Below are 72,089 nucleotides of genomic sequence, written 5' to 3'. Positions count from 1 at the left end.
GTAAGTTCATCTTCAGAACACAAATTAAGATATTTTTTATGAAATCCAATGGCTCAGTGAGGCCTCTATTGAGAGCAAGTTAATTTCCTTTTTCAATGCCCAGAAAGCTACTAAAGACATATTTAAACCAGTTCATGTGACTACAGTGGTTCAACCTTAATGTTATGAAGCGACGAGAATACTTTTTGTGCGCCAAAAAAACAAAATAACGACTTTATTCAACAATATCTAGAGATGGGTGATTTCAAATCACTGCTTCATGAAGCTTCGAAGCTTTACGAATCTTTTGTTTTGAATCAGTGGCTTGGAGCGCCAAAGTCAAGTGATTTCAGTAAACGAGGCTTCATTACGTCGTAAGTATTTTGAATTTTCAATGGTTTGCGTGACTTTGGCAGTTTGCCCATCATGTTTGTGGCTGCCAAGTTTCAGTTATAGAAGCATACAACATCCGGTAGGTGAAGCTTGCTCACTCTTATTAGCTATCACGGGTATCACGTCAGAGGCAGCCCGATCAAGAGTCGTAAATATCAAACATGTTTGATATTTACGATTTGAGATCGGGACCTTCCGTCTTGATCGGAAGCAGTTAAATAATCATAACGACACCACACAATAGAGTTTTTTTTGGAAAAAAAAATTGTTTGTGATACATCGAGGGGTGCAAATCGAGCTCAAAATTGGGCTTAAAATCTTCAAGTGTGTGGCCAGCCTTAGCCACTCTTTTTGCTGTATGGTCCTGACACTGAAATGTATGCGTCAGCTTTGTGAAATGATCTGTGATCACCAAAACACCCACTGATTCATTGGTTTTAATACACTCCAAAGTGGTTCTCACTGCAGGCTCTGGAGTTTTGCTGAGGACACACCTGGGACATTTCCTCACATAATCCCGCACATCACGCTCCATATCAAGCCAGAAAAACCTCTGACGGGCCAAAGACAAAGTGCATGGCTGCCCTTGATGACCGACCATGTCATGAACACCTGAAAGTGCCTAACATTTTTAAGGGTTCAGGTAAAACGAGTTGAAACTTGTTGTGCTTGGTCAGCGGGTCTTTAATAACTCTGTACAAGATTCCATTAAGCACCGAAAGATTGTCCCACTGCTTCAGATACCGCAGCACGCATTGGTTTTCCTTGGCACGTTCACGTCTTGATGGTCTGCGCTTCCTGCTAACACAAGACATTCTAGCACTGACAGGGTCTTTGTGCTGATGTTCTTGTAAGTCTGTCAGTGAAAGGGAATGAAACACTTCTTCATCACCACTGATTAAAGAGTTCAGATGTTCAGCAAATGATGTTGCTCTATATTCAGTTCCTCTTTCCCATTTATCACAGGAAGACCGAATAGAAGACACCTCATCAGCGGACATTGATGTATCCAGCGGACCTGATCCTAATGTTTGCAGCTGGCAGGGAAGTCAGAACACCTCTTGTAAATTTCCATCCTCTACACTGTGTATTTTTCTCAACAGTTCAGAATTAGGCTCTGACTAAAGCCGCTGATACACTGTCCTGACAAACGGATCCCTACTGAGCACGTCTGCCACCACGTTGAGTTTTCCAGGGACATATATGATTAGAGTTATGAGACCAAACTCTACTTTCATGCATCCAATTTTGGTTTGGTTATAATGTATGTTAGTGGATTATAATCCATCCACGCGGTAAACTCACAGCCTTGTCACACACTACCCACTTAAGAGCAAAGAATTCCAATCAATTCCAATTGCGGCTCAAAACCTTGCTAGCAAACACTATAGGTGCCGCCTTGTCCTCACCAGCAGGGATCTGAGAGAGTACTGCACCGAAGCCACCTAATGAACTATCAGTACAGAGAAAAAAAGTCGGGCCCTTTTAACTCTTCACAGTAAGGGGTCAGTTCTGGGGCATCAACTATCAAAAAGTGCTTGCTCACTTGTAACCACCAGCAGCTTTCACTTAATGTTTCTGGCCAGCTGTTAAGTTGAATAAGGGTCTGGCAATACGTGAGCAACTTGGAATAAAGGCTTGGTAGTACAGGACCATACCAAGAAACGATCTGATTTTTTTTGTTAGAAGGTGTGGTTCCATCTTCCTTCATTAAATCGTCCTTTTGAAAAGCAGAGATGACTTTCACTTTCTCCTCATCAACTGAAACACCACTACCATCTATCACATGGCCCAGAAACTTTATGGATTTTCTTAGAGAGTTACACTTTTTAGGTGCTACAGTAGCTTCAGGTTGCTGGTTCTCAATCGAGAAAACACGGTCTGCAAATGCTTTAATGATTCCTGTTCAGAAGGTGCAAAGACCAACAAGTCATCAAGATAGCAGAGAAGACTGGACAAGTGAAGGTCAACGAAAATGCTGAGCATCATGAGTATGAAAGACGCAGGGCTATTGCAAAGGCCTTGTGGAAGACGATTATACTTGTACAAGCCTATTGGTGTTTTGAAGTGTATCGTCAATCAGACACATGGAGTGGGATGTTGTAAAATCCTAAAGTTAAGTCCGTGGTGCAGAAAAGGGCTTTACCACTCAAGGCTGCGTGTCAGTCAGCTTGGTGCGCATCTTTGAAGCGATGACAATGAATTAACTAAAGAAAAATCAAGTATGCACTCCTGTTTGAATATAAATCATCTGGTAAAAGGGTGAACTTTATGCAAATATGAAATTAGGAATTTTTTTTTTTTTTTTTGTGTGTGTGTGAAGCTCACCTGATTTTTGCTGACTCAATGTTAAAATTTAAAATGGCTAAATACAAATTTTGCTGTTTGAGCCCCCATAAACATGATAAAAATGTTATGTACTTCGTAAAATTCTACATTTTACAGAACCAATAGAAGTGATTTTTTTTCTTAGCTCATGTTATTTATAAATCATTCACTAATTATTTGTTATAACTTTTGATGTTTGCCTCAGAAACAGGATGTACACGCATAAACATGAAAAATAAAACAAGCAGTTGAAATCTGTTTTTAAACATTGAAAAACTGGTTAGAAGTAGAATGCACTATGTGGGCAGGTTGTCTAACCTAGTCAGTTACAGCATCTTCACTGGTCATTGGTTCTCCTGATGGAGCAGCAGCTGAGCACCAACTCGCACAAGAACCAGCATCATTTTGGTTAAAAAAGTTTATAAGAAAATGATTTTATTTTTTGTGTGCATACAGTAAGAACTTCCAAATTCCAGTCCAGACTTGATGCAAAATCAGCCATGCATCACTAGATTTTGGATCAAAATCAAAAATGTCTTTACCCAATTTAACTTTAGTATGACAGAATATGTATCCCTGTTGGAACATGTCATGTGTTTTGATGTATAAACTGGTAAAAAGGGTGGGTCTGTCTAAACATTTAATCTGAACTTACATGGATGTACATATAACTGGTGACTCACGATGCCAAGTGTGATACGCAGCCAGCAACATTATGAAACACTTTGATTTTGCATTGTGTAGCTTTGTGGAGTTAAACATGAACAGGCATTAGTTTCACTGGATCTTTTTCAGATTGCCCTTAACTTTCTCTATAAAATAAATATGATGTGCACTTGTCACCATGTGCTCTTATTTCCACAGATTTAAAGGGTTAGTTCACCCAAAAATTAAAATTATGTCATTTATTACTCACCCTCACGTCGTTCTACATGTTTGATATTTATGATTTGAGATCGGGGACCTTCCGTCTTGATCGGGAGCAGTTAAATAACACACCACACAATAGAGGATTTTTAGGACAAAAAATCATTTGCGATAGTTCAGGGGTGCAAATCGGGCTTAAAATTGTGCTTAAAATCTTCAAGTGTGTGGCCAGCCTTAGCCACTCTTTTTGCTGTATGGACCTGACACAGAAAAAAATAGAATTGTACTTTATTTTGCATTTATTTAGGAAAATAATATTTTCTTAGTGATAGATGCTATTTACACTAAGTGACAATAACAGCATTTTCTTAGTGATATGCTATTTACACTAGGTGAAAATAGTGATAGATTCTATTTACACCATGTAAAAGTATCAGTTCTTTGAAATAAGAGTAAATAGTTGGATGCTATCTATACTTTATATTGGCAGATACTATTTACACCTCAGTATTTTTGTACATTAACAGGATGTAATAATATCATAACAAAAGTTTTTTTTACAATGATTGTTTGATTCTGAAACACACTGTACCTGGATTCTACTGTTGCTATAGTAATGAACACAACTTTCACGCACATCTGATCGACGGATAAACCGTGCACTCTTAGCCTATATCTTGTGGATATTTCAGCAAAATGTTTACTTTGCTTAATAATAAAGTCTACAATAAATAAATAAATATAGACTAATCAATCACTGTTAAATCAATGTACGCTAAACATTTTATTTGTGTAATTAACATGTGCAAATGATCAACAGCATTCAACACCACGCGCAGGCGGAGCCTTCAGAAGAATGACAGATTATTCTATAACTATTCTAAAAACCTTTAGAGCTGCTTGGATAATTCAACCCACTTTATTTTCCTCATTTGTTTGAAATAAAATTGTATTACATAATGTGGCATATGGCATAATGTTACATAATAATGTTATTTTTATTCGTCATCTACCCAACAGTAGCTGGCCGTGACAGTCCCCCTTTTGCTGCCAAAACAGCCCTGACCCATCGAGGCACAGACTCCACTAGACCCCTGAAGGTGTGCTGTGGTATCTGCACCAAGATGTTAGCAGCAGATCCTTTAAGTCCTGTAAGTTTGCAAGGTGGAGCCTCCATGGATCGGACTTGTTTGTTCAGCACATCCCACAGATGCTGGATTGGATTGAGATCTGGGGAATTTGGAGGCCAAGTCAACATCTCAAACTCGTTGTTGTGCTCCTCAAACCATTCCTGAAGCATTTTTGCTTTGTATCAGGGTGCATTATCCTGCTGAAAGAGGCCACAGCCACCAGGGAATACCGTTTCCATGAAAGGGTGTACATGGTCTGCAACAATGCTTAGGTAGGTGGTACGTGTCAAAGTAACATCCACATGGATGGCAGGATCCAAGGTTTCCCAGCAGAACATTGCCCAAATCATCACACTGCCTCCGCCGGCTTACCTTCTTCCCATAGTGCATCCTGGTGCCATGTGTTCCCCAGGTAAGCGACGCACACGCACCCGGCCATCCACGTGATGTAAAAGAAAACGGGATTCATCAGACCAAGCCACCTTCTTCAATTGCTCCGTGGTCCAGTTCTGATGCTCACGTGCCCACTGTTGGCTCTTTCGGCGGTGGACAGGGGTCAGCATGGGCACCCTGACTGGTCTGCGGCTATGCAGCCCCATACACAACAAACTGATGCACTGTGTATTCTGACACCTTTCTATCAGAACCAGCATTAACTTCTGGAGCAATTTGAGCTACAGCAGCTCGTCTGTTGGATCGGACCACACGGACCAGCCTTCGCTCCCCACATGCATCAATGAGCCTTGACCACCTATGACCCTGTCGCCAGTTCACCACTGTTCCTTCCTTGGAGCACTTTTGATAGATACTGACCACTGCAGACCAGGAACACCCCACAAGAGCTGCAGTTTTGGAGATGCTCTGATCCAGTCGTCTAGCCATCACAATTTGGCCCTTGTCAAACTCACTCAAATCCTCACGCTTGCCCATTTTTCCTGCTTCTAACACATCAACTTTGAGGACAAAATGTTCACTTGCTGCCTAATATATCCACCCACTAACAGGTGCCGTGATGAAGAGATAATCATTATTCACTTCACCTGTCAGTGCTCATAATGTTATGCCTGATCGGTGTATATATCCTCTTTTTTTTTTTAATTATATGAGTAAAAATATAATATAGTGCATATATTTAGCGAAATACTCCTCTCTATAGTTAATTTTTCTAACATGCTATGGTCATTACATGGCTTTCCTGAGGTAGGTTAAATGTTACGTTACATGACATTGTTCTCCAGGTGTTTTATTGACCTCTTTCCGCAGTTGAAACACTGATTGATCGATTTAGTAAAGAGGAAGAGATGATCAGTTCACGTGTCGCTTGAACTGGGGTGTTACAGCGATTTAAGAGCACCAAAATGGTATTTATTGTTTGAATTTCGTAATAAAATTGACAGAGTTTGAAAGCTGAGAATTTGTTTTTACATCAAAAGTAACATGCTCTGTCTTGTCTGTCGGTGTCAGTGTCCTCTTTGCTTCGAGATTGAGAAAATGTACAGAATGTGTAAAGGTGAGAGCGTGAGAACAGTCAATTGCATGAGTCTCACGCTGAATGACTTGGCAGCCCTGGTTTAGATGTTTGGTTTCTCTGTGTTTTTATGGCTCTCAGTCTGAGTTGTCATTTGTCCGGTCTATGTTAAGTTGGTTGTTATTTTCCTGCACTTTGTGCTCCATAGTGTTTTGTTTTGATCCGAATTGTTAATAAACGTGACTGCTGAGCATAGATCTTGCTTCAACTCTGTTGCAACCAGAGCATGTGACAATAAGTACAAAAACAAGTTTAAATCACTATATTTTCTTATATAATTTATAAATCATCATATACATTATAGCATTACATTACATAGTTATCAATATGTTTAAGAGGGTTGTGGCTTGACACAAAGCATATTAATATAATTAATTCTTTTACAGGAACATCTAAATGCAGGTTCAAACACGAAGGCATTTTTTTGTTTTGATCTGGTTTATTCATTTTTGCTCAAGTTAAATGGGTAAATACATTTCTGCCTTTTGATCCAAAAAATATAATAAAATGTTATGTGCTTTGTAACATTCTAAAAAAATATAATTATACAATTATACCAAGGGAAAAGCAATGGCAAATCACTGCCATCCCTTTAGACCACACAATCATAAGACTTAAATAAACAACAGAAAGGAAATAAGTAATAAATGAATAATAATGATAAATGATGTCAATGAATAATATGAATAAATGATGTAAATCACATAAGAATAAATAAATGACAACTACATAAATGACTAATGATTATAAAATAAAATAATTAAAAAAAAAACTGAGTAAATATAACACAACACATAACTGAGTAAATATAACACAACACATATGTATGATTGCTCGCTTAAAGTAACTCCACCTAGTAATCTCACCAGTGAGAGTGCCCATCATTGCCACCAGAGGGCACTCCACCTAGCCTTGTGTGTTTGTTACCTGTGTTTTGACCTGTTGCCTGTACATTGGACTACGTGTCTGGATTGTCCCTTTAATAAAAGCTGCGTTTGGATCTTTATTTGTTTTGTTTTTTTGTTTTTTTTACCAATACGGATACCAATTATACAGAACCGATATTTATTTATTGTTTTATTTGTTTTTGACAATTATAACAGCTGAACTTAAACTGTTTTATGTAACACTTTTTTTTTTAATTTCTGCAATTCACTTCCTCCTTGCATACAAAACAAACTTCCACATCAGCAAAGAGAGTCTGAAAGAGTGCAATATATATATATATATATATATATATATATATATATATATATAGCCCCTACAGTTCGCACTTGCCCACTCCAAGCGGGATGTGAACCCGGGCTTGTCCGGATGGGAGTCGGATGCTCTAACAAGGAGGCTGCAACCTCTAGTGTCAGTTGCTAGAGCATCTCTTGAGATCAGAGGAGTGAGGTTTACTTGTACAGCAACTACTTGCTGGCCTCCATTACACATTGTGCACTGTCACTAAAGTGTCACTTTAAAATCTTTGATCAGATAAACAAAATTAACGAATAGAGCATTTTAAAATAATTCTAATAATTCTTTTTTTTTTTTTTTTTTTTTTAAAGCATGTAACATTCTAAACTGCCTGAACTAAAAAAAAAAAAAAAAAAAAAAAAAAAACTATTTTAGTGTAGCTTAATAATTCCAGTTGCATCTTTTTATGTATAACAACAGCATTAATATTAACAATAAGCAAAATACATTTACAAAGTTTAATGTTTTCATTTGGAGAACATAAATAAATGACAGGGGAGTCTATCAAATCACTATAAGCATACATTTAAGCATTTATTTTAAACTACAGTTTAAAATGTTTATGTGTTGTTTAATAGGCTAAAGAGTGAAGAGAATGGAACACGCTGGAATATTTGCTGGAATACACAAACATTTTTAAAAAAATAAACAAAACAGCAAATACATCATCGCAATTACCGAGTCCATCTCATCTGGCATGTTATCAGAATAATTAATAATGTTTTTTTCTAGATTATGAAATGACTGTTGACAGAGAGCTGTTTTTATCTGTACATTTACACAGAACTTTTCTCGTGGAAATAATTAGTTTCCACAGAGCTGTAATTATTTAGATGTTTATTAGCAAAATCAAGGTTACATAATAGATGCACTATGAACGCAACTTCACGAGACTATGATGAGCATAGACAACGGAGAGAGAATTAAGTTCAGCACTTTTATTTCCAACATGCACTCATTCATGGCTGTTTCATTCATGTAAAGTATTCAAGTTGCGTCTTTACTGGGACAGGACAGGACGTGACTCCGTGAGCTTGTCTCTATTTTTAGCACCAAGTTTAACGTACATGTCAAGCATTTATGTAACATCTCATTTGTGATCTCACCTCAGATGGAATACTTTAAAAAGCCACCCACATTCAACCCAACGCTTGAACATCAATTTAGCAGGCTTAAGGGAGAGCCTAGCTAGGGGCCTAACTGTTAACTAGTTTCTGAAATGTGGGGCCACAGCAAAGAGCACTCTATTCACAAAGTGATAGGGGCCAACACCGCCCAGGAGACAACTGCACTGGGGAGGCCTATCCAAAGGCCTGCAACTCTAGTCATTACCTATTCTGCCTCTCTACCAACCTGCATTATTCCCCAAATGCAGAAAGGGGATGGGCTTTGGCCAGACAACTCTTCATTGAGAGGAGGCCAACACTAGGGATGCCAAAAAAGAGCCCACACTCAAAATAATGAGGGTTCAGGGACGGTAATGCTTAGCAGACCGTCTCCACTATCCCTAGTGCTTTGCTTAGGCTGGCTATCAAGGCAGCCCCTGGTGAGGGCCAGCCCAAAAGCATAGATCTACCTGGGGCTCATAAGAGCAGCAGCCTCTACAGAATGACTCTCAACATAGAGAGGAGGCATAATCACTTAACCTGAATAGCCGTTAAGGTGGCCTGAATCTACCATGAAAGCCTTAGCTATCTATCAGCTCAGAGGAGCAATGTTTACCCAGGTAACAATGTCAGGCAGCCCTGTGGGCTGATGCTAGACATTTAATCTATCTGAAGTTCAAGCGCTCCCTGAGGTGGCTATCAAGGCAGCCCGACGAGGGCCAGCCTTCAACAGAGCGGTGGCCCCAAAACCACTTCCATTGTGAGAGGAAGCCAACTCACTTGATAATATTTTTTATTAAAGCTGTAATTAGCAGTGGTCTCACAAGTGAATTTAAAATAAGAAAAACCAACACACTCACATAAGAAGACCGAAATGGTACTTCCCTTTAAATATCATTCTAGCCAACCTACAGGGAGCTTCAGGGCCCTAAACACATAGGAAGAATGTTTTAATAACTACTATTTTTAAATAAATAAATCCCCACAACTCTACACAGGGAACAGTGGTCTACAAAGAAAATACTTTAGTATTTAAATAGTAACAAAGACCTAAAACAGTTCAACCTGCGGCCATAGGGTGGCGACCTACCACCATGGAAAACATGGGGTCTACCACCCTTTCAAGCCTGAAAGTGCATTCTCACTATCAAAGCCAATGCAGACCGTAAGATCATAGCTCATAATAGGCCCAGCCACAAGCCTGATGTAAGAAGCACCTGGGGAAACAGTGAAAAGAAGAGACCCTGTTCTAAATCCCTCAACAGGTCCACCTGGTACGCCTGCAACACAGCCATCGTCTGCAGAGCAGCACCAGCCTGACCTGCTGCCACGTATGCCCTGCCATTTAAGCGAGATGTCTTGCGAGATGTCTTATTTTTACTTTAAGGGGCTTAGATGGCAGAGTCGGAGCTTTCAGTGTCAATGTCCGCCCAGAAAATGAGATGGTTAGCAAACCCTCTCATCAATTGACACATTCCCATATTCCCTCCACAAACTCTACACAGGGAACAGTGGTGTACAAAGAAAATATTTTAGTATTTAAATAGCAACAAAGACCTAAAACAGTTCAACCTGCGGCCACAGGGTGGCGACCTACCACCATGGAAAACGTGAGGTCTACCAACCTTTCAAGCCTGAAAGGGCATTTCTTTGCAGAATATAGGTTCTTCCATGCCCCCTCAACCTCAGTATGCAGGTCAGGAAGGAATGGAAGGCTCACTGGAGCTGTAGGATTATGGCCAGAGAGAAACCGATTATCAAGCCGACCACACGCTGGCTCTCTTTATAACCTCCAACAGCTCAGCATACGCGGGGCAGGGTGGCTGAGAGGATTCAGTCAACTCACCCTCTCTATCCTCCTCAGCCATCTCCTGCTCGCTGGAAGAGCACTCGCTGCTGAAGTCAAGTCAAGTCAAGTCACCTTTATTTATATAGCGCTTTTTACAATGTAGATTGTGTCAAAGCAGCTTTACATTGATAACTGGTACATTATTTGGCTGCACAGCAGCTCTTAAAAGAATAGTGTCAATGCAGGCAGATCAAAGCACTGTTGAATATCAAATGTCAAGTCAAATGTCAAGTGTCCCCAACTAAGCAAGCCAAAGGCGACAGCGGCAAGGAACCCAAACTCCATCAGGTGACATCAGGTGGCAGACAGGCGTCTACTTCCACTATGAAGGGTCGGTCAGGGTCTGGGTGACGAAGACTGGGTGCCGTGGTGAACCGTTCCTTTAGCTCGGTGAATGCTTCATCAGCCTCTGGGGACCAGTGCAAGCGAGATGTCTGACGTTTAGTCATGGTGGTTAGCGGAGCTGCAACGCTGCTGAAATTGCGTATGAACCGCCTGTAGAAATTTGCAAAGCCCAGAAACCTCTGTAGTTCTTTGAGTGTATGTGGTTTGGGCCAGTCAAGTACAGCTTTGACCTTGCTATCATCCATAGCGACCCCGTCTCGGCTGATGACATACCCCAGAAAGGAGGTTGAGGTTTGATGGAATTCGCACTTCTCTGCTTTGGCGTATAATTGATGCTGGATAAGTCTTTGTAGGACGGCTCGGACGTGCTGGATGTGCTCCTCCAATGACCGGGAGTATATGAGGATGTCATCAATGTATACAATGACCCAGCGGTTCAGCATGTCTCTGAACACGTCGTTGATGTAAGACTGGAACACTGACGGACTGTTGGAGAGCCCGAACGGCATGACAAGGGTCTCGTAGTGGCCGGTGGTCGTGGAGAAAGCAATCTTCCATTCGTCTCCCTCCCTTATACGAATGAGGTTATAAGCACAGCGGAGGTCCAGCTTGGTGAAGTACTCAGCCTGTCATAATTGTTCGAGAGCAGCGGGCACCAGAGGCAGGGGATAACGGAACTTGACGGTGATGTCATTCAAACCTCGGTAATCTATGCAGGGTCGTAGTCCTCCATCTTTTTTTTTCACGAAGAAGAAGCCTGACGAGGCGGGTGACGTGGATGGTCGAATGAACCCCTTGGCTAACTCCTCCTCAATGTACGTTTTCATAGCAGCGGACTCGGGCTGTGACAAAGGGAAGATTCTGCCCTTGGGAGGTGAGGTACCTGGCAGCAATTTGATGGCGCAATCCCCAGGGCGATGAGGTGGTAATTCAGTCGACTTCTGTTTGCTGAATGCCACAGCCAAATCGGCGTATTCGGCCGGGATGTTAAGCTTTTCGGGGTTGGTTTCGTTCAGCTGGGCCGTTTGGATTGGCAGGGGGATGACTGGCTGTAAGCAGTTTTTATGGCAAGCGCTGTCCCACTGCAATATCTGTCCCTCCTTCCATGAAATATGTGGATCATGGGTTCGAAACCACGGCAGACCAAGGATAATGGGGTTGTTGGGTGAATGAATGACATAGAACTGTATGCGTTCGTGGTGAAGGATTCCGATCTGCAGTCCGAGTTCCTCTGTGATGTATGCCACTCTTCCTCCTCCGATCGGCTTTCCATCTAGCGCCTCCACTGTTAGCGGAAAATGGCAGTCTGTTAAGGGTATATGGTGTTCTTTAACCAAAGTGTCAGACATGAAATTCCCAGCTGCACCAGAGTCCAGAAGGGCTTGTGCGGAGACAATTTGTTCATTAACACCGACTTGAACGGGAATCTTGAGGCAGGTGGGTGAGTAATCAGATAGGATGGAGGAACTCACCGCTTTGGATCTGGTTGGCGTGGGACGCACTGGGCAGTTAACCTTGAAGTGACCGGCCTGACCACAATACAAACAAAGGTGCCTTTGACGTCTCTACTCTCGCTCTTCGGGTTGAAGCGGAGAATAGCCCGGCTGCATGGGTTCAGGGTTTGAACTGGTAGAACTGGCGGCTCGCGTGGGGCGTCGTGAGCGGATGAGATTATCAATGTGAATGGAAAGTTCGATGAATGAGTTCAATGAGTTACCTTCATCCCGGCAGGCGAGCTCCGCTTGCAATTCCATGGTCAGGCCTCGACAAAACAGTAATTTCAATGTGTCGTCCACCCAGTTGGTTTGCGCCGCCAGAGTGCGAAACTGCAAAGCATACTCAGCCGCCGTTGATTTGCCCTGAGAGAGAGAGAGCAGCTGATCGCCCGGACTTTGGCCCCCCGTGGGATGTTCAAACACCCCTCTGAATCGTTGTAGGAACTCTGCGAATGTGGGGAATACTGAGCTATCATCTCTCCAGACAGCAGTGGCCCAATCCAGCGCTTTGCCGGTAAGCAGAGAGCACACGAAGGATATGCGACTGGTTTCTGTAGGATACAGCGAGGGTTGTTGGTTAACGTATAGTGAACATTGGAGAAGGAAACCCTTACACTTCGTTGGTGTGCCATCGAACTTCTCTGGCAGAGCTAGGCGGGGGTTCACCACTGGAGAGGCGGGAAAGGCTGGCATGGCAGGCGCAGCGAGCGGCGGCGTGACGACCTCGGCGGAAGTGAGTCGTAGGCCTTGTAGCGTCTTTACCAATTCCTCTGTTAGCGACGTCAGGCGGTTCAGTTGATGGTGATGCATCGCTAGCTGATTGGCTTGAGCGGACAGCTCGGTGGAAATCTGTGACCAAGCTGCTGGATCGCTGGGTGGCGAAGTCTTCTGTAATGATGGGTCAACAGCGTGTGGATCCATAAGCAGCTTTATTAAACACAGCAGCGGTACAGAAAAGGGCAGAGCAATACCGTAGTCAGGGACAGGCAGGGGTCGAGGCTGGCAGCAGGAATCAGAGACGGGGCACAGGCAGAGATCAAGACAGGCGGCAAACAATCACAGTCCAGGGTACAGGCAAAGTTCAGGGCAGGTGGCAGAGGTTCACAGATAACAAACGGTCCAGGTAATAGCAAGATATCAGTCCACAGAAATAACGCTCAGAAATGACTACCGTAGCAAATCAAGGCTTCGCAAAGATGTGGTGTGCGTGCATGTCTTAAATAGTGTGTGTGTGATGGGGTGCAGGTGAAAGTGCAATCAGTCCCAGGAATGAGGGCCTATGGGAAATGGAGTCCGAATGGCAAAGAGTCAATATTCCGGAGATGGCTCCCTCCGGCGGTCCGGAGGATGAGCCGTGGGAGCCATATTCACGACACCCGAACAATGCTAGGAAGATTGTTCCAGAGTTTAGGTGCCAAATAGGAGAAGGATCTACCGCCTGCGGTTGATTTTGATATTCTAGGTATTATCAGCTGGCCTGAATTCTGCGATCGCAATAGACGTGAAGGACTATAATGAATTAGGAGCTCGCTCAGGTACTGGGGAGCTAAACCATTTAGTGCTTTGTAAGTAATTAGCAAGATTTTAAAATCTATACGATGTTTAACAGGAAGCCAATGCAGTGTTGACAGAACTGGGCTAATATGGTCATACTTCCTAGTTCTAGTAAGAACTCTAGCTGCTGCATTTTGTACGAGCTGTAGTTTATTTATCAGGCAAGCAGAACAACCACCCAGTAGAGCGTTACAGTAATCTAGCCTTGAGGTCATGAACGCATGAACTAACTGTTCTGCATTTTTCATTGAGAGCATATGTCGTAGTTTAGATATATTTTTAAGATGGAAGAATGCGGTTTTACAGATGCTAGTAACATGGCCTTCAAATGAAAGATTGGTATCAAAGAGCACACCCAGGTTCCTAAGTGACGATGAAGACTTAACAGAGCAGCCATCAAGTGTTAGACAGTATTCTAGGTTATTACGTGAAGAAGTTTTTGGTCCAAAAATTAGAATCTCTGTTTTTTCTGAATTTAGTAGTAGGAAATTACTGGTCATCCAATTTTTTATATCAGCTATGCATTCTGTTAATTTTGTGAATTGGTAAGTTTCGTCAGGGCGCGAAGAAATGTAGAGCTGAGTATCATCAGCGTAACAGTGAAAACTAACGCCATGCTTCCTAATGATATCTCCTAAGGGTAGCATGTACAGAGTGAACAGCAACGGTCCTAGTACTGAGCCTTGCGGTACTCCATATTGAACTTGTGATCGATATGACATCTCTTCGTTTACTACTACAAACTGATAACGGTCAGATAAGTATGATTTGAACCATGACAATGCAATTCCACTAATGCCAACATAATTTTCGAGTCTATTTAAAAGAATATTGTGATCAATAGTGTCAAATGCAGCACTAAGATCCAGTAACACTAATAGAGAGATACAACCACGATCTGATGATAAGAGCAAATCATTAGTAACTCTAATGAGAGCAGTCTCAGTACTATGGTACGGTCTAAATCCTGACTGGAAATCCTCACAGATACCATTTCTTTCTAAAAAGGAACATAGTTGTGATGATACTACCTTTTCTAGTATTTTTGACAGAAAAGTGAGATTTGAGATCGGCCTGTAATTGACTAATTCTCCAGGATCAAGTTGTGGTTTTTTAATAAGAGGTTTAATAATAGCCAGCTTAAAAGTTTTTGGTACGTGTCCTAGTGATAAAGATGAATTGACGATATTAAGAAGAGGATCTATGACCTCTGGAAGCATTTCTTTCAATAGCTTAGTCGGTATAGGGTCTAACATACACATTGTTGATTTTGATGATTTAACAAGTTTAGACAATTCTTCCTCTCCTAAAGCAGTAAATGAATTTAATTTTTCCTCAGGGACACTACAATGCACTATCTGACGCGATACTGTAATAGACGGTTGCATGGTTATATTTTTTTCTCTAATATTATTAATCTTGCAAGTAAAGAAGTTCATAAAGTCATTACTGCTGTGCTCTTTGGAAACATCAGAAGTTGAAGCTTTATTTCTTGTTAATTTAGCCACTGTATCAAATAAATACCTAGGGTTGTGTTTATTTTCTTCTAAAAGTTTTGAAAAATAAGCAGATCTAGCAGATTTTAAGGCCTTTCTGTACTCAATCATTCTCTCTCTCCACGAAATACGAAATACTTCTAGTTTTGTTTTCTTCCAGCTGCGCTCCATTTTTCTGGCTGCTAACTTTAGGGCCCGAGTGTGCTCATTGTACCATGGCATTGGATTAATTTCCTTAATCTTTTTTAAGCGCAAAGGAGCAACTGAGTCTAATGTGCTGGAAAAGACAGAGGCAATAGTTTCTGTTACAACATCGAGGTCTTCTAAGCTTTCTGGTATGCTAAGGTGGTGAAACTGATCAGGAAGATTATTTATAAAGTGATCTTTAGTGGTAGAAGTGATGGTTCTACCATATTTATGTTACATACAGAAGGGAGCGGAGACACAGGTAAGGGTTAACAGGTTTATTTCTGGTAAAGCAGAGCGTGAGCAGAGTGCAAGTGAGTAATGGCAGATGATAAGGTCGATGAGCCGATGAACTGGAACTGATACTTGTCTGTGTGTTCTAGGAAGCGTGGATGCCGGGAGACGTGGAACAGACGAACACACAGGAGATGCACAGGAGACGAGGAGACACAAGGGATCACTGAAGACGCTGGAGACAGGTAAGTAGTCGAGCAAAGGGAGTCCTGGAGGTAAGTAAACACTGGCATGTGTAAACGAGACCGGACAGTGACTGAGTGAACTGGCGTGTCTTTTATGTGGCTGTGGTGATGAGTGTGAATGAGCGTCAGGTGTAGCTTGTCAGTACTCAGGAGAGGGAGTGCGATGTGATTGGGTGAGTGTAGAGCCTGGCGTGTCTGTGACAATTTATGGCATGGAGGCAGTTTAGCCGCCTTGACTAAATGTAGTATACACGAGACTAGATAATGATCTGAGATGTCGTCACTCTGCTGCAGAATTTCAACAGCATCAATATCGATTCCATGTGACAATATTAGATCTAAAGTATGATTACGACAATGAGTGGGTCCTGACACATGTTGTCTAACACCACTAGAGTTTAGAATATCTGCAAATGCCAATCCTAATGCGTCTTTTTTATTATCTACATGGATATTAAAATCACCAACAACAAGGACTTTATCTGCAGCCAATACTAACTCCGACAGAAAATCAGCAAATTCTTTGATAAAGTCTGTATGGTGTCCTGGTGGCCTGTATACAGTAGCCAGCACAAATGTCAACCTACATAATGTTATGTAAAGTACCATCACTTCGAAGGAATTATATTTGAAAGACTTTTGACTAATACTGTAAATATTACTATAGATTACAGCAACACCTCCCCCTTTGCCTTTCTGACGGGCATTGTGTCGATAATCATAACCTTGAGGACTAGACTCATTTAAAGTAATGTAATCGTCCGGTTTTAGCCAAGTTTCTGTCAAACACAGCACATCTAGATTATTATCTTTGATAATATCATTAACAATAAGTAATTTTGAAGAAAGGGATCTAATATTTAACAACCCGAGTTTTATAATTTGTTTAGCATTATTATCTCTATTTTTTATTTGTTGAACATCAATTAAATTTTTACCATTAAATGGGTTTGGAAGTTTTTTGTTTTTACTAATTCGGGGTACAGACACAGTCTCTATTTGAAAATATCTAGGTGTAAGAGTTTCTATGTGTTGGGAGTTATCTGAATTTTCTGACTTCTGTAACGTGAGGCAGCTAGCAGACGGTCGGTTTAGCCAATCTGTCTGCTTTCTGACCTGGGCCCCAGTTTGTCATGTTTCAGTTCTAAGACTATGTGCCATATTACTAGAGAGAAGAGCAGCACCATCCCGGGAGGGATGAATACCATCTCTTTTCAACAGGTCAGGTCTGCCCCAAAAACTTTTCCAATTGTCTATGAAACCTATATTATTTTGCGGACACCACTTAGACAGCCAGCCATTGAGTGATGATAATCTGCTAACTATCTCATCATTTCGACGAACAGGAAGGGGGCCAGAGCAAATTACTTCTCCTGACATTGTACTTGCGAGTTTACACACCTCTTTAATGTTAATTTTAGTGATCTCCGACTGGCGAAGTCGAACATCATTAGTGCCGACGTGAATAATAATCTTAGAGTATTTACGATTAGCATTAGCCAGCACTTTTAAATTTGCTTTGATGTCAGGTGCTCTGGCTCCCGGCAAACATGTGACTATGGTGGCTGGTGTCTCTATTTTCACGTTCCGTGTAATAGAATCGCCAATAACTAGGGCACTTTCAACAGGATTCTCAGTGGGTGTATCACTGAGTGGGGAGAACCTGTTTGATGTTCTTATTGGAACGGAAGAGTGGTGTTTTCCGCGGCTAGGCCGCCTCACCGTTACCCAAGTGCCCTGCTGCGCGGGCTCTACAGCCGGAACCGAACAATGTACAGAGTTCACTAAGCTAGTCGCATCCAAAACAGTATCTGAAGCCCTTGCATTCTTACTATCCTCGATTAAAGTTTGGATGCGTGTCTCTAATTCTGAGATTCTCTCTGTCAGCCTGACTATTTCCCTACATTTATGACATGTAAATCCCTCGTCGCTGACAGAGAGAGCTATGGTAAACATGTGGCAAATGGAACAGGTAGCAATGCTGGGAGAGGATGACATGACTCATCGTGTTTGTAGACTGATCCGACTGACCACAGCTGTTTGAAGAACATGTTGAAAAAGGAGCGCACGAGAGACTGTTAACAAGTTAACAAGCTAGCGCTGCAAATGCAAATGCGTTGTAACAGCGATTTAGATTCAAAGATTACAAGCTAGCGACGTCAGATTAGTGTGGTAGGCAATATTACATATAAGGTAATAAAAAAATAAGCAACAATGAATAAAAGTAAGAGATTCAAAACAAAGCTATACGGAGTTACAGACGCAAACCAATCTGAGCAGCGAGGCAGACAGGAGCAATCGAGCCAATCACACCAGGACCTGAGGATGACAACACATCCTCCCCCAGCAGCTCACTCTTGTGGGTCTACACCCCTCTCAATCGCGAGGTCTACACCCCTCTCAAACTCTGAACCAGACTCTGAACTCTAGAGAAGAGAGCCAGACGAGAGTGGAGCGTTCTCAGAGGAAAACACTCAAAATTGGCACAGACAGCTCCCTCGAGAACTTCCCCATGCATGCTCTTCAGCAGAGAGTGAACGCACAGTTCATGTGTATCGTCTGGTGTCCAATATCACAGACAATTCTTAAACCGCTTGGTTTTCTCTGTGCATTTCACACTGATTGCCAGTAATAGCACTTCACACATAACAGTCACTGAAGACGATAAGTGGATGATATGTTCTCTAGGCGTCCCTTATATGCTTTTAGGTCGCACCATTATGATGTCATGTGCTGTCGCCGGTCAATGTGATATTGTCGTGATTTGATAAGCGTTTCATACACCGCTTCACGCGGAGGCTTTCCCCTAGCATTTCTTCTTTCTTTCCTTTGTCTTTAACTTACTTTTTGTTGGGTATGATATGTATAATGTGATGTAACAATTGATTGTAATCTCAGTCTTTGTAAATCTTTCAGTTATGACTGCTTTTCTTTTAATGTTCAACAAGTATATGAATAATAATAAAAAAAGTAATGTATACGTTTTCTCATTTCTGCTTATTTCATTTCAAATTGAAAAACAAACTATCAAAATGTACATGGACCAGCATGAAATCCAGCAGTTTTAATCAGTTAAACTGAATGACTATTAAAACGTGTACAAAAGTTGTCCTCCTGTTTAAAAACAAATTGTCAAAAATCAGTGTATGAATCTCAAAAACGGTGGCATGCTTCATGCCGCAGTGCATTCTGGGAGCCATGGATGAGTTTTGTATGATGCACCCAGAATGCATTGCAGCATGAAGCATGTAACCATTGTTGAGATTCATATGTTGATTCCTGATGTCTGTATTTGAGTAAACCTTGCAGATTCAAAGTGTTTAGTGTACAATGTTTTAAAACTCATTCAGATCCTCTCATTAAAACTGTGCTGTTCTAGAATCACAATAAAACAAAGTTAATAACATACTGCTCATATAAAACAGTCATAATACCAATGAATTAAGCCACTACATGATGATTATATTCTTATAATCAAGCAGCTGTCAACATCTGATCACATTTTCTCTTGTTTTTTCTTGCCATAACAGCAGCCAAAAAAAATAATAATAATAATAATAATAATAATAATAACATTTAAAGCAAACGCTTATCTTGATAATGATTATCTTATCTTCAAACAAAACAATTATTTTTAATAACTCATCAGCATCTAAACATCTGTTCATTCTCAATAAGAACTTCTGTAGATGTATGACAGAAATAAAGTCAATCTGGTTAGTAATAATTGAAGCTTGCTGTTTGTGGAGTTGATTATCATCCTGAGGACAAAAACTGAGGACAAAACTGGCTGAGACCCAGTTAGATAACCCAGGCCAAACCTACCTGGGCCTCACATGGCTGTGCTGGCTGGGAAATGACTTTCAAAAGCGGAATGCTTTCCTACAACACTTTATTCTTTGGAAAACCACAAACCCTCTATATTCGCCACTCCCAAATATTTGTTAAAGAGAAATTTAACCACTGTATTTAATGACATGTTCTATTGATATTCCCTAATAGCCTATTCCCTTCTTCGATTAAGACTTCAACATATGAGAAGATCTATGTTTTTCACTATATAGAATGTCATTAAATACAGCGTTTAAAATATTTGCCACTCATCTGTCAAACCCATCTGGGCCTCACATGGCTGTGCTGGCTGGGAAATGACTTTCAAAAGCGGAATGCTTTCCTACAACAACTTTGTAAAAAAAGGCCACCCTTTGAAATGGAAATGGACTCTCCCAAACTCCCCCGCCTCTGTTCGTGACTTGGACTGTTCCAAACTTTCCGGGGAGTTGGAAAACAAGATGTTATGGAGAGAGGCTGCGTAGATGTGCTTGTTTATTGTAAATAAGTTAAAATTGTCAGAAGTGTTGCAATCCAAAATTTTTGAGGATTATGTGTGTGCGTGCAACTAATTGTAAGTACATTTGCATATTTATAATACGTTCATGAGAGAGATTAAAGATCGCTATCGCGGCATTCCGCCTAAATGTTTACATTGTTAAATATGTTTGCACTTTATATTATCGCGTAAATTTCACATGATCCTCCCGTGTTATTTATCTGGACAGTACTTAATGTTAGATCTGTATTAGATGGTGTAGGATTAAAACGTGTTTCAGTGAACATGTACAGGCATGTTTATCTAGTGAGTTAGATGCATGCGCTGTTAGCACTACATGCGCTGGGCACGCAGTACAGTATTATAATCATTTGTATAGAGTTTGTATTTGTGTATATATATATAATTCACTTTATGTCTAGTTTTCTAATGCCCTTTACCATGCTGATTTATATTTATAACCAGCATTCAAGTACTGATTTATAGATCTAGTACTGTTTATAGATCCAAGATTGGACAATTGTTTATTTATATTTTGTATATTGTTTGTTTACAGAACCACACACACAACTACGTGAGATTTGCACAATAAATCATCTACAAGTACCCCTGGTGTGAGACGTAATGTTCTAACCGGACATCCTGTGGCCGTTCAATTACTCTGAACCAAAAAAGAGTGAACAGTAGTTTTCTGATGGTATGGGGTTGCATGAGTGCGTGTGGCATGGGCAGCTTACACATCTGGAAAGGCACCATCAATGCTGAAAGGTATATCCAAGTTCTACAACAACATATGCTCCCATCCAGATGTCATCTCTTTCAGGGAAGACCTTGCATTTTCCAACATGACAATGCCAGACCACATACTGCATCAATTACAACATCATGGCTGCGTAGAAGAAGGATCCGGGTACTGAAATGGCCAGCCTGCAGTCCAGATCTTTCACCCATAGAAAACATTTGGCGCATCATAAAGAGGAAGATGCGACAAAGAAGACCTAAGACAGTTGAGCAACTAGAAGCCTGTATTAGACAAGAATGGGACAACATTCCTATTCCTAAACTTGAGCAACTTGTCTCCTCAGTCCCCAGATGTTTGCAGACTGTTATAAAAAGAAGAGGGGATGTCACACAGTGGTAAACTTGGCCTTGTCCCAACTTTTTCGAGATGTGTTGATGCCATGAAATTTAAAATCATTTTAAACTTATTTTAAACTTATTTTTCCGTTAAAATGATACATTTTCTCAGTTTAAACATTTGATATGTCATCTATGTTGTATTCTGAATAAAATATTGAAATTTGAAACTTCCATATCATTGCATTCCTTTTTTATTCACAATTTGTACAGTGTCCCAACTTTTTTGGAATCGGGTTTGTACATATATACATATATACATATTAGGGCTGGGCGATTTTTTCCTTTTTTTTTTTTTCCCGATTAATGGGCTATATGCACGGAGCGTTCTTTAGAACTTCCGCATTAATATAAGCCAGCTCGAAAACTTCCGGTGAGATGTCATTTGCTGGTGTGTTGAACATTAGTAGTGTAATACTTAGTTTATAATCAGAATATAGTCACTTAAATAGTCAGGCATAGCATTAATTTAGTTACTCAAATGTAAGACATAAAGATGTACCTTATTGTTCCTCCTCGGCTAAATTCAATTCGACCATCAGTTTTCGACCAACACTTTTATGTGAAAAAATAAATAAATAAATAAATATAAACAAACAAATAAATGCTACTTTGCTGCCACCTGCTGGTTAAAGTGGTAATTACTGTCTTATTTTACTTATAAATAAGTGTTTTCTATCAAATGTTGAAACGTTCGGTTTTACAATACAATGATATTACACAGCGCCTGTGACCCCCTGCTTGCACAGGGAAGCGTGCAACCATGGAGACATTTGTGAGAGGCGCTGTGTAATATCATTGCGCCTGCTGCACCCATGGTACGGCAGCAAAGTTCCTTGATTATTACGCCGGAATGAGAGTATAGTTCCTAGCCATATCGGCCTAGAAAATCGCAACTTTTCATTTTCTGTCAGTCTTAGTACACAATGTAACTACAGAAGAGTCAAGTTTTAAAAAGGAAAAATATCGAAACTCTTCTGTCATTTTTGAGCGAGATGCTAACGGTCTAATCAGATTCAATGATCTATGCTAAGCTATGCTAAAAGTGGTACCGCCAGACCCGGAGATCGGCTGAATGGATTCGAAAACGGTAAAACTCAACTGTTTACCTCTAGGGGAGTTGGAAAATGAGCCTATTTTCAAAAAAAGTGAGTGTTCCTTTAATACCCTTTCTCATGCCATAGAAGATTACAGCCTTTTGTTTTTGTGTGTGTGTGTGCTATTTCTGTGTTATTTTGGTATATGTTTGTTTTGTGTGTTCAAACATTCTGGCTAGGGTTTCTTCTAAAACTCTAACCCTAAGTATTAACTTATACATTTGTATAAAATGAAATGTTTAAATAGGCCTATACATGTGTGCGCGCGTTTTTGTGACATATCAGGACACAAATTTGTATAATGACATGGGTATGACATAGGTATTACAAGGAGAGGGTGACAAATGAGGACATTACCCCATGTCCCCATTTTTCAAAAGGCTTATAAATCATACAGAATGAGTTTTTTTGAAAAAGTAAAAATGTGCAGTTTTCTGGGATGGATAGGTTTAGGGGTAAGGGTAGTGTAGGGTGATAGAAAGTACAGTTTGTACAGCATAAAAAAACTTTTTTTTTTTTTTTTCCAACCAAAACCACGCCTATGGAATGTCCCCACAATTCACAAAAACAAACCTTTGACTAATTATTTTTCACTAAGATAAGAAGATCTTCTAGCTTGGTCAAGAAAATGCAGATGTTATGAATGTCATATTTTTGTATGTATTTTAGTTATTTTATTCAATAAGAATTTTGATGTTGACATCAAGACAGACAAATCTGAGGGAAACAACAAAGGAATTTAAAAGAAATAAAAAAAAAAAGGATTAACACAAGAGTAAACAGCAGTGTTCATGAATGCAACATTTTCTGTTAAAACTACTATCAAGTACCCCAAAATATTAGTTATTATTACAGTTCATAAACAGATTGGATAGAAGTGGCTTGCTTAAAAAAAACACTAAAACAGCTTGATACAATGATTCAATGAAGTTTCTTATTATTTAAAGATTTACATAAAGTTATTCTCTTGTCCTCTCTGCATTTTTTCATTGCCCACCAAAGACACGCTCCAGTTTCAGTTTTGCCAGACCAGCTTTCAGATAACTCAGAGCATCTTTATTTGCTTCTTCAGCTTCAGCGGTTCTCCTCATTTCCTCCAGCTCTTGGACCCAGTTTACTTTGCCAGCCTCCCTCAATCTGGGGATGAAGAAGTCCAGATGCTGAAGAGTGAAGGCCGAGTCTGGCTTTAATGCAATCTGAGACAGATGCTTGATGGTCTTGTAAGCATTGAACAGAAGAATTAACTTTTTGTCCTCAATATCTTTCAGATCTTTGTCAAGATGATCCATTATAACTGAAAACCTCTTTGTTTGTTCTTGAGCTTTTTCATATTTCTTTTTAAATTCATCAAATTCCATCACAATGCTTGAGGTTCTGATGATGTATTTCTTGTCTTCTTTGACGTGTTTGCTTTGATGACACTTCCCTGTGCACACGGTGCAGTATCCGTTTTTCATGACTTCACATTTGCTGGGATTAGAAACCCACCAGCAGTCAAACTCATGGCAGTTTTCCTCACAGACAGTGCAGGTCGTCGCCTTCCTGCTCTTCCATGAAGCGCTTTCAATAGGAACCTTCTCCTTGACAGTCTTTTTGACTCTAATGCTAAAGTTTGTACGCCTGTCAATCTTTTCTTTATTTTGTCTCACTGCCTCCTGGATCTGAATTTTTTCAGACTTCTTTGATTCTTTCTCTTGAATTTGCAGCTGTAAGTTGCAGATCAGTGCTTCAAATTGAATGCGCTCTATCAGGACATTGGAAGTCAACTCCAAACTTCTTCTGTTCTTTCCTTCCAGTGACTGAAGAAATTTCTTTGTCTCTTCCATGCTGTTTTCCCAAGCATCTCTTTGATTACGAAGGTAACGTTTCTCACTGTGGTGGGCGTCAGCCTGCCGATTGTTGAATAAGAAATGAACAGGTTGGTTACTGCAGTCTCGTCTGCAGGGGATTCTGGCTTTATTAATGGCGCCGATGACGTTTTTGGGTGGCAGACCATCAGAGTGTGTAATTAAAAATACAATGTTGTTCACGATGTCTTTTCCAAACAAAGACAGAATTGAACTGATGATATAATGCTGTCTGTCTGAGAGACGATTCTTAGATGCTTGAATCACAAAACACACTGCATCAATCTCACGAACTCCATCATTGCTCTGAAACAGAGTGGATAAATTCTCAGCAACTTCCAGATCTTTTTCCAGTCCTCTAGTGTCTCCGTAACCTGGAGTATCAATGATGGTGAGATGGTGAGGACTCTCAGGAAAGAGCTCATACATGGTGATTTCAGATGTTTGTGATTCTGATTGGTCTCCTGCTTCTTCTTCTTCTGTGATTTCATACCATAGTTCATCCTCAAACTTCACTCCCAGTAAGTAGTTGACCATGGTGTTGATGAGAGTCGTCTTGCCAGCACCGGTCTCTCCCACCAACAGAACAATTTTGTTTTGTTTACTGGTGTCTTTATTCCCATAAGTCCATTTTCTGACTTTTCCATGATCATCAAGTACTTTTCTCACTGTGTTTAGACGAAATCGTTTTGGAGGGCCACAATGAATCAAAGTTGATCTGCGTGGTGAAACACTCAGCTGTCTGAAAAATATGGAGGTAAATGTTTCTTTAAATATTTATGTAGCAAGAATTTTTGACTAGTAGTAGCAATAAATTGTGTTACATACGTTTTCAACACTAACATATTAATGTAACATCAATAGTTTAGAAATATTTTGTAACAAAAAAAAAATATTTAGGAATGTTTTTTGATATTTAATCCAAATTCAGATGATATTTGAAAAAGATATTTGTATACCTCGAGGTCAGTGGTCTTTTCATGGCATGCTGTCATGTTACCATTTATAAATGGTTTGATGCCAGAGTTTTTATATCAGTTAAGCTCTAAACCTACTTCAGTTTTGATGTCAACGCTAATGTTTGCAAAAACTGCATGTAACTTAGTATACTTTCGGCTTTAGGTTCAGAGATAAGCGATACACTAGCTTAAAAGAGTACAAAGACACTTTTCTGGACACTGGACAAATCATTTCAGTTACTTGCATAACCTCGGTTCCCTGAGATAGACAGAAACAAGACATTTCATTGGGTTTAACTGACGCCATCGGGAAATTACTTTCTCAGAAAATAAAAAAGCCTGATTGAATCATGTCTGTGCAGCTGCACAGACTAATGGTATCTCAGCGCACCCAAAGGCCAATTTGCCTTTGCATTCCGACACTGAGTACCATTTCATCAGATTGTTTCAACTGAGGAAGCAGGCAAACAACTGCTAACAGTTGAGTTTAGCTGATGCGGTGGGGGAACGCAGTCTAATAATACTGTGTTATTAGCACAGGACTGACCCAGCCTAAAGGCCCTGCAAGCCTAGCCCAAGGAAAGGTCTCCAATCCTGGGGCCTTTGCTCCAACAGGACATTGCAGGCCTAACAATGTGTAGGCCAGCGCAATCGCATCCACTCTGCAACAGTACAGTATTTACTTTGTAAGATATTTACAGGAAGTGACTGGAGCACTCCTACACTCTGAGGGCCTGAACCAGAAACAGCAAGTGCAGAAACTGCTCGTCTGCCGAATCTGGGAGAGCTAACAGAGTTATGTCTTATGCTCTGAAGGGAGTGGAAAGCATCTTGGGTACATAACTGTGTAGAGTTGAGGGAGCATTATCTTCGAAAACGAAATGAATCCACCTCGTCTTCAGCGGCTCAGATTTAGGGAGTAAATGGAGAGAGCTATGTGGATTAATCCATCCAGCTACAGAACACCTAAAACGGTTGGGAGACATTCTCATTAGTGCAGCAATGGCAGACTGTGTACAACTCGCTGTGAACTCGCTCAGGGCGGTTCTATGTTAAAACGGCAGTGTCTGTCAACATTCGTGGGCGGGGCCTGTGGCTAATGTGACGTCACACTGCCAGGGATCTGGAAACGACTTGTTCTGAGACACTGCTTATGATTCATGGGGATTAAAAAAAAGGAGTGGTTGAATTTTTATCATTATAGGGTGGTTGTGTACACACTAGGGCTGTGAATCATTGGGTATACAGCGAATCGATTCGATTCCCGATTCATGGGTGTTCGATTCGATTCAAGAATGGTTTTTGCAAATTCAGAACGATTCAATTCAAGACAATTTACATTAAAATTTGATGCGATTCGATTAATCCGATTCGATTCTCCATTTTAATATGCATTCATAGGGTTATTGAAATGCTTCTCCCAATGTGTCTTTATTACACAGCGACCTTCAGGCGGTTAGAGAGTGGGGGCAAAAAACAAAACAAACAAAAAAACCTTTTGTCCATTATTAATGTTAGTTCATGTTAGTTCTTAATGATGCTACATAACTTTATTTTAATAGCCTATAAAAATTGGCATGTGTGGAAATTTACATAAGCCAAAATTTTAAAAGGCTCTGAAAGTGTTGTTAGGCCTAGTTCATGTTAACTATAGTGTAGGATAGTGTTAAAGACTACACAACCTTATTAAAGTGTTACAGGTACATTAAACATACTACTGTAATGCTTACATGGAGAGACTAGACTACCTTAGAATATCATGCACTTTTCCAACTAATCCTAAACCTACTTTTCTTCATGGAATATTAAGAAAAGCACTCTTTGTTCTCTATATACGGAACATTTCCTTTATGATTCTGAAAAAAAAAACGCACTGGTTGTCTACTGTTGCTATAGTAACGAACGCAAGTTTAACGCACATAGATAAACCGCGCGCTCTTAATGTTGTAGTTACTTAAGCAGTTTCCTTCGTGCATTCAGTTTAACGACATTAGGTTCATAATTTCATTTATCATTCATTGGAACTGTGCGTATGCATTTAGACACTTACATTATGTGTTTGGTCCGTCCATGCAACAAATGCACGACCTTGAATAAGCGGGGTTTTAATGTTCCTTCATCTGCTCATGTAATGTCAATGGTATGAACTACGGAACTACGGAACTACGGCGAGCGCAATCCCGTGAAAGGCGGTAAAGAGTGCAGTGCATGTCTGTGAAGAAGAGCTGTGAGGGCGCGAATGAAAGCGCACAACGTCTCCATCAATTCGCGCATGTAGTAATTTAATGTTTATATATTTTAAAGCACTGAATCACTATAGAATCGCGATTAATCCAATTCTTAACATTTTACATTGATTATTGACCAAAATTAACGATTCACGATTCAAAAAACATGTTTCAAGATCGATGCATATGCATCGTCAGGATTTGTAATCGATGCATCGAGAAAACGAGTGAATCGTTGCACCCCTAGTACACACACTGCCAACACACATCTATGTCCAAAACACCATGCAAAAGTGAATTTTGCATAATAGGTCCCCTTTAAGGATGACCTTACAGTAATTCGGCCCAAACTCAAGACAGGATGCGGTTATAAAAAGGACCATCTCACTTAACTGACTGGCCAGCAATGGGGGCGTGATACGCCACAAAAGCTGCGACATAGGGCCTGTTTACACCTGGTCACTTTATGTGGATCGGATAGCTATACGATCACGAAAAGACTAGGTCTACAGGTGCTGGTCATATAATTAGAATATCATCAAAAAGTTGATTTATTTCACTAATTCCATTCAAAAAGTGAAACTTGTATGTTATATTCATTCATTACACACAGACTGATATATTTCAAATGTTTATTTCTTTTAATTTTGATGATAATAACTGACAACTAAGGAAAATCCCAAATATTACTTAAGATACAAATACAATATACAATAATAGTAATAATAATAATAATAATACAACAGATACAATACAAAGAAAGGATTTTTAGAAATCTTGGCCAACTGAAAAGTATGAACATGAAAAGTATGAGCATGTACAGCACTCAGTACTTAGTTGGGGCTCCTTTTGCCTGAATTACTGCAGCAATGCGGCGTGGCATGGAGTCGATCAGTCTGTGGCACTGCTCAGGTGTTATAAGAGCTCAGGTTGCTCTGATCGCTCAAACCACTGCAGGAGGTGGTCTGAGACGCATTCCAGTCAAAACTGAACAGGTCTAAATGCATCTGGTTGTTGAAACCACATATGTAAATTTTACTCCTCACAGAAATACAAAAAAATAAATGTGTGAGAGCGTTATAGGCTAAAAAAACATGTTATAGCCAGATATGACAGCGCTACTGCATCACGCATCGACGCAGATGAGCAGCTGAGTATCTTTTTGATTTGAAGATCGGATTTATATCCATTTTGTGGAGACACAATTATGTGGCCAAGTGTAAATGGAATTGTTTAGATAAATCAGATAGCTATGTGATCAGTAAAATACATTAAGGGTGCTTTCACATCAGCACTTTTGGTGCACACCCGGGTTCGATTGACGTCAGAGTTCGGTACGTTTGGATGATGTGAACACTGTCTACCCGAGTCCGCTTAAAAAGGGTGGTCTGGGGTACGGTTCAAGTGAACTCCGGTACGGTTCGCTTTTGATATGAACGCAAACGTAGCAAATTGCGGAAGTGAACCGCTATTAATGGCGTATTATTTTATAAAAATGTGTGTTTGTGTGTGTGTTTCACTCACTTTCCCGATGAGCGTGACTGACGTGCTGCAAGCAGAGAGCTGTAGTGTAGCCTATCTCATCCTATCTCAAACAGCTGCTGGTTTGATGACACAAACGAACCGCGGGTCGGACCCAAATAATGTAATATGAACACAGTCCAGTGGGGGCAGGGGGAGGGGGGAGCAATCGAATTCGGGTTCGGTCCAGGCAATTGAACCAAGTGTGAAAGGTGACCAGGTGTAAACAGGATCATAGACCTTGAGCATAGACAGGGTCCGGTCATCGTCCAGCTGCTCTTGCAGAAAGAACGGAATTGATGCCATATTGCAGGGTTTCTACAGGTTTCATCAAATCTAATTTAATGCTTTTTAATGCCTTTTTAATGGCAATTTTAAATTTTTTTTTAAAGCCATATATGCCGCTAAATGTCGATAGATGACGACATACGGCAATTAGAAAATTCATCATGTCATTGTTGTATTTGCATTCTGCCAAATGTTAGCCCTTTACATTTGTTTGCTTCTCTAGTGCTACCCTTTTGCTCACATAATATATTTTAATACAGCCAAATTCCCAATAAAATTGTTTCATCTGTATATTTTTTTTCTGTTTTTGTTGTCAGACAATATGAAATGGTGACTGAAATGCAGCCCATTAAGATTACATACAGGGCTCGACATTAAGCCTTGTCATGTGGACACGTGTACATCGGTCATACAAGTAAAACAGTTGCTTGTCCGGAAAAAAATATTTATTTATTTATTTTTTTTGTGGTGGAAATATAAATTTGTTCTGAAGCAATATCCTTTCAGAATATTGCAGCTTTGACATATGTAAATCTGCATATTTTTGATTGATTACAACTGCATTAATTAATGTTATGGGATTGTTTTAAATATTTTTTGAAAATACAAATATGAAATGTTGGGGGGGAAATGATACTTTTAAAAAAAATTAAACTAAACCACCAGTAGCTGGCGGCAAGTAACCGTCTTAATGAGTGAGTCATTGATTCATTCATTCAAACGATTCATTCCAATGGCTGATTCATTCAAGAATGAGGCAGTTGTTTATGAATGGGTCATTGAATTTTTGACTCAACCGATTCCTTCAAAACGCTTAATCATTCAGTAATGAAAACGAGGCTGAGTGTTGCAATATGGTTCTGCTGTGATCTTTGTTTGAAACCATTTTTGCTGCTAAAATAGAACAAAAACAGTCAATGTTCCTTCTAAAATGTAAGTAGCTTGATATTAACTACTTGTTAATTGAACTGTTGTATGAAATCAGTGTCACGTTTTTAATCGTGATGGTAGCCTATTTAGGAAAACATCATTCTTGGTTGTGTGGTTTTGCTTACCAGTATCAAGTTATAAAAACTCCACAGTTTGAATTTTTACCGCAGTATGTTTAACCAAGTTTCTTTTTGTGTGTGCTTCGCTCATGTTTCCATTTCTCCTCGAGATGCTGCGTGAGCCTCAACAGCGCAACCTTGTTATCGTCAGTACATTATACAGCCTATTATTATCCACTATCGATCGCCACTAACACTAAATGTAATAAAATCCGTCATACTCGTGTTTTGGTGATTCCCAAGTTGCTGTTTTTTTTTTTTTTTTTGGTATTGACATTTTAATCAGGTCCTTGTCCGGTCGAGAAAGTAAAGTTCGAGCCCTGACATGTTAAACCAGCACTAAAATCCTGATTTATAATCAAGACGTTGTCTGACAAAATCACTGTACACATAAGATAAAGACATTTGCTTTGATTTTGGCTATATGTACACGTAAAATGATCACTCAGGTTAGAAGCAATAGTATCTATTTTATTTGTTCTCTGACAGAGCGCACAGCCTCAACTGAATGCGCTGCTGAACCAGAGAGGTGCGCCTCCGGCAGGAAAGCAAGACCTCGCGCTTGTGCGGTAGTAGGGGGTCTCGGAAGCTGGATCAGGTTAACAAGTCGCTATATTCGTCACAGCGTGCTTTCTTAGAAAAAAAAATTGCAAAAGGGCCTGAAAAGGCGCTAAGTTGGCAACACTGATTCAACCTTCCGTCTCCAGGTCACAGCCGCCCCTGTCTAAAATGGCGTAACGGCAATTTTGCACCGGCCGGAGGCAATTACTAAACTGGTTCCGTGTGCGTATCACACCAATGTACCTATTTTGCGACAGCAAATCAGTTATTAATTACTTAGGCTTTATTCAAAATAAACTGGTAGTATTATTTTTCTTCAAAACTATCTAAAAAATTTAATGCCTGTAGAAATGTAATTTAATGCTTTTTAATGCCATTTAAGGCCTTAATTTTCGCAAAATCCATTTAATGACTTTTAATGCTTTTTAATGCCCCGCGGATACCCTGTATCTTGATTCCCGACTGTGCACCAGTTGGAAAAAAAAAAAGTGAAAGTGACATCACGTGACATGTAGCAAAGTATAGTGTCCCATACTTGGAATTTGTGCTCTGCTTTTATCCCATCCAAGTTCACACACGCAACAGTGAGCAGTGAACAAACACACACACCATGAACATACACCTAGAGCAGTGGGCAGCCATTTTTTGCTGCGGCGCCTGGGGAGCAGTTGGGGGTTCGGTGTCTTGCTCAAGGGTCTCACCTCAGTCGTGGTATTGAGAGTAGAAGAGAGAGCTGTACATTCACTCCCCCCACCGACAATTCCTGTCGGTACTGAGACTTTGGGTTACAAGTATGACTCTCTAACCACTAGGCCACGACTGCCCCCAAAGAGAAAGACCCCAAAGAGACAGACCACTTAAGGGTGTAGAGGTGCCTTGTAGAAGGGGCTGGTGTTAAGCACACCCTGCGATAGGCATGAATTGCCCCACTGAGGGGCCACAGATAAAGGCTCCAAAGCTCTGGCTGAGGGGTGACAGATTGAGCCCCCCCATCTAAGAAAAGCAGACCCATCCACAGCGGAATAGGCCAGGACGCTGCCATCAGCAGCTGCACCATCCCTGCAACCTGGCTGGCAGTAGAGCCTGTCCTCCCTGATCATCTCCAGACAGTTGACGTGCCAGTGGAGCTTTGGATCTGACCAGGTGCCGAACGCTGGGGGGAAGGAGTGCCATGCCATATCATACCCACACATTTTGTGAAGGTGTGAGGTGCAAGAGACAGTCCAAATGGTAAGACGGTACACTGGCAAGCCACTCCTTCAAACACGAACTTCAATAATGGTCTGTGATGCAGGGCTATCAGGATATGAAAGTATACATCTTTCAGATGCATATTTATTTCAAGTATAGCATTTTATATAGCCTTATATAGGCAATTCACGAGTTCACACTTAAGTAATCAGATAGAGAATGCATATTTGGCGTGCTGTCTGAGGAGAGGGCTCCGAGCTTGGTATTTGGCCCAAACCCAGAGTATTCCCCCCATATCTTTGGTTAGGATAGTAACCAGGTGAGTGTGAGGAGACGGGGTGGTGGAGGGATGCTGAAAAAACTGTAGAGAAACATTGGTGAGTCAGCTACATATTTATAGACCTCCTTTTTATGCTGATTGGGTAGATCATTTGAACATTGCTCCTCCCAATCTTTGTTAATAAAACATCATATGGGCCCAATCATTTGGGTGCACTGAGATGCCATTGGTCTGTGCAGTTGCACAGATGTGATTCAAACAGGCTTTAGTATTATCAGAGAAAGGGATTTCCCCATAGAAGCTCTGCCCACTGTTAACAGCTGCAGCTTGTTATGACTCCAATTAGTGGCCTTTAAGAAGGGTTGCTTCAGTAGACTAGCAGTTTGCTCTTTGTTTTTGTCTTTGCTGCTCTGGAATTTTCATATGGCACTGAGGTACAATGTGAGTTATATTATTTTGGACTGTTTGATTATATATTGTATGGTGTGAATTTTGTTATGCAATTTATTATAAGGCTGATTTACCTTATATATTTGTTGATGCATATATTTTTATTTTAATGTATTTAAGTTTTATGATTTTAGAAACCAGTCTGTTGCACCTGTGGAACACACAGTAATAGCACTGGTGAAAATAACATTTTTAATGGATGTTGCTTCAATGTGTTTTAATTGATGCCCCATTGTGGTGTTCCTTCTGCAAATCAGCAGTGGCCTAAGATTTTTTTTTTTCCTTACTGCTTTTCATCAAGGACAATTGGAATGCTAACAGGCAAACAAATTAAAAGTTATAAAGCCTATATTATTTGTGAAATTAAACATAAATGTACTGATGCACTGATGCTTCATCTGTTGATAATCTGTTTTATAAAATCTATCTCACATACATATCCCAAATCATGCTGCTGAGCTAGGGGTGGCTGACTGGCCGTGGCCACCATTGACCTAAGCTTGGCCATCCTGTTCACAATTACTGTTTGTGTATTTTTCTTGATGTAGAACCAATTCAACAAGTTTTTGAAACAGACCTTACAGTGTAACTAACAATTGCTGAAGAGAAAATATCCTGGCTCTGCCACTGTGTGTACACTGTACACACATTCAAGAGCACAAGGTAATTAAAAACATGTACCAGATAACTGCACACTGACACGCTGCGGCTAATGAGCCGTCATCAGGGTGTGCAACTTGTCAGTGTGCAGTTATCTGTTACATGTTTTTAATTACCTATAAGCCATGACTAAATAAAGGCTTTTCATATATTTACTTAAATTCTTGAGTGCCTTGGCTTGATATGTTGTTTTTTTTTTTTTTTATAATTTTATAATTCATTCTAATAGGCCAACATGTAATCACACTGCACTACATCTGTGTCAGATTTGAAATGGACAGAATGCTAGATCTAATGTGTCTTAACTGACAAAAATAACTAAAAATTTTTACCCTTCCAGTAAAATATTGCACTGAAAACATCATTAAGCACAATAACTTGTCAGTGCTGGCAAGTAGGTAACGTGGATTATCCCTTACAAATTACATGCAGAAGTAATTTATGTAATAAATAAATTATGCAGTTTGTAATTTATGTAAGTTTCAACTTACCCGAAATTCATGGTAATCACTGCAGTCAGCTTTCAGCAAAACATTTGTAAATCACTGTATTTTTAAAATCTATTACTATATTTTGTACACACCAGCCTCTGTGTTGAGTGTCTGGTTGAATAAAAAGCTTTGACGGGAACACCGGTTTATTTAACAAGCCTAACTGGCTGAAGTCCCTCCCAACCAAATGAGTCTTCAATGTACTTTAATATCTGAACAGTCTAAATAAAATGACAGGAACAACATCTTTCATGTGTGTATGTTGTCACAGATGTGTACTTCATCTAGTAATTTATTCATAGTGTTAAATGGACTAAATGTATTAATTCGTCATGAAGAAGAAATATTCCACTACATTTACGTTTTATAAGTGTTTTCCATAGCTTGCAAGTGTCAGGTTTGGTTATGGATTCGTTTTTCTTGGTTATGATTAAAGTATTCTTTTTTTATGAGTATTAATTTTTTTTTTTTTTTTTTTTTTTTTTTTTTTTTTAGTTTTATTTATTTATTTTGGTAAATAAATCAGAAAACCTGACCTGACCTGACCCAAACTTGAATCTCAGTAATTTTGAGGTTACACCACAAATGTTGGACCCAGCCTCAATTTCTAGAAAAACTACACCCAGCTGTGCTGAACCTCTCTATCACAATGTAAGAGTCGCTTTGATATGCAAAAATACATTTAATGTCAGCTCTATCTGCCCAAGACACATGACAGAGGGAAGAGCTGGAAGCAGAAGATGAAGTGATAGTCAAAATGAATAGTCTTAGTTTAGGTCTTTGTCTGACTAGCACAATTTCAACAAGTTAAGGGTTATTTTACAAATATAATCAAAAATGACTGATTCACACCACTGTTCTGTTATGCTGAAAGAAAAAAAAAAATTGTAACCTGAATAGGAGATTAAACAGTAACAGTAAAATAAAATGAATATAAATATACATAATCAATATATAGGAAGTAATACAAAAGAGATTAAAAAAAAATGAAGTACAACACATGTATTTTTCTTCTCTCAACCAAAAATTACTCAACTACACAAATGGAGGGATCCTGCTTACATTGAGCACAAACTATCCACACCTTTATTTTAAATTGACATGAGAATTGTCATGATCCCAGTCTGTGTTCCCCTGTCTTGTGGACTTTTGTTGTATTTCCTGTCCTAGTGCCATGTTTTGTAGTCTTTTATAGTTTTTCTTGTTGATTAGTTCTCTGACTGCTGCCAGGTGTTTCTTGTTTGCCAATCACCCCTTGTCTATATAGGCCTATACCCCAGTGTTTCTCATGTTGTTTGTCTGGTGTTGTTCTTCTCAGATGTATCGTGTGCATTTGTTTTAGTTATTCTTGTTCCCTGTTATAGATTAACCTGTTCATTGCCTGGACTCTTGTGTTCTCTACCTGGAATTACCTCTGTTGTTTTGTTTAAATAAACTCTTAAACTGCATCTGGATCCAACGTGCGATCTTCTAAAACAGCCTCATTACAAGAATACTCAACAGCAGCTACAGTACTGAATCATGGTTTAACTGACCTGTTAAGTGCCTTTTATACAGTGTTTTAATACAATAACATAAATAATGATATTGCAATAAAACCATTAAAACGATTTTATTCAATGGTAAATGCTACTGAACTGTCACGTCATGCATAAACCCGCCAAAAGCACATCAATGTTGTTTCTGGGTAATACAAACAAACTCAGTGCCTCAATTCAATCATTGTGTTTTAGAAAAAAAAGAAATGAATTCGGGATCATGTAAAAACACCCATGATATTCCTGCAAAACACATGGAATAATAAAAGCAAAACTAAACACACAACTGAAATTTACCCAACTGCAGAAATGAAAGATCCGTATTTACACTGAGAACATCCTGGTCATAAGATCATCACACAAAAGTGTTTGATTACACCACAAGAAGTTCCTGCAACTCAAACATTATCTCATGCTGATAGAAATGCAAATGCTTGTGCAATAGGTTCATGGTTTGATGAAATGTGTACCAGTTCAGAGTCCCCTTGGATAAAAACACAAAATGCGTAAATGTAATTAAAATAATTTTTTGCTCTGTTAATTCTGAAGTGAGATGTAAGTGCTGTTAAAACAATTTTATTCAATTTTACTCAACCACTGTGTTAGTGCATGAATTGTAGAAGTTTTTGAAAAGCCTTTGGAAGAAATACAGATTTGAATACATGCATATTATGTTCACATTATATACAACGTAAACCAGTATGTGTGAAACCATGAGCACAATTTGAAATTCATAACCCTTTTATGCTGTCCTCAGTGACATGAATAAGAATCAATGAATTCAATTAGAGCTAATTCAATAACTGTGAAGAATTACCAAAATAAAAAAAAATAAAAAAATAAACATCTCCAGCAAGGAAGACAACGTGGATGTTTCAGGATGTTTATTTGAAATATCCTGATACCTGACTACATGTGCAGTATTACAGGAATATTCCAATAACTGTAAACTGGAAATTTATTTCAAAGACTAAACAAGAACATGGACCTTTTTAAAAGTCTGTTGATTATTCAGATATTTAGACTCAACAATATTAAGCCTAAACTCTTCACAAATTCCTGGCAGCTTCTGTATGCTAGCCTAGGGCTGTGTATCTATACTATGTCATACATTCTGGTTCAAATGCTGAAGTGTAAGACGCCAGGTATACTTCACTTTCCGCGCCAGGACGCGTCTCGCGCATCTTTCAAAGTATACTAAACCACGGATGCGCGCGGATGACCGAGTTCGACACATGCGCAGTACAATTTTTTCTATACTTTTACCAGACATCGTGTCATAAACCGGACATTCGCTGGGCAGGATTGGAGAAGAAAAATAGTGCATCCACCATTGCAACATAGTTCAGAAGATACACCAATAGAACAGGTATCAAAAACGATGAAGAAGTCATGCTTCTGAGTTTACTCATCTTGTTTTTGAATCGCTCTTTACGCACTCTTCTTCGACTGCACATTGTGCTCAGTACTGTGCGTATTGCCACATAGTGGACTCTTCTGTCCTGCTTGTGCATGCGCTGTTGCACGCGGACAGGGTGTGCGGCCGGCTGTGAACCCTCCTCATGACGAAAATTACGTCATGCGGACGGTGCGCGAACGCGAACGGCCGAAGTATACCCGGGGCTTAAGCCTTTGTGGGGCCCTGGGCTACATTAGCATTAGCCAGCATGTCAGCTGTGTGGACGCGAACTAACCGTTAACAATTCTATTTTTTAACCGATACTGATATGGATCTTATTCTCAATATCTTTTAATCTTTGCTGTTTTCTGTCACTGCCTGAACTCCCCTTATTTGTGACATTCTAAACGTGAAAACGCTTAATGTGGCTTAATGTACTAATACAGTGATATTAACAGACCAAACTCAGTTAACATCATACTAATAAACCATACTACAGCTACTCAGCAAAGCAGCTGAGCCCAGAATATGAACGCAATTCGTTTTATTACACATTAAGTGTTTTCCTCCTATAGAAATCATTAAAATGAAAAAGCTTAAGGTCGCTTAATGTAGCCTACTAAGTGATAGCCTATTAAAAGATCAAATTCTGCACAAACCAATTTTTCTGTATAGTATGCTTTATTAGTATAGTGTTTACTGAGTTTGGTCTTTTAATGTCACTGTCTTAGTACATTAAGCCACATTAAGCATTTTCTTTATGGGAGGAAATGCTTAACCTGTAATTAAACGTGTTGCGTTCATATTCTGGGCTCATCTGCTTTTCTGTACATGGTGTGCTTTATTAGTATGATGTTTACTGAGTTTGGTTTGTAAATAACAGCTTTTTCACGTTAAGCGTTTTAGAATGTCCCCATTATTTGTAGCGTAGCCATCCATAATTGCAGTAAGATCTTAACTGTCATCTTTAATTTGTTAATTTTAGAAAACAATTAACAAACTTTCGGCTTTCAAATGCTGTGCCACTGTCATATATTTCCTTACATTTTCATTCGACATGTTGAGGTGACAATGTGCTTGTATTCCTGCGTGCATGTCCGCTGTGTCTGTGACTCTTGATTCGGGTGTGTGACAACAATGCGTTTTTTAAAACGCAATAGAGAATTGTCTCGGGGGCCCCCTAGTGTTCGGGGCCCTGGGCTGCAGCCCATGTTGCCAATGTTGCCCATTAGGATAACGCAGCCCTGGCGACATGGAGTAATTGAGTAAAGGTAGCCTACAAAAATGTTGTTTTTATTACACTTCACCAAACCCATACTACAAAAGAACCAAAAAATCATGTAAAACCCAGTAAACCTTGAGATTATTATTTGTGACATTAGAACAAAATAAATGGATCTGTGAACATATGTATAAAACTAAATTAAACAACAATCTCTTAAATATTTATTTTCATTAAAAAGGCTCATTTTGTAAATGTAAGCAATTAATTTAGAAAAGTGCAAAGTGGGTGCCTGTATTGCTGGTATAGACGTATCTGCTTGGCCAGAATTGCTTTGAAGTTGTGTATCTTCCAAAGTGGAATTGTGCGCAAAGTTACAAAAAAATGCCGTGTGCACAGCCACATGAAATTGGGTCCCGCTCACTCAACGCACACAACCTTTCACGTCGTGATGATATCATTTTTGCCTCACACTACTTCGCACTCGTGCAGACGTGGCAAGTATAAGCATACTTGGTTACTAACGTAACCTTGGTTCCCTGAGATAAGAGGAACGAGTATTGCGTCGAAGGCGCTAAGGGGAAAACTCCTTTTTCTCTGAATATTGAAGCTTTTTATTTAACAACGCAGTACAATTGCACAAGCCAAAGCCAAGCAGGGCTCTGCGCGAGCTGATTGGCTGGTCAGTTGGAACTGCACAAACTTATGATGATGCAGTGTAAGTGCACAAATCAATGGGTGTGCTTCTTGCTGTCCCGGGCGCTGAGCCCACCAGAATGGGGGGGGTTATATCTGCCTATAACAGCTGCTCACTAGACCATAGGAATCAGATTTACTCGACTGAAGCGACGATCACCCAGTCATGAAGCCTTATAGCAAGGGCGTCTACGCAATACTCATTCCAGTTATCTCAGGGAGCCAAGGTTACATTAGTAACCGAGTATGTTACCTTTCGATATGGTTGTATTGCGTCGAAGACACTATGGGGAACTAGTCCAGTCACGCCGTGTTAAGGCAGAATGACAATAAATCTGAACCCTAGCTTAAGACACCATTTATAAGGGCCTTGAGAGCAGTGGGGCTAATGAGGGCAGGGTTGCCCGAAACAGGGGCTTGGGCCGTGGGCCGTGGGCCGGAGCCTCCAGGGAATAACAGTGGGTCGAGGTTACGTAGCGGAGACCTGCTAAACAGAGAGGACTTGCGCCTGCAGTGCAGGGACGTTCAAGCTGTAGAATCTGCCGAAGGTGGACAACGAGGACTCACCGATGGACACACCACTGGACAACACCCAGGAAGAGGCCATGCCTCTGGTAGAGTGTGCTTTTACGCCGATGGGGCCCATCTAAGCGTAGGCCAAGCAATGGCATCCGCTATCCGGCGGGACAATCTCTACTTCGTGACCGGAAGCCCTATGGTGCAGCCGCTGAAGCATACGAAAAGTTGGTCTGACTGTCTGAATTGGACAGAGCACTTGATATATATGCTCTCACTCCCCTGTTTGGGCACTAAAGGTAAGTGAAGGTCTTGCTCATCTTCTGAAATGGGAAGTGCTGACAGCGAAATTACCTGTTCTCTGAATGGAGTGGAGAGCACCTTTTGGCACATAGCCATGTTCTTGGCTTAAGGACAATCTTAAAGTCATTAGGCCCAAACTCAAAGCAGGATGCACTTATGGAAAGTGCTTGCAGGTCACCAATGGTGCCCCAGAATTGTTCAGTTTCCTACATTCTTCAAAATATCTTCCTATATGTTCAACAGAACAAAGAAATTTATACATGTTTGGGACAACCTGAGGGTGAGTAAATGATGACAGAAGTTTCATTTTTGGGTGAACTATCCCTTTAAGTAAATTCAGTATTGATTCATTCCTTTGTAAAAAATCAATAGTTTTTAATTTAGTTAATTCATTTATACATGGGCTCTGAAGAAAATAGTGATGTCATCATCCAGCTAAGTTCAGTTTGCATACAATGGTGTCAATGCAGGCAGATCAAAAACATTGTTGAATATCAAGTGTCCCCAACTAAGCAAGCCAAAAGCCGACAGCGGCAAGGAACCAAACCCAAATATAGGAAGTGTTCCCGTTTCCGGCTTACCTAATTTATGCAGCGTAACTCTCCTTTAACGGATGTGAAAATATATAAATTGATAATTATGTTATGTGTATGCCAGGTTAAAGAGGTGCGTTTTTAGTCTAAATTTAAACTGACAGAGTGTGTCTGCTTCCCGAACAATGCTAGGAAGTTTGTTCCAAAGTTTAGGTGCCAAATAGGAGAAGGATCTACCGCCTGCAGTTGATTTTGATATTCTAGGTATTATCAGCTGGCCTGAATTCTGAGATCGCAATAGACGTGAAGGACTATCATGCGTTAATAGCTCGCTCAGGTAAAATCTATACAATGTTTAATAGGAAGCAAATGCAGTGTTGACCAAACCGGGCTAATGTGGTCATACTTCCTGGTTCTAGTAAGAACTCTAGCTGCTGCATTTTGTACCAGCTGTAGTTTGTAGAGCGTTACAGTAATCTAGCCTTGAGGTCATGGAACGCATGAACTAACTGTTCCGCATTTGTCATTGAGAGCATATGTCATAGTTTAGATATATTTTTATGATGGAAGAATGCGGTTTTACAGATGCTAGAAAAGTGGCTTTCAAATGAAAGATTGGTATCAAAGAGCACACCCAGGCTCATAACTGACGACGAAGACTTAACAGAGCAGCCATCAAGTGTTAGACAGTATTCTAGGTTATTACGTGCAGAGGTTATTGATCCAATAATTAGAATCTCTAGTTTTTTTTTCTGAATTTAGTAGTAGGAAATTACTAGTCATCCAATTTTTTATATCAGCTATGCATTTAATTTTGTGAATTGGTAAGTTTCATTAGGGCGCGAAGAAATATAGAGCTGAGTATCATCAGCGTAACAGTGAAAACTAACGCCATGCTTCCTAATGATATCTCCCAAGGGTAGCATGTACAGAGTGAAAAGCAACAGTCTTAGTACTCCGGTTCTCCACACTGAACTTGTGATCGATATGACATCTCTTCGTTTACTACTACAAACTAACGGTCAGATAAGTATGATTTGAACCATGTCAATGCAATTACACGTATGCTAACATAATTTCAAAAAAATGTGGTCGATAGTGTCAAAAGCAGCACTAAGACACAGTAATACTAATAGAGAAATACAGCCACGATCACGGTCTCAGTACTATGGTACGGTCTAAATCCTGACTGGAAATCCTCACAGGAAATCCTCACAGATACCATTTATTTCTAAAAAATTTTTATTTAATTATATTGTCAACTGAATGACAAACATTTAATTTCAGCTGATTTGTTTCTCCTTCAAACTGTTTCTTTAACAGCTCACAGTTGGTTGTATTAAAACACTATTGCAACTGTCAAGAGCTCAACTAAAGCAAATGCCAATCACCACCATGGTGACTTCAACCCAAACATTCAATGAAACATCAACATCTAAACTTCTGTTAATTCTCAATAACTTTTGTAGATATATAACAGAAATAAAGTCAAGTGCTTGCAATATGCCAATAACTGAATGAGTTTAATGTTTTAAATGGTGGCGCAGAATAGATTGTGTGTCTGCCCGCTCTGATGCTTTTGTTTACCTGGATGTTGATGTAGCATAAGATTTCCTATTATAAATGTATGTATATAAACTGAGCAAAATGTTACATGTGAGGTGATTAGCTATCTAACATGTTTGATCATGTGGAATCGGAATCAGTCCCTTTTTATTTTGGAGATATGTGATAAAAAAAATACATGATTTATCATGAAATTCAAACAGTAAATCTTCAGCATATCAGAAAGTGTACACAACAACATTAAACATTAACAGAGTGCAAACTAATAGGCCCACAAGTTTGTGTCTAAAATGAAAATCACACCCTGGCATACAATGTCATGCTGACAAAATTATACCCAAAAAGACAATTTCATGATAAAATTATGATGCACATCATGTCTATATATTAGGGGTGTAACGATTCACTCGTTTACTCGATGCATCGATTACAAATCCTGACGATGCATATGCATCGATCTTGAAACATGTTTTTTGAATCGTGAATCGTTAATTTTGTGAATCGATGTAAAATGTTAAGAATTGGGTTAATCGCGATTCTATAGCGATTCAGTGCTTTAAAATATATAAACATTAAATTACTACATGCGCGAATTGATGGAGACGTTGTGTGCTTTCATTCCCGCCCTCACAGCTCTTCTTCACAGACATGCACTGCACTCTTTACCGCCTTTCACGGGATTGCGCTCGCGCTCCGTCCGTAGTTCCGTAGTTCATACCATTGACATTACATGAGCAGATGAAGGAACATTAAAACCCCGCTTATTCAAGGTCGTGCATTTGTTGCATGGACGGACCAAACACATAATGTAAGTTTCTAAATGCATACGCACAGTTCCAATGAATGATAAATGAAATTATGAACCTAATGTCGTTAAACTGAATGCACGAAGGAAACTGCTGAAGTAACTACAACATTAAGAGCGCGCGGTTTATCTATGTGCGTTAAACTTGCGTTCGTTACTATAGCAACAGTAGACAACCAGTGCGTTTTTTTTTTCAGAATCATAAAGGAAATGTTCCGTATATAGAGAACAAAGAGTGCTTTTCTTAATATTCCATGAAGAAAAGTTAGTTTAGGATTAGTTGGAAAAGTGCATGATATTCTAAGGTAGTCTAGTCTCTCCATGTAAGCATTACAGTAGTATGTTTAATGTACCTGTAACACTTTAATAAGGTTGTGTAGTCTTTAACACTATCCTACACTATAGTTAACATGAACTAGGCCTAACAACACTTTCAGAGCCTTTTAAAATTTTGGCTTATGTAAATTTCCACAAATGCCAATTTTTATAGGCTATTAAAATAAAGTTATGTAGCATCATTAAGAACTAACATGAACTAACATTAATAATGGACAAAAGGTTTTTTTGTTTGTTTTGTTTTTTGCCCCCACTCTCTAACCGCCTGAAGGTCGCTGTGTAATAAAGACACATTGGGAGAAGCATTTCAATAACCCTATGAATGCATATTAAAATGGAGAATCGAATCGGATTAATCGAATCGCATCAAATTTCAATGTAAATTGTCTTGAATTGAATCGTTCTGAATTTGCAAAAACCATTCTTGAATCGAATCGAACACCCATGAATCGGGAATCGAATCGATTCGCTGTATACCCAATGATTCACAGCCCTAGTGTGTACACAACCACCCTATAATGATAAAAATTCAACCACTCCTTTTTTTTAATCCCCATGAATCATAAGCAGTGTCTCAGAACAAGTCGTTTCCAGATCCCTGGCAGTGTGACGTCACATTAGCCACAGGCCCCGCCCACGAATGTTGACAGACACTGCCGTTTTAACATAGAACCGCCCTGAGCGAGTTCACAGCGAGTTGTACACAGTCTGCCATTGCTGCACTAATGAGAATGTCTCCCAACCGTTTTAGGTGTTCTGTAGCTGGATGGATTAATCCACATAGCTCTCTCCATTTACTCCCTAAATCTGAGCCGCTGAAGACGAGGTGGATTCATTTCGTTTTCGAAGATAATGCTCCCTCAACTCTACACAGTTATGTACCCAAGATGCTTTCCACTCCCTTCAGAGCATAAGACATAACTCTGTTAGCTCTCCCAGATTCGGCAGACGAGCAGTTTCTGCACTTGCTGTTTCTGGTTCAGGCCCTCAGAGTGTAGGAGTGCTCCAGTCACTTCCTGTAAATATCTTACAAAGCAAATACTGTACTGTTGCAGAGTGGATGCGATTGCGCTGGCCTACACATTGTTAGGCCTGCAATGTCCTGTTGGAGCAAAGGCCCCAGGATTGGAGACCTTTCCTTGGGCTAGGCTTGCAGGGCCTTTAGGCTGGGTCAGTCCTGTGCTAATAACACAGTATTATTAGACTGCGTTCCCCCACCGCATCAGCTAAACTCAACTGTTAGCAGTTGTTTGCCTGCTTCCTCAGTTGAAACAATCTGATGAAATGGTACTCAGTGTCGGAATGCAAAGGCAAATTGGCCTTTGGGTGCGCTGAGATACCATTAGTCTGTGCAGCTGCACAGACATGATTCAATCAGGCTTTTTTATTTTCTGAGAAAGTAATTTCCCGATGGCGTCAGTTAAACCCAATGAAATGTCTTGTTTCTGTCTATCTCAGGGAACCGAGGTTATGCAAGTAACTGAAATGATTTGTCCAGTGTCCAGAAAAGTGTCTTTGTACTCTTTTAAGCTAGTGTATCGCTTATCTCTGAACCTAAAGCCGAAAGTATACTAAGTTACATGCAGTTTTTGCAAACATTAGCGTTGACATCAAAACTGAAGTAGGTTTAGAGCTTAACTGATATAAAAACTCTGGCATCAAACCATTTATAAATGGTAACATGACAGCATGCCATGAAAAGACCACTGACCTCGAGGTATACAAATATATTTTTCAAATATCATCTGAATTTGGATTAAATATCAAAAAACATTCCTAAATATTTTTTTTTGTTACAAAATATTCCTAAACTATTGATGTTACATTAATATGTTAGTGTTGAAAATGTATGTAACACAATTTATTGCTACTACTAGTCAAAAATTCTTGCTACATAAATATTTAAAGAAACATTTACCTCCATATTTTTCAGACAGCTGAGTGTTTCACCACGCAGATCAACTTTGATTCATTGTGGCCCTCCAAAACGATTTCGTCTAAACACAGTGAGAAAAGTACTTGATGATCATGGAAAAGTCAGAAAATGGACATATGGGAACAAAGACTCCAGTAAACAAAACAAAATTGTTCTGTTGGTGGGAGAGACCGGTGCTGGCAAGACGACTCTCATCAACACCATGGTCAACTACTTACTGGGAGTGAAGTTTGAGGATGAACTATGGTATGAAATCACAGAAGAAGAAGAAGCAGGAGACCAATCAGAATCACAAACATCTGAAATCACCATGTATGAGCTCTTTCCTGAGAGTCCTCACCATCTCACCATCATTGATACTCCAGGTTACGGAGACACTAGAGGACTGGAAAAAGATCTGGAAGTTGCTGAGAATTTATCCACTCTGTTTCAGAGCAATGATGGAGTTCGTGAGATTGATGCAGTGTGTTTTGTGATTCAAGCATCTAAGAATCGTCTCTCAGACAGACAGCATTATATCATCAGTTCAATTCTGTCTTTGTTTGGAAAAGACATCGTGAACAACATTGTATTTTTAATCACACACTCTGATGGTCTGCCACCCAAAAACGTCATCGGCGCCATTAATAAAGCCAGAATCCCCTGCAGACGAGACTGCAGTAACCAACCTGTTCATTTCTTATTCAACAATCGGCAGGCTGAAGCCCACCACAGTGAGAAACGTTACCTTCGTAATCAAAGAGATGCTTGGGAAAACAGCATGGAAGAGACAAAGAAATTTCTTCAGTCACTGGAAGGAAAGAACAGAAGAAGTTTGGAGTTGACTTCCAATGTCCTGATAGAGCGCATTTAAATAATAAGAAACTTCATTGAATCATTGTATCAAGCTGTTTTAGTGTTTTTTTTAAGCAAGCCACTTCTATCCAATCTGTTTATGAACTGTAATAATAACTAATATTTTGGGGTACTTGATAGTAGTTTTAACAGAAAATGTTGCATTCATGAACACTGCTGTTTACTCTTGTGTTAATCCTTTTTTTTAAATTTCTTTTAAATTCCTTTGTTGTTTCCCTCAGATTTGTCTGTCTTGATGTCAACATCAAAATTCTTATTGAATAAAATAACTAAAATACATACAAAAATATGACATTCATAACATCTGCATTTTCTTGACCAAGCTAGAAGATCTTCTTATCTTAGTGAAAAATAATTAGTCAAAGGTTTGTTTTTGTGAATTGTGGGGACATTCCATAGGCGTGGTTTTGGTTGGAAAAAAAAAAAAAAAAAGTTTTTTTATGCTGTACAAACTGTACTTTCTATCACCCTACACTACCTTTACCCCTAAACCTACCCATCCCAGAAAACTGCACATTTTTACTTTCTATTGAAATTAGATCGAAAGTCGTGCTGAGTAACACACACAAAAAAAAAAGAAATTCGTGTCCACGAACACAAATCAATAGATTAAGTTTCGTGATTATGTCACGAACTGCTGTGAGACTAGATTGGCACACAATGGGTTCAAGCGTAACTTCAGTGGTTGCAAAAGACTAAGTGATGTTTTTTTATGTGTTAGAATTGTATGTTTGTTCACAATTGTTTGCAAAATAGAAAATGAAGAGTTTACGAATTCTGATGGGATTACTGAGTCAAAGCAAAGTTTGCCTAGTGTTGAAAACGAGTATAAAAGAGAGAAAAGACCAGTTAAATTAACAGCTAAAGCTTTATGGACTATGATCATATGATGTGTCCTCAAGGTGGACTTTGTTTATACATGTATGTGAACAAGGAAAACTTGCAACAAGTCGTTTTGAGACAATGTTTATTGGAGCATAAATAAAGAAAGACAGTTTTAATTGCATCTACATCAGTCTGCATGGACTCTGTTTGTGCTCGTTCTCAAACTTGCTCAATCCTACTACCAGTGCCAGCGGCTTGATGGAAAGCTGTTACAATAATCGATGGGGCATAGTACATTTAATTAAAAGGGGAGGAAAAAGAAAATCATTAAATATTGGTATACAGATTTTTGGTTGATTGTACTGTAATTTAAAATTTGATAGTTATATCTCTACTCACCTGAAGGACAGATCAGGCAAATCTCCACTCAGGCCTGGGTAGAGTGTACTCCTGTGTAGAACATTAAAACATTCATGAGTGGAAAGTGGCATATCAAAACAGGTATTTTAATTCAAATGTGCAACATTTAATTATATATATACACAATCTTCAGCTTTTACCTTACACCATCTGTTGTTGCTTTACACTTTGGTTTAGCAGACAGCACAGCCATCTTTTCCACAGGGCTTGGCTTTATACCCTATGTCAGAGTTTTTGCTTTGTAATGCATTATTTTAGCCACTAGAGGTCGCCATTGAACTCTCATGTCTAAAACTTTCACCTTTAGTAATCAGTTCTATTGTTTTCACATGTGTCTCCTTCTGTGTATTTAAGCTGTGCTCTTTCCCTGTATCTTTGCTTGGTTATTGTGGTTTGTTTTTGGAAGTTTTTTCCAGAGTTTTTGTTTGGAGATCATTGATTCTCCTTTTGGATTTTTTGCTTAATTTTGGACTGGATATTCTTCTGTTTTTGTGACTGCATTGAAGTAAGGGATTATTGTACCCTGTTTCTATTTTTTAATAAACTCTTTGGAAGCAACCTAAGAGAGCGTCTGACTATTGGGTTTACCTCTTGCCTGTGGCTCAGTGGTGGATAATTAGACTTTTACACCAGAGACCCGAGTTCAAGTCCCGGTCCTGACAGAATAATCAAGCCACATAATGAACCCAGAGATGCCTAATCCTCAAGAACTTCTTGCCACAGTGGCTCAGCATGAATCCTGAGCAAGAAGTGGAAGCTGTAGTTCCCTCCGCTCAACAGTTTGTCATGCGCTGCCACCAGACATGGAAAAGGGCCAGACTCAATCTCCTTTAAGGTCTCTCAGCAGTACCAGCACCAGGCTAATCGCAGACGCAGATCTGCCCCCACTCTGCGCCCTGGCCAAAGAGTCTGGCTTTCCACCAAGAACATTCCCTTGCGGGTGGAGCCCCGTAAACTTTCCCAGATCGGGCCTTTTAAGATTTCCAGGAAAGTTAACCCAGTTACTTATTTAAATCGCAATAAATAAATAAAAGAAAGAAAAAATGCCTCCCTCGCCCAGTTGTCAGACCAAAAAACAAAACAAAAAAAAATAAATAAACAAATAAATAAATAAACCACTGGATTCAGGGTTCAAGAAAACGATTAACGTTTTATTAAGATGAAAGAAATTAAGTAAATAAACATTTGAGAATTTCCAGGATAACATAAACCAGTGGGTGCATAAACTTCAGGAAGGCCCAAGGCCCAAAATAACAAACAAAACGGGTAATAAACAAAAATATCAAGAAGATACTTTATCTCAGATTGCATTAATTCACGTTTAGTTGGATTTAAGCAGTATGCGTATCGTTTAATCGGAGAATGATCTCCTACATCAATGTCGCAATATGCAGCAGTAGTACGAGAAGGTACATCTGAGAAAAGAGCAGAGTGGGACTGTATTAATTCACTCACATCATTTTAAAACAGATCAGACAGATATGACAGAAATGATTCTAAATCTGCCAGAATTTGCGAATTCTGCAATCGCATACGAGTCACAGGAATATATTGTAGAGTCAAACCATCCTCATCTGGACAATATGTTGAATGCACAGAAGCAACCGAGACAACAGGGCTATTAAACTCTTTGACCTCGTCTCGCGTCACATACGATTTCAACAAAATAATATGACATGCACGAGTCTTCCTTCTTCTGTCAGGTGTGCAGATCACATAGTCAGTCTCACTGAGTTTAGACTCGACAACATAAGGACCATAGAAACGTGCTTGCAGAGCAAATCCCGAAATTGGTAGCAGGACTAAAACTTTGTCGCCTTTCTGAAAACAGCGAGAAACAGATTTTTGATCAAAATGGGCTTTCATTTTTGCCTGGGTAGACGATAATGAGATACGAGCCAGATCACAAGCTTTATGCAAACGCTCCCAAAATGAGCTCACATAATCCAACACATTGATTGAAGGGGATTCCTTGAACATCCACTTTTCTTTCAAAAGCTTAAGCGGACCTTGGACAGTATGTCTAAAATCCAAGTCTGCTGGACTGAAACCCAAAGATTCTTGTGTGGTTTCACGTATAGCAAACAACAATAACGGTAAGCCTTCGTCCCAATCTTTTGTAGAGTCAACACAATAAGTACGTAACATAGACTTTAAAGTCTGGTGAAATCTTTCCAGAGCACCTTGCGACTCTGGATAATAGGCACTAGCCACGTGATGTTTTATATTCAGCTGAGTCAACACTTGTTTAAACACTCTGGACATAAAGTTGGATCCTTGGTCGGTCTGTACTATTTACGGCAACCCAAAAGTAGAAAAGAATTTAATCAAAGATCGGAGAACGGCCTTAGTACTCAAAGAGCGTAATGGTACAGCCTCTGGGAATCGAGTAGCTGTACACATCATTGTGAGTAAATATTGATGCCCAGTTTTTGTTTTCGCCAAGGGACCAACACAATCTAATATAAGATGCTCAAATGGTTCTCCCACAATGGGAATAGGACACAAAGGAGCAGGAGGAATAATCTGATTCGGCTTTCCAACGAGCTGGCACACATGACAGGAGCGGCAATCTAAAATCCTCAGTATTTGAGCCTACAAGTGAATTAGGAACAGCGTTTACCTCAACAGAATCTCCAAAAGGAACTTCCGCGTCCTGCACACCTGCTTCGGAATGTGGAAAATCTGGACTGGATTCATCACCCTCCAAAACTCCGATATTCACCAACTTTTCACACAATGTTTCTCTAATTTCCTGCTTTGTCCGAGCCTTTGGAACAGATATGTCATAAAAAACCTGCTACCAAAAGCAAGTCAGATTTACGACACTTCTGTAATGCTTGTAAAGTAGGTGAAATTCTGAAAGCTTCAATACTGAACTCCATCGTATAACTAATATTCACCAAATTACAAAGATAAAAACTGCCAATCAGAAATAACAATATATGCATTTAGCAAATACTGTACTCACCAGTAAGATATCCTACGTTTCTTTCCGAAAACGATAGAAATTCAGACGAACGAGCAACAAATGGCCTAACGAACAAAGAGGGGGAAAAAACGGACGAGCCCCCATTTTATTACGATCCGTCTAGGTTAAATCGCAATAAATAAAAAAAAGAAAGAAAAAATGCCTCCCCCACCCATGGGTAATAAACAAAAATATCCAAAATAACTTCCCTCAAAATATCAAAATCAAAATACAACAAATTACCCTTACTACACCAACAAAAACAGAGCGAACTTAATTTCAAAAGAAAAGGGCAGGTCAACCCTACCGAGCTACATCACTGTAAAGAAAAGAAAATATATAACAGAATAGAAAATAATGCACAATGTGTAATGGAGGTCTGGTGGCTGGAGAGGAGACAGGAGGAGTGCGACTGGCCCAAAGTCGCAACAGCTCAACTGCAGGACACGGAAGAGATGGTTTTAAACCCTCAGAGTTTTTGCTTTGTAATGCTTTATTTTGGCCACTAGAGGTGGCCATTAAACTCTCATGTCTAAAACTTTCACCTTTAGTAATCAGTTTTATTGTTTTCATATGTGTCTCCTTCTGTTCTGTGTATTTAAGCTGTACTCTTTCCCTGTATCTTCGCTTGGTTATTGTGGTTTCCTAAGCCAGTTGTAAGTTTGCTCTTGTTCTAAAGATGTTTTCTCCTGTGCCTTTTGGAGTATTTTTCTGTGTTTGTTTTTGAAAGTTTTTTCCAGAGTTTTTGTTTGAAGATCATTGATTCTCCTTTTGGATTTTTTGCTTCCTTTTGGACTGGATATTCTTCTGTTTTTGTGACTGCATTGAAGTAAGGGATTATTGTACCCTGTTTCTATATTTTAATAAACTCTTTGGAAGCAACCTAAGAGAGCGTCTGACTATTGGGTTCATCTCTTTCCTGTGGCTCAGTGGTGGATAATTAGAATTTCATACCAGAGACCTGAGTTCAAGTCCTGGTCCTGACACTCTATCAAGTTATTCAGGATATAGTTAGATGTAGTTAGAAAACTTACCAAAGTTCTGGGCTTGTGCCACTGCTGTTCCCCTTCAGTACAGCTTAGCACAGGAGGGACAGCTGGCACATTCAGCTGAGATTAATGTGCTGACTGGAACAGCAAAGCAACACAATGGTTGCATAATGCTGCACCAGCAATACACGTGCAGCTGTATTGCACAAGCTCCACAGGACTTGAATCTTTCAGTACAAGTAAGTAAAATGTCATTAAATGCATATTTAACATAGCTTGGTCACTGTTTAATCATTTGTTTAAGACATCTTGTTTTTAAAAATATTTTCTATATCTAATATTATATTGTTGTATTAAATCAAGAAAATGCAATTACCCTGCCTCCTTGTTTAGATTTTGGAAGTCTGTTGCTACACATTTGGCCAATGTACTGAATATTAGGCATTGCTTACAATATTAATAATAATAATAATAATAATAATAATAATAATAATATTTTTGTTTGTTTCTAAGAAATGTATTATACTGTATGGCCAGAGATGTACCGTTATTGTTGGATATGTGTGTGTGTGGTCCTATGTGTGTGTGTGCTCAAGGACACAGAGAACTGTGTTTCTACTCCTAGAACCTTATAAGGACATCAGCCATCTTGGATGAGTTTACTGGAGTTCAAGGACACAAAAGCCAGACAGCTTGCACCTGCGAGGCCTTGAGAAGGATCTGGAAACTTTGGGAAAGTTACAACGTACGTCAATCAAGAAGATAACCCAACGTCTGCAATAAACAGCAGGAGTATAAAAGACTGATGAGTTGATTGCCTCTTCGGATACTGATACGTCAGTACCCCCGACGCCTAGAAGCCCAGAGCTGAGGACAAGAAACCCCAAGCTGAAGATGGAAAGCCCAGAGCTGACTACACCTTTGACTCAAAAGAGTGATTATTGCATTTTATACCTTAATGATGAAGTTTTATTTGCCTTTACATTTTTGTTTATTATAAAAAGAAAAGTAACCAATTAAAAGAAATGTAATTGATTACAAAAGCTGCCTACCTTGGCTTGATTTATAGTGTTTTAAGACTTTGAACAAGAACGTACCACAGAGGAGTCTTCTGACCAAATTGTAAGTAATTTTAAATGCTTATAAGTTAGGCCAGACTCGACTTACTTTACCTAACCTGAGAATAATAAATAATAAGGTTAAAGGTGTTAAGATCAAAATACACACCGAAAAACAATATATAAACAGACCAAATTAGATTATGTTGTAGAATATGCCAAATGCATTAGATCAAAATCCTTAATTGTTTATTTGAAACATGATAGCCTACTACCTTTTAACACAAGATTGCATCTTAAACGAATTGAGGAGTTGAGGAAAACTTGGATTAAAAACGCATTTTACCTGGAGGGGACCAACTAGGTAAACTTACCTGCTGTTTTTATTAGATTGGAGTTACATAAAACATGATTGATCTTAGCTGAATCCCCATGAACATCAGGAACACCGGGTTATAAGTAACTGGGTTATAAATAACTAGATATATAGAGTTTAAAACCTTTGTCCCGCTTGCTTGTTGGAGCAGGGGACCAGGCATCAACGATGCAATGAACATCGCTGATGCTTATTTTAGGCAAATCCTGGAGACATTGAGTAAAAACAGACATTTTGAGCGCCGCGCAAGTAAACCGGAAACAGATATGTTGACTTCTGGCGCCAACGGAAGTTTGTCACTACGCTTGTGCACATAGCCTATAGAGCACTGACTGAAGATATGCGCCTATGCCTGGCCGATCCTTATTAGATGTTATAGATAGGAGGCCAACGTCCCGCTCTGGGGCCGATGTCGGCTAGACGTATGTGTGCTATCTGGGAAGTGAGTCTTTTATTCTGTTATTGGATGTATGTAAGCTCCCAAAATTCAAATTAACTGATTAGTTTCCTGATTTTTGGTGAATTCAGTCAGGGATATCTTCAGCTATTTATTTTAAAAGTTAAAAAGAATAATAGCTGAATAGTAAACCAGTCAAAGCAGGTGTTGTATTTACTGCAAGTTAAAGGTTTATTTGATTTGTGTTACTGGAAAAAACATACAAAAAAACAAAACAAAAAAAAAACAGACAGTGATTTCATTTGGGTGAATAATCTTTATATTTCATATACAATTACAAAACAAGGGTTTCTTTTATTTTGGGTTATTTGATTTTCCATATTCTTTATTTTAGTTCTGTAAATAAATAATTGTCAATCAGATATATATTTCCCGAGATTATGTTTTACTTTTAGTACTAGTGTTAATAAGGGCATATAACTTAATAAATGCACTAATAGTAACATACTTGAAAATTCAGCGTATTTCTTCATCTAAAAGCTGGGAAACCAGGTTCCTGTGCGCCATCTCGACATCAAATAGTATTAAAAGAAGGGTTATGGGGGAATGAGGAGAATGTGAGGGTTAAGAATCTGACATAAGAGTACACAGATATGACAATAAATTTAAAAATATGGCATGTTGCATATAAATTGAACTAGAAAGCATATTTTAATTTTTTTCTGTATTTTGTGCTACTCCAGACTGATCAGTTGATGTAATTTGTAGCATAGGTAGGGCCCAAACTCAAACCCTATACTCAAGCCTTGGTTATACAACTGGTTAATTGGTTACATTTTACCCATCACAAAATCTAAAACCCCCTTGTTTTTCAGCTCTTTTCCAGTTTTCCTCAGATCCTCCAGGTTCTTCATCCATTCATCTTTTCCCTCCTCCTTCAGTCTGGGAATCAAGAAATCCAAATGTTGAAGAGTGAAAGCGCTGTCTGCTTTTAATGCAATCTTAGACAGAGTAACAATGCTGATATATGCTTCATGGACCAGGTTGGACTTTTCATTTTGAATCTTCTTGAGATCACTGATCAGTTTTTCTTCTATTTTTGTTTTATTCTCAGACTCTTTCATGATACTTTCATGCTCTTTCTCAGTATTATCAAATATTTGTTTGTCAAAGCTTGTTTCAGCCTTTTCACCAGTGTCTTTACACTCCTGTAAGAGCTCATCATATGTCATAATAACTTCCTTTGTCATCGTCACATATTTTTTGTTCTCTCTGATGTGTTTGCTGTAATGACATTTCCCTTTACACACAGTGCAGTGATCGTTTTTTATGACCTTACACCATTTGGGACCTATTGCACGGCTACAGTCCCATTCATGACAGTTTTCCTGACAGACGGAGCAGCAGGTTGCCTTTCTGTCCTTTGGTTGTGCATTTTCAATGAGGACTTTTTCTTTAAAACTTCTAATGACTGTAAACTTAAAGTTCTCCCATTTCTCAATCTTGTCTCTGTTTTGTCTGACAGCTTCTTGAATCTGAGTCAGTTCTTTTATTTTAAACTCCTTCTCATTGATTCGGTCCTTCAGATTAGAGACACATGCCTCAAGTTGTACTCGCTCTTTCAGAACATCTAATGTCATCTGAACACTTTTTCTATTCTTTTCTTCCAGGAGTGTGAAGAACTCATTCATGCTTTCTTCTCCATTTTCCCACGCTGTTTTCAAAGCACGTTTATACATTTTGTTTCTTTTCTCTTTCTGCTGGTTGTTGAATAAGAAGTGAACAGGTTCTTTGTCCTCATCTCTTCTGCAGGGTATTTCTGCTTTCTTAATGGCATTGAGAGCATCTGTTGGAGGTCCTCCATCTGAGTATGTGAATAGAAACACTATGTTGTTCTCTATATCTTTACCAAACAGAGACAGAACTGAGTGAAATATGTAAAACTCATTGTCAGATAGACGATTCTGAGACACCTTCATCACAAAACACACTGCATCGATATAATGAATCCCATCCTTATCTGAAAATAATCTGGTCAGACATCCAGAAATCTCTCTGTCTTTCTCGTATCCTTCAGTGACTTTATATCCTGGAGTGTCAATGATGGTCAGAGATGTTGGGTTTTCTTCAACAAACACCTCATAAACTGTGATCTCACGTGTCTGGGATTTCGTTTGATCTTGTTTTTCTTCTTCTGTGATTTGATAAAACTCTTCATCCTCAAACTTCACTCCCAGTAAGTAGTTGATCATGGTGTTGATCATGGTTGTTTTTCCAGCACCGGTTTCTCCCACCATCAGTATGACTTTGTTTTGCTTGTTTCTGTCTCTTCGTCCATATGTCCATCGTCTGACCTTTTTCTCAGTCCCATCAATATATTTTCTTTCTGTGTTCAGACAGTAAATTGCTGGAGGACCTGGATTAATGACAGTGGCTGCATGCCATGATCTGCATAAGGGAGAATGGATTCAGAATCAACACGATAATTTAAATCAGCTATTTATGAATCTAACTGTCTAATAGGGCATGATATTTTATGAGTGAGGATATTTAAGTGAAAGGATACCGAAAGGACTGCAATTTAGCAACAGTTTATATGCTCTATCCATCTTATTTTGCAATGCAGAAGCTATTTTCTGAGAATGCGTGAGACTTCAGATTCATTAGTGCCTATAAGTAAATCACTAGAAGAACAACAAAATTCAGTGAACAGAAAACTACACTGTAAAATCCAACAATAGGTGCGTTTACATGGAGCACTGTAATCGGTTTAAAAGTCCAATCCGAATGAAAATGCTCCATATAAATGCCTCAATCGGAATAAAAATGCCCAAACGGAATGAAATTGTAATCAGTTTAAGGGAGGTGGGATAAACCTTTCTATAAACTGAGCAAAATAAAAATTCTGCCATGTAAACACGTTAAACCAATTACTTGCGTCTGCGTCATCACATGCACAATGGCGGCGGCAAAATCAAACTGGAGTAAAACTGAAACAACAAATTTATTAAATACACTGAAGGAACTCAACGGACCTTCATCCACACGCTTCTGCTTTTCGGAGGAGGGAGGGGTAGTATTGAGATGCTCCTTAGAGATGCACAGCCACTGAAAAGGTCAGCTTCCTGCACCCGTCTTTTAGCTCATAAACAAGCTTCTATTTACACTTTAGAATAGGGGATAGATCTAATTTCCCCGCCTCAAAAACCTTTTTTTCTTTTTTTTTTTTTCTTGACAAAATGCCATAAAACTAATCGATTAATTTTAACTTGGGTTTTCTGAGTAACCAAGGCATATTATGTGAATAGTACAGATTACTAGATTTTTACAATTAAGACATTAAGTAAAGTTAACTAAAAAGTTAGAACAACTGCTGATTTTTACAGTGTTGAGAATAAGGTGGATAGATTGACTGGCAGATTAGAACCTTTGTTTGAAAATTCTACTTTTGTCATCAGCACCATTTCCAGAGGATACTCGAGAAGTTTGGGGCAACACCATTTGGTGGTTTTGTTAATTTTAGCTTTTGTTCTTTTGTTTATATATTTATAATTATAGTAAACAAATAATTTTTTTCACTCCTTGTCTTTATAGAAAAAGCTTTTATTATCATTGCATTGTACAGAGTGCTTAAGTCATTTTTCATGACACCAGCAGTCAAACTTGTGACGGTTCTCCTCACAGAGCATTAAAATTGTTCAAAGCATAGCTAGCCATGGATTATCCCCTACATAACCAATAACAGTTTCCTTTAAATATTATTATTATTATTATTATTATTATTATATAAAAATCTGATGTTTTTCCGAAGTAGACTCCATTTGCTTTTTTTTTTTTTTTTTTTTTTAACTTCACAAACTAAGCATATTGTGTTACAGCATTGCAGCCACACATGTAAACAATACTTGTTATGCTGTGGTACAATTTAAATAACTAACTAAAACAAAAGCTATTTTCTGTACATATTAACCAAATTATTGATGAACCTAACTAATATCATAGTTATATTAGTATAATATAATACCAATATCATACTAATACAGTCAAAACAAACAAGAAAAACTTACTGTTTATCCTCTGGTTGATTCCCATCACCTGTATTTTTCAAAGATTGTAATAAAAAATGCAATATAATTTTTCAGTCTTACAAAGATTTCAGCTATTACATTGATTTTTTTCTGCTTTAAGTAAACAAAATGAATGTGGTTAAGAAATTTATAATTCATATTTTACTGACTCACGGATGTTTGAAGAAAGTTGTTCAAAACTGCGATCGGAGGATCGGCTGCCAGGATTGCTGTTGTCAGCACGATGGTGATGCATCTTTAGGAAATATTTGACTGCTTCTTAATGATGTATTCATCAAATGTACCTATTTATACATTAATATTGATAATAAATAAAACATGTACAAATATTTGATTAAACATAAGTATGAATATGAGTATATGCTACATACCAGGAATCTGTGAAGAGTTTCTGGCTGAACATCAATCAGCTCTAAACAGAAATTATGCTGTTTATTGGTGAACTAAGCCCCTCCCACCAAAATGTGTCTTATCTAAATATTTAAATAATCAACAAACTGAATTAAACATGGTAAATATTTTTGTTTAGCCTTTATTCCCCAAAATGGCATTTATATAACAGTTATTGGAATATTCATGTTTGCATGTAATCAGGTAACATGAACCAATAAATTTACATTCTTTTACTGCCATTCTCTTCTGCAATACAGTATTCTCATCACCTACCTCTTTAAAATTATATATATATATAAATATATATATATATATATATATATATATATAAAAAAAACTTTTCATCAGTTCATGCATTCATATATTATATATATATATATATATATATATATATATATATATATATATATATATATATATATATATATATATAATGCATGAACTGATGAAACGTGCAAATTCAATGCAATATACGTCACCTTGGATAAAACTGTGAATATATTATATATAATATATATAATTTCTCATTCCTTTTATCCAGTGCTGACAACAGCAGAAAAGACTGCAATGACTTTCAAAATGTAGGTGATGAGGTGATGGGTTCTGTATATTCTATATATTGATTTATGTTGTATAAAATGTGTATACATGTATGTATACTAATTCTTATTTCTAAACCTGAAGTCTAATTAAAATTGATTATAGTGTTCTCACATTAGGATATAAGGAATGAGAAATTATTTAATTACATTTGTGGATGTTTTATCCAAGGTGACTTACATTGCATTGAAGGTGCACTTTTCATCAGTTCATACATTAATAGGAACTGAACCCACAAGTTTTGCTACCAGCATTTCTACCAGCATGATCTATTGTTTAAGCTACAGGATCTTTTCATGGTGGAATGTATGTGATGATCTTATGATCAGGATGTTCCCAGTGTAAACAAGGTTCTTTCTGTGATTGGGTGAATTTCAGTTGTTTAATTTTGCTTTCATTAGTCCATGTGTTTTGCAGGAGTAGCATTGGTGTTTAAGTTTTTGCATTTAGATCCTTCACTTTATAATAACGTTCAGTTATAAGTCACTTATAAATTATTAGTTAATGATGAACGAATCATTTACAAAACATGACTATATATCCATTATTGATTAATAAGTAATATACTAACAGTTTATGAATGTTTTATTAGTTCAGTTAAGTCAATTTATACATTATTAGTTAGTGATGAACAAATCATTTACAAAACATGACAATATACATTCATAAATGATTAATAAGTGGTATGCTAACAATTTACAAATGTGTTGTAAGTTATCTTAAAATGTTTAAATCATGAAATAAATCAAACATCATTATTAGATGGTTTATAAGTTATTAGTTGATGCATTATTTATCACTGATAAGTATTTATGACAAAATTGTTTAGTATCATCTCAATAAACAATTGTTAATCATGAAGAAATGATGAACAAACCATTAGTAAATGATCAATTGATGAAGCTGCAAGATGGTCTGTGTTCAAAAGCACACACAGGCAGGTATGCTAAAGCACTATTTTTAAGAAGAGTCATTTATTTGTTTGGAAGTGGATAAACATTTATAAATGCCTTAGAATGCTTCATTTCACTCATCAGCACAGACTTGTTTTCTGTGTGGAGTGTGTGGGATCTAGTGATAAAGTCAACCTCTGAACCGGTTTTACCTTCCACTGAAGCTCACATCAGGTGCACAGAGTTAAAGACTCCATGTGTGTCAGAGAGGACAGCTGTCTATACCCTCACCAGTCAGCACTTACACTGCAGTACACACTACAAAGTGTTCAACACCTGTTATAGATGATGTGTAAACGCATGAATAAATCATTTACAAAGCTTTCTGCATCCCCTAATCTAAAGTGTAAACTATTCAGTACTTGTAAATGTGTTACATATCACTTGTAGACCTTTCTTACTGGTTACAAATTATTTGTATATGTATACAAGTCATTTATAACACTTTCTGCATCCCCTAATCTAAAGTGTAAACTATTCATCGCTTGTAAATGTGTTACATATCATTTGCAGATCTTCCTGTTACATGATCCATCCCATTCCATCACTTTACCCAAGCCTAAACTTTACATTATTTTTTAAAAAATAAATTAACACTCTGCCACTGTTACACGCTGTTGCAGCAAAGGATGAGACAGGATCTAAATGCAGCAGTTTACAGGTTTTAATGAAAAGAATGCAGGTTTACCAGAACAAGGAACAGAACAACAAAGTATACGCAACGGATAACAGACAACTGAACTGACAGAAACTCAGGGCTTAAATACAAGGAGAACAGGATTAAACGGGGCCCAAGGCGGCGCCGGCTGTTCAGGGAGCCAAGGCCGCGCCAGCAGTTTAGGGAGCCATGGTGGCGCCGGTTGTTCAGGGGGCCACGGCGGCGCAGTCTGTTCAGGGGGCCACGGCGGTGCTGCCTCCGTGGCCTTCACCCGGGGGCTTAGCTTGGCCACTACGGCAGAGGACGTACTGCACAGGATCTAAATGCAGCAGTTTACAGGTTTTAATGAACAGAACGCAAGTTTACCAGAACAAGGAACAGAACAACAACGTATACGCAACAGATAACAGACAACTGAACTGACAGAAACACAGGGCTTAAATACAAGGAGAACAGGACTAAACAAGACTAACTAGACACACCTGAACTCAAACACTAATCAAATCAGTAACTATGACAACAAACTAAAGGCGGGAAACTGAACAAAGGGAGACATGAGACCAATGAAAAACAAACGCTAAACATGAACTAAACAGAACAAAACAACTCAGGCCATTACAGCCACGTTTAATCAGCACTTAATAATTTAATTTTTATTTTGTTTTTCATGGGACAGCTCCTCACCATTGTCAGGGAGTCAACTCAGTCACCAACCCAGTCACCACCGTCATCACTCACCACATTCACCAGATCCCAATCACCCAACTACTGATTCCATTCACCTGTCAGCAATCAGCTATCAGCTCCATATATACTGCACTCCACCCGTTCACTCACTGTCTGGTCTCAACCTTACCTTGTTGTGTTCCCGGATCGTCTTACCTGTACTACTCAACTGTTGTTCCCCAACCGTCCTGGTTCTCCTCAGCACTTGCTCTTCGTTGCCTCCATGCTCGTTGATACCTGGATCACCTGGAAAAGACAAAGACGGCATCAGTCACAGATAAGCTGCACCAAGACTTTCCTTAACCAAATCCACTTACCTGGACTGCTTTCACTGCTCTGTTATTGATTCTTCTGCATACAATAAACTTGCTGTTATTTACACCACTTACCTCTGTGTTCCCTGTCTATCTGCTGACAGAAGACGAGACCATACCAATCAACTCCGGAGATGGAGCGCCAAGCTCCTGCGGCTGAGAACCCGATCGAAGGGCTGGTCAGCGCCCTTCGAGCCGCTCTCTCTCCGGATCCACATCACCAATCTGCCTCTGCCAGTCCCATGGCCCTTCCATCTAACTACTCGGGTGAGGCAGTTGAATGTAGCGGTTTTCTTCTGCAAGTATCACAGTACATCGAGATGCATTCTCATAAATTCAACAACGAAGGATCTAAAGTGGCTTACTGGACACGCATTGCTCTGGGCACAGGCCATCTGGGATTCACATTCTGATCTGATTAACTCTTTCGATGATTTCTCTTCTCACTTCCAAGAAGTTTTTGGCCTCTCCACAGGATCGCTCTCTGTGTCGGATCAGCTCATCCGTCTTCGGCAAGGCAGTTCTTCAGTCAGTGATTACACACTACAATTTCGCACTCTAGCGGCCTCATGCAGTTGGAATGAGACCGCCCTTCTTACAGCTTATCGTCAAGGTTTGAATCCACCGATCAGAGTCCAAATGGCAATTTACGAGAGTACAGTTGGTTTGGAGAGCTTTATGCAGAAAGCAGTGAGGATTTCACAACACCTCACCGCCTGTCAATCCGATTCAACCGCTCATTCTCTGTCCTCACCCGCTGCCTGTCCTCCAGTATGCAAGTGGATTCCAATCGTCTCACTCCTCAGGAATAGGCTCGACGTCTCGCTACATGACTATGCTTATATTGTGGAGTTCCTGGACACTTCATCCGTGTGTGTCCTTCACGTCCCCCACGTCCTGCGGTGAGTACCATTCAATTTGAGCCTACCATCTCTAACTTAACTCTCATAGAAGTGAAATTGCTCACCACACTTTATATCGTTTCAGTACGTGCCCTCCTCGACTCAAGCTCCTTGGGCAACTTCATCTCACCTGCCCTATGGAAATGACTTGGATTACCCCTTCAACGCCATGATGAATTGAAAGTAGAAACCATCCAGGGAAAACCGCTAGGACGTGGGCGGGTTAGGTTCAAATCACCGCCAATCACTTTACAAATTGGATGTCTTCACAGTGAACAAATATCCTTTCTGGTACTGGAGGGACCCACCATCAATATCATCCTGGGATGCCCGTGGCTCACGCAACACTCTCCAGAAGTCAGATGGGATACCAGCGAGATATTGAAATGGAGTCCAGCCTGTTTTCAAAACTGTCTCTCCAACGTTCCTGAAGTCCCAGTTAGTGAACCGAAGTTACATGTTGGCTCCACACTGGTGGAGAGCTCCGAGCCACAGACCACTCCCCAGATCCCATCTGACTACGAGGCGTTCCAGGATGTATTTAGTAAACAGGCAGCCACCAAGTTACCACTGCATCGGCCATGGGACTGTGCCATTGACCTGCTGGAGCCACCCCTCCCTGTCCATCCCGGAGCGCAAGGCGATGGAGGATTACATCCAGGAGGCTCTCCAACAACAGTTTATTCACCCATCCACCTCACCAGTGGCCTCGAGCTTCTTCTTTGTGGGTAAGAAGGACGGGGGCTTGCGGCCCTGCATCGATTACCGAGCCCTTAATGAACAAACTGTGAAACTCCCTTATCCACTTCCCCTGGTCCCGGCTGCTCTTGAGGAACTCCGTGGGGCTCGTATCTTCACTAAACTGGACCTGCGGAGTGCTTACAACCTCGTTCGTATCCGAGAGGGCGATGAGTGGAAGACGGCTTTCATCAACCCTACTGGCCACTACGAATATCAGGTCATGCCGTATGGCCTGTCCAACTCACCGTCCATCTTCCAAGGATTTATGAACGAGGTGTTCCGGGAGTTCCTCCATCGTTTCGTGATCATATATATTGATGACATCCTGATCTCTCACAATATCACGGAGAGCCTCAAGTGGTGTCCGCAGAATAATATAGGTTTCATAGACAATTGGAAACGTTTTTGGGGCAGACCCAAAACTTGAGTAAACGTTCCGTTTACTCACATGTGTCAGACAGGTAACACCGGAACATTTCCGGAAACACATGTAACAACGTGCATTATGGGAAATGTAGTTAAATAAACAGAGTTAACAAAATACACAACATTCCTCCGCTCTTACTCGTTGAGGTATAACACATAGATTACAAATTAAACTGTGCCAACTGAGGTCATGAATTTATAAAATTCAGTTTCTCTTTTCAACATATCTATAAACATAGATATCTCTTTTTTTCTTTCAACTCAGAACATTGAGCCTTTCATGTTGAATTCTTATATAAAATAACACAACTATTTCCCTGGGAATGAGGGTAGACTACCTCAGACCCTAACTTACCCTTAGGGGATTATTCTGCCTCGAAGCAATAAGGGTAGCCCCTAACTAAGTGTAATCCAATAACCGCTGAGGTGGACGCCGCTCCCTTACTGGATTACGGCGACCTATTGAGTTTCCATTTTCTGTCGGAACAACCGGTGACGATGGTTCCTTAACAAATGGACAATTTAAGGTCATGATAGGCTCAGTGGTGGAACTACTAAAGTTGGTGAACTGTCACCTATTTGCTCGGTGACATCAGTAAATTCAGGAAGATCTGTGACTGTGCTGGCTCCACCCAGCAACTGATCAGTGTGTCTCCTCCAGGAAAGATTGCCAGCAGTCTTGACCTTAAACGACACTGGGCCCGTCTGGGCCTCCACAGTAGCCGGAACCCATTTCGGACCACTGCCATAGTTCCGGGCCAGCACTAGTGAGCCTGTTGAAAAGGTTCTGTCCTTGGCTCACAGGTTCCTTCGCTGTACCTGACTCTTTTGTTGCCGCAAGACAGCTTCTTTGAGTGTTGCTGGTTTAAGCAGCTCAAAGCTTGTTCTGAGCTCTCTGTTGAACAACAAATACGCTGGCGACACTTTGGTAGTCGCATGCGGAGTACTGCGATAGCACAGCAAGAAGCTATAAAGGCATTGATGAAATGTGCCCTGCCCGAGAGAAGCTTTCAAGGCATGTTTCATGGTTTGGACAAACCTTTCTGCTAACCCATTTGTTGCAGGATGGTAGGGTGATAACGTGATATGTTGTACACCATTTGCTAGTAGAAATGTGGCCATCTTGTGGGATGTAAATCGGGGACCATTATCTGAGACAAGCTGCACTGGTAATCCAAATCTACTGAAAATTTCTCCCAGTTTCTCAATTGTCTTCTCAGCTGAGGTAGATTTCATAATGGCCACCTCAGGCCACTTACTGTGCGCATCCATGACCACCAACAGCATTTTGTCCTCGATTGGGCCTGCAAAATCAACATGAATGCGATGCCATGGTTTTTCAGGATACTCCCACGGGTGCAGCGGTGCAAGTTGTGGTACATTACGTATGCGCTGGCATGAGGTACACGTCCTTGCTTTTTCCTCAATTTGGCCATCCACTCCTGGCCACCAGAAGTAGCTCCTGGCAATCTCCTTCATGCGGACCATTCCACGGTGTCCTACATGCAGCTGTTTAAGCACTGGCTTACGCAAAGCTGGGGGAATAATCACTCTCCTTCCCCACAATAAGCAGCCTGACTGCACTGAAAGTTCATGACGTCGAGAGAAGTATGGTTTAGCTCCAGGTCATCGCTCTCCCCTTTGCCTGTCATGACCATATCCATGACTTTTGACAGGACAGGGTCATTTCGTGTGCCCTTGCATACTTGCGCAGCTGTTACTGGGGCCCTTTCCACCTGGCTGAAGTAAAAAATTTCAGCCACCTGTGCCTCCTTTACCCTGTCCGTGAGAGGCAATCTGGACAGACCGTCCGCATTCTCATGCAATTCCGACTTCCGGTACTTGATGTCATAGGGGTGAGCAGATAACAACAAAGCCCACCTTTGCATCCTACTAGCAGCAAGAGATGGAATGCCATGGTGTGGGCCAGAAATTGCAGTGAGTGGGCGGTCAGCAACGTGTACTTCCTCTAGATAACACCGGAACATTTCCGGAAACACATGTAACAACATGCATTATGGGAAATGTAGTTAAATAAACAGAGTTAACAAAATACACAACAACCTGACCTGTTGAAAAGAGATGCTATTCATCCCTCCTGGGATGGTGCTGCTCTTCTCTCTAGCAATATGGCACATAGTCTTAGAGCTGAAACATGACAAACTAGGGCCCAGGTCAGGAAGCAGACAGACCGGCTAAACCGACCGCCTGCTAGCTGCCTCACGTCACAGAAGTCAGATAATTCCCAACACATAGAAACTCTTCCACCTAGATATTATCACACAGAGACTGTGTCTGTACCCCGAATTAGTAAAAACAAAAAACTTCCAAACCCATTTAAGAGTAAAAATTTAATTGATGTTCAACAAATAAAAAATAGAGATAATACTGATAAACAAATGATAAAGCTTGGGTTGTTAAATATTAGATCCCTTTCTTCAAAAGCACTTATTGTAAATGATATTATCACAGACAATAATCTAGATTTGCTGTGTTTGACAGAAACCTGGCTAAAACCGGTCGATTACATTACTTTAAATGAGTCTAGCCCTCAAGGTTACGATTATCGACACAATCCTCATCAGAAAGGCAAAAGGGGGAGGTGTTGCTGTAATTTATAGCAATATTTACAATATTACACAAAAGTCTTTCAAATATAATTCCTTCGAAGTGATGCTACTTTATGTAACGTTATGTAAGTTGACATTTGTGCTGGCTACTGTATACAGGCCACCAGGACACCATACAGACTTCATCAAAGAATTTGCTGATTTTCTATCGGAGTTAGTACTAGCTCCAGATAAAGTCCTTGTTGTTGGTGATTTTAATATCCATGTAGATAATGAAAAAGGCGCATTAGGATTGGCATTTACAGACATTCTAAACTCTATTGGTGTTAGACAACACGTGTCAGGACCCACTCATTGTTGTAATCATACTTTAGATCTAATATTGTCACATGGAATCAACACTGATGCCGTTGAAATTCTGCAGCAGAGTGATGACATCTCAGATCATTATCTAGTCTCGGGTATACTACATTTAGTCAAGGCTGCTAAACTGCCTCCCTGCCATAAATATGGTAGAACCATCACTTCTACCACTAAAGATCGCTTTATAAATAATCTTCCTGATCAGTTTCATCGCCTTAGCATACCAGAAAGCTTAGAAGACCTCGATGTTGCAACAGAAACTATCGCCTCCTGTCTTTTCCAGCACATTAGACTCAGTTGCTCCTTTGCGCTTAAAAAAGATTAAGGAAATTAATCCAACGCCGTGGTACAACGAGCACACTCGGGCCCTAAAGGGAGTAGCCAGAAAAATGGAGCGCAGCTGGAAGAAAAGAAAACTACAAGTTTTTTCACATTTCTTGGAGAGAGAGAATGATTGAGTACAGAAAGGCATTAAAAACTGCTAGATCTGCCTATTTTTCAAATATTTTAGAAGAAAATAAACACAATCCTAGGTATTTATTTGATACAGTGGCTAAATTAACAAGAAATAAAGCTTCAACTTATGATGTTTTCAAACAGCACAGCAGTAATGACTTTATGAACTTCTTTACTTGCAAGATTGACATTAGAGAGAAAATTATAACCATGCAACTGTCTACTACAGTATTATGTCAGATAGTGCATTGTAGTGTCCCTGAGGAAAAATTAAATTCATTCACTGCTTTAGGAGAGGAAGAATTGTCTAAACTTGTTAAATCATCAAAATCAACATGTATGTTAGACCCTATTCTGACTAAGCTTTTGAAAGAGATGCTTCCAGAGGTCATAGATCCTCTTCTTAATATCGTTAATTCATCTTTATCACTAGGATACTTACCGAAAACTTTTAAGCTGGCTATTATTAAACCTCTTATTATAAAAACACAACTTGATCCTAGAGAATTAGTCAATCACAGGCCGATCTCAAATCTCACTTTTCTGTCAAAAATACTAGAAAAGGCAGTATCATCACAACTATGTTCCTTTTTAGAAAGAAATGGTATCTGTGAGGATTTCCAGTCAGGATTTAGACCTTACCATAGTACTGAGACTGCTCTCATTAGAGTTACCAATGATTTGCTCTTATCATCAGATTGTGGTTGTATCTCTCCATTAGTCTTACTGGATCTTTGCATTTGACACTATCGATCACAACATTCTTTTAAATAGACTCCAAAATTATGTTGGCATTAGTGGAATTGCATTGTCATGGTTCAAATCTTACTTATCCGACCGTTATCAGTTTGTAGTAGTAAACAAAGAGATGTCATATCGATCACAAGTTCAATATGGAGTACTGCAAGGCTCAGTACCAAGACCGTTGCTTTTCACTCTGTACATGCTACCCTTGGGAGATATCATTAGGAAGCATGGCATTAGTTTTCACTGTTACGCTGATGATACTCAGCTCTATATTTCTTCGCGCCCTGACGAAACTTACCAATTCACAAAAAATTAACGGAATGCATAGCTGATATAAAAAATTGGATGATGTTGTATTTATTATCCCCCTCAATTACTAACTTTTCAAACACACATCTCTACAATCCTTTTCTACATCAAAAGATTTGACCTTACCTTCTGATTAGTTGGATTGAGAGCGTTGCATGACAATTAGAGATTTCAAGGTGGAGTCCGCACCAGCTCAGTCAGGATCTGATGCTCTTGAAGCTCGATGGAAGTAATTTAATTGCAGGTATTGATAATAGTTTATGTAAAAGTAATTTACTCTGAGACTTGTTATAGAGAGGTTTACAAATCACCAAATACAATGGTTTCAGTTTAATAACAAGGTACAAAATAAAAAAACAGAACAAAGTCGAGAAAGTCTTCACCCGAGGTGTGGCAACCTTCTGTTACAATGTTTCCAATATATAGTCTCCAAAGATCACATCCTTTTCCCAACATAAACATTTCTTTATTTGTAAACAGGAGTACAGCCCCTAATACTTCACTGTTTCCTGTTTCATGCAAAGTATAAGATACAAAGTTCAGCTGCAACCTGCTATGCAACACCTTTTGTAGGCTGCAAAACATTTTAATCGCTTGAACTTGAGACTTTCACATTAGTTTCCATTTCACACTTCTAGTTATAATAAAAACATACATTTCATGTTAGTTCCCTTTAACACTTCTAGTCTTAATAAAAACATACATCTCGGTTAGTTTCCATTAACACTTCTAGATATAATAAAACATACATTTTGTGTTTGTTCCCTTTAACACTTCTAGTCTTAATAAAAACATACATCTCGGTTAGTTTCCATTTAATTCGGCAGGAAAGATATCACTTCTATTTAGACATCATTTTAACCTTTTAACCCTTAAACACAATTTTCAGATACAACCGGCACTGAAGCTTCCATTGTCAAAGCTTCAACCTTGTTTGTAATCTGTTCCATTTCACCCATAAAAGTATTCAAAGCATATGATTGTTTTATAAGCATAATCAATTTCAAATTAATTTTCTGTTGCTGCCTCAGTAATTTAATCATCTCTTTGGCCTTGGAATCCATCTTCATTCCTTCCATCCTAGTGGTTCTTCTTCTCCTTTTTGGCTTGCTTCTTCGAGATTTTGTCTTGCTCTTTTTGCAAACCTTGAGTGATCAAATCAACCATATCAACCCTAAGTTCTTTTAGCAGAAATTTATCAATAAAGTTCATCTAATTTTTCGGACCCATCTTCTCGACAATGACCAGTAATTTCCTACTACTAAATTCAGAAAAAAACAGAGATTCTAATTTTTGGACCAAAAACTAGAATACTATCTAACACTTGATGGATGCTCTGTTAAGTCTTCGTCGTCAATTAGGAACCTGGGTGTGCTCTTTGATACCAATCTTTCATTTGAAGGCCATGTTTCTGTAAAACCGCATTCTTTCATCTTAAAAATATATCTAAACTACGACATATGCTCTCAATGAAAAATGCAGAACAGTTAGTTCATGCGTTCATGACCTCAAGGCTAGATTACTGTAATGCTCTACTGGGTGGTTGTTCCGCTCACTTGATAAATAAACTACAGCTTGTACAAAATGCAGCAGCTAGAGTTCTTACTAGAACTAGGAAGTATGACCATATTAGCCCAGTTCTGTCAACACTGCATTGGCTTCCTGTTAAACATCGTATAGATTTTAAAATCTTGCTAATTACTTACAAAGCACTAAATGGTTTAGCTCCCCAGTACCTTAGCGAGCTCTTAATGCATTATAGTCCTTCATGTCTATTGCAATCTCAGAATTCAAGCCAGCTGATAATACCTAGAATATCAAAATCAACCGCAGGCGGGAGATCCTTCTCCTATTTGGCACCTAAACTCTGGAACAATCTTCCTAGCACTGTTCGGGAAGCAGACACACTCTGTCAGTTTAAATCTAGATTAAAAATGCATCTCTTTCACCTGGCATACACAAAACACATTATCAATCTATATTTTCAAATCTGTTAAAGGATTGTTAGGCTGCATAAATTAGGTCAGCCGGAACCAGAAACACTTCCTATAACACTAGATGTACTCGTTACATCAGAAGAAGAATGGCATCTACGCTAATATTAGTCTCTCTGTTTATCCCGAGGTTTACCATAGTCAGCCGGATCCAGGCCGTATCCAGGTGAGATCGAGGACCTGCGCCTTGACACGACCACAACGCAGCCCTGAAGTGTCAGCAGAGATTGAGTCAACTAGATCATCCACTGTGAGGGCCTCATCGACACGACAGCCAGTAGCACAGTTCCTCAACAAACCGCCCATACCGGCGTGATGAATACGATCCTCAACTGGATGGAACTGGAATAAATACTTTGACTGTTGCGATCCTATCGGACTTATGATAGCTGCCTGAATCATAACAAAACACTGTTCGCCAGAGGAGGACTGGGCCCCCGACTAAGCCTGGTTTCTCCCAAGGTTTTTTTCTCCATTTTTAACACCTATTTGCCACCTGATGTCACCTGTTGGAGTTTGGGTTCCTTGCCGCTGTCGCCTTTGGCTTGCTTAGTTGGGGACACTTGACATTTGATATTCAACAGTGTTTTGATCTGCCTGCATTGACACCATTGTATGCGAACTGAACTGAGCTGGATGATGACATCACTGTTTACTCCAGTGCTGATATAGATAAGTTAACTAAATTAATAACTATTGTTTCTTACATCGGAATGAATCAATACTGAATTTACTTAAGATGGATACTGACACCATTTTCTTTAAGAGCTGCTGTGCAACCAAAATTATATACCAGTTATCACTGTAAAGCTGCTTTGACACAATCTGCATTGTAAAAAGCGCTATATAAATAAAGGTGACTTGACTAGGGAAGATGCTGGGATTTACCCAAATTAAATTAAAACAATTTTTACCACCGCTAAGACACATTTCTCAATATTTAGAACTGAGTGAAGAGTTTTGAAAAATTACCATACCAACTTTCAGCTTCACAACAGTTAATTTCACATTCAAAATGCACTAAAACACTAAACACTAAAACACTAAAAACTACTAAAATACTTAATTCATGTGTCAAATCAAGTCATTCTTCACAAGACTAGAAAAGGTTTCCCCCAACAAACACACTTTGTCAAAAAACAGGAACATTACACAATATTTTCTTTTGCACAAAATTTCTTTACCAAACAAGAATGACACTGTTTACGGTTTATAATTCACTGCAGTTTATGTTACATGACAAATAACTTTTTGTCATGTAACATACAATTAATTTCTCACTTAGACACAAACATCACCAAAGCTTTATGTTCTATGCAGGCCGATTTACACATGCTTACATACTCTTTACAAAACTGTTCAACTTAAGTTCAAGACCCAACACAACACAAAAATGAGTATGACTGAAATTTGCTACATTTCTACAGTAACACCATATTGAAATATATTCTGAATGTAAAAAAAAAAAAAAAAAAAAAAATCAAATACAATCAAAATAATTAGATGTAAGCTGAACACCTACACAAGTGTTAGGAATAATTTTGTACAGTAATTTTAACATGGATTATGTAACAAACAACTGAATTATAAACAGTAGATAATGTCATTTTTGTTTTGTAAAAAAGTTTTTCAAAAGAAAACTGTAATTCTCCTGTTTTGTTGTTTTGATTTATGAGTGACAAAGTGTGTTTGTTGGGGGGAACCATTGCTAGTCTTGTGAAGAATTACATGATTTGAGACATAAATTAAGTGTTTTTGGTAGTTTTAGTGCATTTTGAATGTGAAATTAACTGCAGTGAAGCTAAAAGTTGGTTAGGTCAATTTTTCAAAACTCTTCACTCAGTTCTCCTAAACATTGAGAAATGCGTCCTAGCAGTGGTAAAAAAAAAAAAAAAAAAAAAAAAACTGCATTTTAATTTAATTTGGGTAAATCCCAGAATCTGCTCTAGTTTATTTGAGAAGTTTCACAGATTCTTAGACATTGGTAACAGTATTGGTAATTAGTAAGCTCTTTTGGCCTGTACCTCACCCGTGACAAAACTGGCCTGTATTGAAATGTAAATTGTCAGCGGGGGTTGTGCAGCAAGCTCAATTCTAAATACATATGAAATTACCTATGTTAGAATATCAAGGATAATAATGAGTTATGGCCAAATCATTAAATCTTTAGACCACAGTTTTAAATCATATCTTAAACAAAAAGAGTTTGTTTGACTATGTTAAATGTTTAGTATCTGTGACTTTCTCACTGCATATTATCATTCTGTGTCTTTAGTCACTCAGGATGATGGTGTGAACGATCCTATAGAAGCAGTGATACTTTGACCATCTACATGTGTTTGTGTAAATGTGTTTAACACTAATTCTGAATGATAAATAAGGCCACATTTACAGCTGCAATTACAGTTTTTATTTTATTTTTGTCAATCACTAGGACACATTTCAAAATTATTCACAAGGTTATTATTCAGACTGAAATTTGCAAAATTTATATAGTAGTATCATATTGAAATATATTCCAAATCTAAAAAAAGAAATGCTATCAAAACAATTAGATGTAGCTGAACACCTACATAAGTGTCAGTCCTTCATTTTCATCATCTATACAAAAGGGGAAACTTAGAAATAATTTTGTGCACTAATGTAAACATGAACAATGTAACAAACTGCAGTGAATTCTGAACAGCAAAAAACAGCAGAAAATATTGTATAATGCTGCCTGTTGTGTTTTTTATTTTATGAGTGAAAAAGTTTGTTTGTTGGGTGAAACATTTGCTAGTGTTCAGGAAGAATGACATGATTTGAGACATGATTGAAGTGTTTTGGTGGTTTTAGTGCATTCTGAATGTGAAATTAACTGTTGTTAAGCTGAAAGTTGGTTTGGAGAACTGAGTGAAGAGTTTTGAAAAAGTGACATAAATATTGAAAAACGTGTCCTAGCAATTGTTAAAAAAAAAAAAAAAAAAAACGATAATGAGTCACAGACACTTATCTATTGTAATTTAATTCTAATATAACCTTCTAATCTTGTCAGTTAATGG

At 39.1% G+C, this 72,089-nt stretch overlaps 3 protein-coding genes and 2 long non-coding RNA genes across 5 annotated transcripts; 2 read left to right on the top strand and 3 right to left on the bottom strand.

Moving 5' to 3' along the window:
• The first annotated feature begins 20,239 nt into the window (after nt 1–20,239).
• On the top strand, nt 20,240–21,621 carry LOC127516084 (uncharacterized). The gene is made up of 2 exons (XR_007930927.1): nt 20,240–20,383; nt 20,865–21,621. It is a non-coding gene; the product is annotated as an uncharacterized LOC127516084 (long non-coding RNA).
• Nucleotides 21,622–22,914: 1,293 nt separating this feature from the next.
• LOC127516082 (uncharacterized) lies at nt 22,915–36,938 on the bottom strand. Its single transcript, XM_051900383.1, has 2 exons — nt 34,068–36,938; nt 22,915–25,131 (listed from the first exon to the last, which is right to left on the bottom strand). Exons 1-2 carry the CDS (start codon nt 34,076–34,078, stop codon nt 23,529–23,531), a joined length of 1,614 nt encoding a protein of 537 aa, XP_051756343.1. The 5' UTR covers nt 34,079–36,938; the 3' UTR covers nt 22,915–23,528.
• Nucleotides 36,939–44,391: 7,453 nt separating this feature from the next.
• Nucleotides 44,392–46,206, top strand: LOC127515641 (uncharacterized). Its single transcript, XM_051899522.1, has 2 exons — nt 44,392–44,396; nt 44,915–46,206. Exons 1-2 carry the CDS (start codon nt 44,392–44,394, stop codon nt 45,768–45,770), a joined length of 861 nt encoding a protein of 286 aa, XP_051755482.1. The 3' UTR covers nt 45,771–46,206.
• A 524-nt stretch (nt 46,207–46,730) lies between these two features.
• Nucleotides 46,731–50,835, bottom strand: LOC127516085 (uncharacterized). The gene is made up of 4 exons (XR_007930928.1): nt 49,989–50,835; nt 49,641–49,787; nt 46,997–47,047; nt 46,731–46,863 (listed from the first exon to the last, which is right to left on the bottom strand). It is a non-coding gene; the product is annotated as an uncharacterized LOC127516085 (long non-coding RNA).
• A 2,180-nt stretch (nt 50,836–53,015) lies between these two features.
• On the bottom strand, nt 53,016–57,503 carry LOC127516081 (uncharacterized). The gene is made up of 3 exons (XM_051900382.1): nt 57,050–57,503; nt 56,876–56,903; nt 53,016–55,256 (listed from the first exon to the last, which is right to left on the bottom strand). The coding sequence occupies exons 1-3, from the start codon at nt 57,129–57,131 to the stop codon at nt 53,639–53,641; spliced, it is 1,728 nt and encodes a 575-aa protein (XP_051756342.1). The 5' UTR covers nt 57,132–57,503; the 3' UTR covers nt 53,016–53,638.
• Between the last annotated feature and the right edge of the window lie 14,586 nt (nt 57,504–72,089).

This window comes from Ctenopharyngodon idella, chromosome 7 (assembly GCF_019924925.1).
Source record: "Ctenopharyngodon idella isolate HZGC_01 chromosome 7, HZGC01, whole genome shotgun sequence".
Taxonomy (NCBI): Eukaryota; Metazoa; Chordata; class Actinopteri; order Cypriniformes; family Xenocyprididae; genus Ctenopharyngodon; species Ctenopharyngodon idella.
This window is presented reverse-complemented; position numbering and strand designations above follow the sequence as displayed.

Coding starts and splice junctions, on each gene's coding strand:
- LOC127516081 (XM_051900382.1), bottom strand. CDS start 57,131: ATGCATCACCATCGTGCTGACAACAGCAATCCTGGCAGCCGATCCTCC. Junction 56,904..57,049: donor ACAACTTTCTTCAAACATCC/GTGAGTCAGTAA, acceptor TGAAAAATACAG/GTGATGGGAATCAACCAGAG. Junction 55,257..56,875: donor AATCAACCAGAGGATAAACA/GTAAGTTTTTCT, acceptor TCCCTTATGCAG/ATCATGGCATGCAGCCACTG.